This window comes from Cryptomeria japonica, chromosome 8, assembly GCF_030272615.1.
Source record: "Cryptomeria japonica chromosome 8, Sugi_1.0, whole genome shotgun sequence".
NCBI classification, from domain to species: Eukaryota; Viridiplantae; Streptophyta; class Pinopsida; order Cupressales; family Cupressaceae; genus Cryptomeria; species Cryptomeria japonica.
Window position 1 is genome coordinate 9287242 of NC_081412.1, and position 72089 is coordinate 9359330.

The 72089-nt window shown below is 34.3% G+C and overlaps 3 protein-coding genes across 3 annotated transcripts; all 3 read left to right on the forward strand.

The window, feature by feature from the left end:
* Nucleotides 1-1317: 1317 nt before the first annotated feature.
* On the forward strand, nt 1318-3621 carry LOC131045951 (probable mediator of RNA polymerase II transcription subunit 26c). Its single transcript, XM_057979595.2, has 8 exons — nt 1318-1429; nt 1526-1880; nt 2057-2125; nt 2307-2389; nt 2625-2698; nt 2783-2982; nt 3128-3224; nt 3323-3621. Exons 2-8 carry the CDS (start codon nt 1566-1568, stop codon nt 3430-3432), a joined length of 948 nt encoding a protein of 315 aa, XP_057835578.2. The 5' UTR covers nt 1318-1429; nt 1526-1565; the 3' UTR covers nt 3433-3621.
* Nucleotides 3622-18894: 15273 nt separating this feature from the next.
* Nucleotides 18895-21198, forward strand: LOC131045958 (probable mediator of RNA polymerase II transcription subunit 26c). Its single transcript, XM_057979598.2, has 8 exons — nt 18895-19006; nt 19103-19457; nt 19634-19702; nt 19884-19966; nt 20202-20275; nt 20360-20559; nt 20705-20801; nt 20900-21198. The coding sequence occupies exons 2-8, from the start codon at nt 19143-19145 to the stop codon at nt 21007-21009; spliced, it is 948 nt and encodes a 315-aa protein (XP_057835581.2). The 5' UTR covers nt 18895-19006; nt 19103-19142; the 3' UTR covers nt 21010-21198.
* Nucleotides 21199-36471: 15273 nt separating this feature from the next.
* LOC131043502 (probable mediator of RNA polymerase II transcription subunit 26c) lies at nt 36472-38775 on the forward strand. Its single transcript, XM_059210084.1, has 8 exons — nt 36472-36583; nt 36680-37034; nt 37211-37279; nt 37461-37543; nt 37779-37852; nt 37937-38136; nt 38282-38378; nt 38477-38775. The coding sequence occupies exons 2-8, from the start codon at nt 36720-36722 to the stop codon at nt 38584-38586; spliced, it is 948 nt and encodes a 315-aa protein (XP_059066067.1). The 5' UTR covers nt 36472-36583; nt 36680-36719; the 3' UTR covers nt 38587-38775.
* The last annotated feature ends 33314 nt before the right edge of the window (nt 38776-72089 follow it).

Here is a 72089-nt window from a genome sequence, read left to right on the forward strand (position 1 = left end):
TTCAAGCAACTATTTCCCAACCCTCATCAATTTTAGGGGCCTTAGAGGAGTGTGAAGGTTTAGACTCCTTAGAGGAGGTCTTAACTCGCAAGGCAGCTAAAAGGCAATCCTTAAGCTTGTGTTCCGAAAACTAGCACTGAAAAACAAGTATTGGATAGATTCAAATAGAGCACTTTTTGTGCGTGGCAAAGACCTCATATTTTAAAGTCAATAGTGTCCTTGAGGTCTCAAGACAAATCAACTTTTACACAAACCCTCTTTTAAGTGCGAGCATGATAAAACTGGTCACCTTCTTGACAACACAGACAACCTTACCGATGGACTGTGCAACAGTTTGCAAAGATGACCAACATGACAAAGGGGGATCGAGGAATTCAATCCAAACCAAGACCGTCAGCTTCTTGTCATCAGAGACAAAGAAGTCTCTTGACTATGGCAGAAAAACAGGCAAAAACAACATGACATACCACGGCCCATGTTGGAGAATGGTCAAAACATGGATAGACTCAAAAAAGCGAAACAAAATAAGCCTTTGGTGAGATTCTAGATGCCATCAAGATGGACCTCACGAGGGGTTGAGGTCTTGGCGACCTAGTTGTCAAGCATGCTTTCGCATGGAATCCTCCCCACAAAATAGTAGATAGAAACAAGCAAAATGACAATCAAAATAATCTCCCATATGTTATTAAAAACAAATCTTTAAAAAAATTAAAAAATAAATAGTAAATAAATAAATAACAATAAAAATTAAAAAATAAATAATTTAAAATAAAAAATATAAATAAACAAAACAATAAAAAATATGAACAAAATAATTAAAAATGGAAAAATGATAAATAATAAAAAAAATATAAACAAATAATAAAATTAAAAAAATATTAAATATAATAAAAAATAAAAATGAAAAACCAAAAAATAATCTAAAATATAATAAATTAAATAAATAAATTACAATATTAAAAATAATTAAGAATTTAAAAAATCAAAAACAATTTTGAGTTTCTAATGAAGGGTATATGTGAAGGAACATGAAGAATAACAATAATTGGCCAAGCATAAATGAATTCACAAATGATTATAATTAATTGTTCTGTTGTACTTTTTAACTATTCTTTTCGGCAACGGCTATTTGTTATACTTGCATGTGCTTGTGAGTGAGTAAAGCAGGATTACACGGGTATGTACATATTTACATGCATGTGCTTGTGAGTGACTAAATATATTTCAAAAATGACTTTGCATTGCCCAAAATAGCATATATTTGAAAAACGCAAGACCACTCCCATTTAAAAAAAATCAGTACCACGCCCATTTTAAAAAGTTCTCTGCCTGAATTTCGAATTCAATCCATTTCGCATTCTCGCTATTGGTTTAAAAGAATTTGAGTTCTGGTCTACTCAGAATTTTCGTGGAGCGGTTTCAATTTGAGGTGACTAAAATTTAAAAGCTGCTACTGCTAATTTTTGGTTGGTAATTTGATGTTTTTAATGTATTGAAGTTTCAAATTTGATTATGTTGTGAGCAGGATTGAGAATCAAAGTTAAATAGCAGGGCATAGAGTTAAAATGGGATTGGTAGAAGAATGGAGGATGTTTTTTGAGAGCGCAGAGAGTGATATATGCAGCTTGATTGAACATGCAATCGATGTTGCAGCGTGTGATTGCCCTCAGGAATTAGTGAAGAGGAGGGATAAAATAGCAGAGATGGTTTACGCATCAAGATCATCTGCTGAAGATGAAGATGATGGTATTCATAAAAAGGTCAATGATATTGCAGAGAGGATCAATAGCTATCAAACCATAACTGTGCCTGTGCCTAAAGAATGTGAAATAGTGAAAGAGGTGTTCAATATAAAACACATTCTTTCAAATCAAGATGAGGTAAGACTTTCATTTCTTGCAGCACTGCTCATTTTTCATTAATGTCTCGGTGAATTTTCATTTTTTCTGCTCGTTTGAAGAAATTGGGATTTACAAATACATCGAAAGCTGAATGGTATTGAAATTAGGGCTTGTTCATTTCTGTTAAGAAGCAATGTTTGTGTTGCACTTTACAGTCGGAAAACCAACTGGGCGACTCACTGAGAAGATTGGAGTCGATGGCATTGTCTATTGAAATCCTAAAGGTAAATGAGTATTCTAAGTTTACATGTTATTGGGTTTGTAGATAATGCAATCTAGCTTCAGCTTCGTGTTGAATTAGCTACTGGGTTTATATATTTTCTTGTTCTTGGTGGAACTGGAAGTGGAGTTTAATTTAACATTTCTTTGACCTTCTCTCACTGTTCAATTATAAATTACATACAGGAAACTATGATTGGCAGAAATGTCAAATGCTTGCAGAAGCACAAGTCCAAACCAATTAGCTCCATGGCGAAGAAGCTTGTCAGGTAAATCTTGTTTCCTCCCTTGGCAGAATTGAATCTTGTTTAAATGTTTAATTTAGGGGAAAATGGTGTTTCTACCTAAACGTTTAATTTTCTTGATGAATTCCAGCTTTACCTGATCAACAGGTTCTCTTGGTCACAATAGCTGTAGGGATTGAGATGGAAGCATATTTGATATTCATAACAGCTTTATGCTTTTATATGTTGCACTTTTAATGGCATGCATTGCACTTTGCAGAAGGTGGAGAGAAGTTGCAGATGAATGGATGAAAAGTGCTGGAGAAGTTGCTGTAGATACCATGGCAGCCGCAGGTGTGCTCTCAAACTAATAATTATTCCCATTCATTTCTCCTTCCAAATTAGCACAACTTACATAAATTTTCCCTTTGTTTTCAGTGGAGCAAATCCAGAATCATAGAATAGAGCAGCCATTCAAACTGGATGACAGACAGTATAGCAAACAAGAAACAAAAAGTGGTGCTCAAAATCACATTGTGATCAATCATAGGAGACGGCGAGTTGTAAGCCAGAAGCAGAATTTGCACCAAAAGTTAGATTTCAACAAGCCTAGCTCTCTTCCACTTCCTTCATCACATGTAAGCAAACAAAATGGAATTGAAGAGTTTAAAATTGAAATCTGATGTGCATGTTGATTACATTTACTAAGTTTCAAGCACAAATGATGTGCATTCCATATTTGTTGGATGTTTCTGTTATGTATATTTCATGTTTTTTATGCAGAAATCAAACTCTCCTGCTCTTGATGATAAATCTGTAAGAGAAAGGATTGAAGCAGCAAAGAGAAGGCTTCAAGAAGGGTACCGACAAGCTGAAAAGGGTTTGTGTTTCTTTGAACTAATTTTGATCTTGTTTCTGAATTATCAAGTGGGTGACCTACTAATAGTCATAATGAATCTCTAATTATTTGAACTGCAGTGAAGAAGCAACGCACGGTTCAGCTTATCGAAATCAAAGACCTGCCTAAGCAATTAGATGGGTCAAAGAGATTAGCAAAGCATCATCATCACCAGTGGATGAAGAATTGAATTTGGGCAGCTTATTATGCCAGCAATTAGATGAAGCATGTATGCTTTGATTACCTGGGATAATTAGATGTTTCCAGTTTAATTTGTAACGGTTGTTTCCCACTCAAAACCGGGTGGCAAAACACCAATTTAAATTTGTAAGAATTTGTTTATTTCTGATACCGTTGAATGTAACGGTTTTTTGAATTACTTTGGGAGACGTTGAATGTAACGGTTTTTTGAATTAGCTTGGTGTTTTCTCTCAAACAAATGTAATTTACGAGCAAAAACGATCAGCGCTTATATTACTAGCAAAAACGATCAGCCGGCCTTTGGAGAAGCATCAGTTTTATCGTAGTTTAAAAATAAAGTGGAACAGTTTAATGATTATAAAAAGAATCGGTAAATTTTATTTTTCTTCATTTTTCTATAATTTACTGACTTGTAAAATGGTAAAATTGTATAATTTCTTGTTCATTTTTGTGGGCACGAGGCCATTCTATACATGCATAGAGTCAAACTTGATATGAAAATTAAAATTCGACAATAACTAGAATTTGATCTATCTAATAAACCTATGTTTATAAACACTTAAATAAGAAAATTATTGAATTACAAAGAGTGAAATTCTCCTCAATGAAACTCCTACATGAATTGATTCAATAATGATGAGCTGATGTTAGAGCAAAAAACGTATAGTATGATCTTAAGAGGATTATAAAATTTTTATGTAGTTATTTTACTAACTTGCATCAAATTATATATGTGGTCAATAAGTTCCTCTATCTATCCCATATGATTCTTCTAAAGTACGACCTTGGTTTTTCAATATACCATCATATTCTAAAGGAGCCTCTTTAATTCACTCATAACAACTAGAAAGGGAGGAAACCATGAGGCAAAATTAAAATATTTAAATTTAAATTTTCAAGATTCAAATCCATGACAAAAGATGCGACCTAAATTAATTTTGCACCTATAGATCTAATTGAAGGTAAAGAGCAATTAAATGTCTGAAAGAAATCTTTCTATTGTACTTGTTATTGAAAAAAAAAGAAAAAGCTTATTAGAAATGAAAAAAACAAAATAATTGAAACTAATTGATCAAATAGCAATTTAGGAGCACTCTAGTGTTGTTGGAACAAGTGATTATGGAAAATATTGAGAATCCATTTTTTTTTGTTATTTTAATCTTTCAGTAATTCACATTGTTATGGAAAATGTTGTTAATCCATTAAACTGAATAGGGTAAGCATAAGAATTTGATTTAAGGGACCAAAACTAGAGCTCTTGCAGATCTTTCCAATAGTTTAATAATATTTAGATTTTGAGCATTAAAGCAAAATGTTATGACCCTCCGAAGTTGGAGTAATAAAACATATAGTATTTTTATATATTTTTCATTTTATTGTAATTATTCACATCCAAATTTTTCATTTTGAATTCCAAAGGGATGTGGTCATTGTTGGAATCCTTTCCAAACTTTATAAACTAATTTTTTAAAGCTCTAATAAACAACCATTTTGAGCCGCATACACATCCTTATGAGTTTGTTGTTCTCAGTTTCATCGTGAAAGGTATATAATACTCTAGGCTATACACTAAGCATTGTAATCCAAAATAATAATTCAAACTACTAGTATCATAGATTGTGTTCTCTTTCCATTGGACACGATCAACATACCAAAGAATTGGGTTAGAAACAAGATATCCTTCTTATTACCTTCCTTTGAAACACACACGATCACAAATGTTTAACTAAGAACTTGACATATTAGATGATCTATTTAAAATGCAGGTTGAAAATTCACTAAACAAACAACATGAGGAAATGATGGAACAATTCTCTTGAATGCTAGAAAATCGAAGTTCACAAATAAATTCAACAAACCCACCATTTGGTAGACATACTCCATTCAGGGTGTATGTAATTTTTGATATCCCAACTTTTGAAGGAAAAAAATAATGTGGATGTTTGTGATGACTTATTATTAAAACTTGAAAGGTATTTTTCTATCACTCATTTCTTAGATGTTTATAAAATCACTTTTTTCCTCTTTAAAACTAAGAGTCGTGTGAAGCAATTATGGGAACCTAAGTTGTCATCCAAGGAAGGACAAGTTGGAAAGGAATTTGATGTAGATTTTGATGAAAAAATCACATGGGGAGAATTCATGGAGCCCATAAAAGAAGAGTATTTTCTTGAAGAAGCCTATGAATAAAAATATATACAATCGCAATTTGTCTAACTGAAGGACCAATAACTTCAAGTGTACATACTAACACATTTCATGCACTTTTGGTGAAAATTGGCATCCAATATTCTGAGAAATATCCAGTTTTGAAGTATCGAAGTGGGCTTAATAGGTATAATCAAACCAAACCAGAATTCCTTGATATGGAAACATTAGCAAGTGCCTTCAAGTATATTTTAAAAATTGAGGAAAAATTCAAGTAGAAAGGTGTAAAGGAACTTTTCTCCAAGACTTATTTAATTATTTATAGCGGATTTAATAGATTAAATGTTAATATAAAGTTCATTAATTACAAGTAATTATCATTAAATTATATGTAAGTAACTATATAAATTTAACATGTAATAATTCGATAATAATTAATAAGCAATTTGATAGCACAATAAATCAAATAACATAACCACTTAATATAACCATATTATCAACAAATCACATATAAAGCATTATCAATATCTTATAGAATCACTTGAGGTTTTCCAATACTTATCTTAATCTTGAGCACTTGGAATAGTCATTCTCACTCCAAGAAGATTCCAGTTGCCTTGGGTCCTTTATGGCTATGGCACGCCATAGAGGAAGCTGATTCTTACATAGAACCAACCATATTATCTACAATTCAAAGGAATAGTCATAGGTCTAGGCTCTTTTATGACAAGTAAACACTCCAGGAGGACAGGTTCTTACACAAAACCTCGCATGCCTTCACGACATGAAATAAACACAGCCCTGGCTAGGACACTCTCGAGTATACACCATACCCTGAGTTGGACACATGTTGTGTTCCCCTTCTCCAATGCCCATGCCAACCAATGACCTTATCCTTCATTCCTTTGTGCCCTCTAAATTCCTATATTTCCTCCCATTCCCATAGCCCACCAAGCCACCTTCTTCTTCTTCCTTGAGTGATCTCCATGCCCCCTTCCCAGTCTCACATAAATGACTTATATAACCTTTTAAGGGGTGGTTTCCAAACCATCACACCCTTTCGAAAAGGTGACCTTTATTCACCCTTTAATAAATATAATTATAACTCTCTTTTAAGAGATTTTTTTCAAAAACATTCTTTATTAACCTTTCTTTAAACCAAAGAATTATAATATCCTTTATTTTTATCCCCCATTTTAATTATAAAAGGGTCATTTCATCACTTATTTTCTCTTGGAGAAAAATTCACATAACAAAAGGGACGAGAGTGTATTTTGTGAATAAGTCAAAGGTGAAAGTAACAGTAAGTTTGTAGGGAAGAATATAGTCAACCAGTTTGTTTTAAAATCACTGGGAAAGAAGTAATAGGGTGTGAAAGAAGACACAACAAGATATAGGTATGTGGCATGAGATTCAAAAAAATCTATTTCATAATACTAAGGATTGTGAAACTATTAAAAAACTAATGATGGAGACACATAGAGAATATGTTGATCTCTAATTGTTACCAATAGACTCTTTTGAGAAAAAAAGATAATGAGCAGACCCATATTCCAATATAGTTACTACTAACACTAACTCATTTGACTACAAAATCCGATGAACCTTTTTGATGAAAGTCCAATAATTAATTGTATCATCGAGTACCTACATATTTAATGTGAAATTTTTATTTTTATTTTAAATTTATGCTCGACGTTCATCAAAATTCAGACGCTCCTTGATTTTCGTCGCTATTTCAACATACACAAAAATTTGTGGGCCAAGAGGCAAATGGTTAGCACCACCTTAATTTGTGGGCTGACGAGTATACGGTTAGCACTTGTTGGCGTTCTGCCAAATATTTTTTAATTGCTATACATATGATTTTGAATATGATTTGATTGAACAAGCAGTTATAATAGGGATGTCGGTTGAATTAATTCATTGGGAAGACTTATTGCAGCACTGGATGTGTTTTGATAATGGTTTATGCCCCTGTTTTTGTAGGTGGCATGGTCACGCTGAATGGGGGCATGATTATCGTCCATTGGAAAGTTGTTAATTATATGTCTTTATACTGATTGAATTTATCAACTAACGATGCAATAATTTTTACATGTTTGACATATTAGAGGTAAAACACCACAAGGATATGTGGTGCAATGGTCGTAAATTTTGAATCAAAAAGTTGGATGACACGAAGAATACTTGTCATTCTGGGATAACTACAGTCTTTCAGGTGAGTAATGTTTCATCTAGAAGCGACATACATCAAGAAGTCTTAGAAAATTGATACTATGGGATTTTGGATGATATATTTGAGTGTGACTTTAAGTCCTTCAAATTAGTTCTGTTTGTCATCCAATGGTACAGGGTACGATTAAAAGAAAATGATCCTGAGAGAATTGTTATTGAACGTGATAAAGGATTTACCATGGTTAAAACAAGGTCGATCGATCGATCTAGAAATGAGCCCTATGTTCTTCCAAGACAATGTGAGCAAGTATTTTACGTAGAGGTTCCAAGTAAACCGGATTGGTTATGTGTTGTTAGACATCATCCAAGAAGAAGGATGGTAAAGTATAATGTGATGGAAGAAGAAGATACCAAAGAACTAGAAGATGATGTATATGATGATCAGGATCAAGAGTTAGTTGATGATGTGTCTGACGAAGATGTCAAAGAGGATGCACTAGATCATGATGATGTAGGATTTAATGTTCATGAAGATGATATCTATGTGGATGATGACAATACCTGAAACTGATATCAATAACGATGATGATGATATGACCAATCCTTACAATGTCGAATTTGGATTGGATAATACAGACAAAGAGTTGGATGAAGAACAAGATCAATGACATTGAAATGTATGATTTATGTGATTATATTATCTATTTGAAATTGATTTCTTGATAAAATTATATTTAACCTATATGGTTACATAATTAATTCATGATGTTTTCAATTTTTATGTCATTACATAATTAATTCACAGTGTACTTTTTAATGTTGTTAATTCATGATGTTACAACTATTGTAGCTCTCCTAGAAATTTTCCGTATGATCAAATCCTAATTACTCTATGACTATTTACGATCAGATATTATTTAATCATATCTTTGCTTATTTCATTCCCAAGAAATTAGCATTTCCTCATGTTATGAAAGTGTATGGTAATCATACTTATCATGGAAGTTCACATGATTAGCTAACCAATGGCACTATATTGGAGGATAAACCCACCTATGGAATTAATTTAAGAGGTAAGGGGTGCCTCTTAGTGTAATTTTGAGTCTTGGATTAATCCATAGTGCTAAAATTAGTTCTAGTGTTCTTACCTTGGTGTTATATCTATCTCTACAATTTCCCATACTTAACCATTTCATCATCCCTTTTCCAAAGCTATTTGTATCATAATTTTAACATGATCCAATCTCACATTATCCCCTTAGGTAATTATCCATTTCCTCCAAGTTGAATGGAACCTTTTATACCAATCCATCTATGTTTTCCTACCCTCATGGATCAAGACTTGACATCACCTTAACAATCTTCTTTATGTCATAGCATATCTTCGAAGTGCATTCGGCACGCTTTAGATGTGACAATATTAAATTAGATTATATATATTTTTAAATTTTCTTAAGACATTCCACGAGAAGAAAATGACTTATTTGGATTAAGGAGTACTTTCCTAAACTATTCCTTCATACTCAACAATCCCTTCTCACACCCACATAAAAAGCTTAGCAAGCCACCATATAAAATTTATATTTTGTAGAAAATAAAATAAACTATATGTTGACATAGCATATATATTTTGTATATAAACCATTTGTTGACATAGCATATATATAAACTATATATTTTGAATTTTGATCGTGTTCACACAGATGCACAACATAGCATACTGCAATGAGACCCTAACTAGAGTGTTGCACTGAGAACCACTGCATCCAGCCCAATATGTAACATCTATCTTCTAATGTTTGACTGACATTTGGCTTCTAGTTGGTTGTTGTGAATCTTTTCTTACCTCTCGTACAACGTCTTGGTTAGAGGCCTCTAGATGTCTGGAAATAATAGGTGGTTTCAGGTCCTTTCAAAACCTATTATTGGGGGTTTTGGGTCCACTCGAAACCTATTTTTACATTGATAAAAATAAGCAAAGACAACCGGACATACCAAGGCCCATGTTGAGGAATGGCTTGAAGATGATTAGCCTCAGCAAAGCGAAGCAATAAAAATCCTTTGGTGAGATTTTAGATGCCATCAAGATGGAACCCATGAGGGGCCTCGGTCTTGGTGACAAAATTACAAAGCATGCTTTCGAGTAAAATCCTCTCGATAAAATACCCTATCAAAGTAGATTGTAAATAAAAAATTTAAATAAATTAAATAAAATATTAAAAATAATTAAAAAAATAAAAAAAATTAAATAAATAAATAAATTCAAAATAATAATAATAAATTAGAAAATTAAAGAAATAATTAAAAACTAAAAAAAAAAAAAATTTGAGTTTATAAGGAAGAATATATGTGAAGGAACATGAATATTTACAATTCTCTTGGATTCTGCAGCTTGACAAATTGGAGGTATCTCTCCAATTACTGAATTTGGGCTAGGGGCCAAACATAAATGAATTAACATAAAATAAAAAGACAACTAGATAGACTACTCATGTGAGGAAAAATGTTGAAAGATCTGAGTAAAATTGTGTCCAAACTTTACATAAACTAGCAATTGCACCTTAGTGTGCAATGGGTACGTCGAAGAGTTGTGGAAGGTCAACTAGAAAAAATCACTGTATTTTTCATAGTTGGGATCAGTTGGTAGAAATTTTAGAAAATGATGTGGCTTTCACAACAAAGGTCGCAATAGAGAAGTGGTAGCTTCAAATCAAGTATGTCCATTTGTAGCGATCTAAACATGACTAAATTTAAATCTTTAAACCAAGAAAATAATCAAACTTCATTGTCAATAGGCATGTTATATTCATAATAGGGAGAGATTGAGAAAGAGGAAGAGATCAAATCGGGAAGCTTAAGAGAGATAAAGAAAGAATTGAGGATATAGAGGTTGAGCTGAAAATAAAGATAGAGATGGAGATGGAAATAGAGAAAGAGAGAGATCTGGAGAGGAGAGGGAGATATAGAAAGATAAAGATAGAAATAAGAGGTGATATATAGAGAGAGGTAAAGAGAGGGGTAGATATAAGGGTAGAGAGAGATACATATACATATAAATGGTGAGATAGATACATAGCCCAAACAAACATCTAGAGAATGTCCGATAGCTCAGAGAGCATAGACTGACCTTTATTAATTCTCTTGATGCCCAAGGAGGAATGATGTGCTTGAAGAGCCCAAAAGAATTTCTTGGGAGCAAGATCTTGAACCTTAAGTCAATGAAGCCTAGCTTTAATCTAGGCACCACATACAACATGGCTATCAACAATTTGCTTCTCGTGGTGAAGTAGATCAACCCTAGCCTATAGGGTAGGAGAGAAAGGATTTATGTCAAGCACCTCTATGTCATGGAGGAGATATAGGGAGCTAGCTTCATACAAATGCAATCGATACATGGCTATTTATTGACCATAAATCTTGAGAAAGCAAAAATGGTGAGATAGATACATAGCACAAACAAACATCTAGAGAATGTCCAATAGCTCAAAGAGCATAGACTGACCTTTATTAATTCTCTTGATGCCCAAGGAGGAATGATGTGCTTGAAGAGCCCAGAAGAATTTCTTGGGAGCGAGATCTTGAACCTTAAGTCAATGAAGCCTAGCTTTAATCTAGGCACCACATACAACATGGCTATCAAAAATTTGCTTCTCGTTGTGAAGCTGATCAACCCTAACCTATAGGGTAGGAGAGAAAGGATTTATGACAAGCACCTCTATGTCATGGAGGAGATCTAGGGAGCTAGCTTCATACAGCTACAATTGATACATGGCTATTTATTGACCATAAATCTTGAGAAAGCAAGTTGTCCATTGAATGACACCATCCCACCAAGTAAACCACCCAATTTGATGAGTTAGACAACTCTCTAAATTCCCAACCTGTTGAATGTGAGCCAATATGGGTTGATGACTCAACAAAGAAATCACTCCACATATACCAAATGTCATGGGGATGGTGGCAGTTAGTGTTGGGATCAAAGAGCCCCAAGTTATTATGCATGTACAAAACTAGGCTTCTTGTTCACCAGTTATCCATCGAAAAAGAATTAAACCTTCTATCTCAGAGACAACCTCGATCATGCTAAAATCATCGCAAAACACCAAAGTACTTGGTGTCAATGAATATGCAATCCATCGACATAGAAAAGATCCTCTCAACATCATCACACAAAGCATGAACATTAATGGACCCAAAGGAATGATTTTCCATTGACATAATGATCCAAACAAGCTGTTGAGTATGATCTAACCTAAAAGCCACAATAGAAGACTGCGAACATGGTGCAAGGAGAGTGGTAACACCTCGCTGCCTGACCTCATGATTGGAGGTGAAAACCAAGGCCGTTGGCAAATAACCCTACATGCTGGAGAAAACATGAATGGAGAAAATTTGACATCCTGAACCCAAAAAGCATCTAAACTAGTGCAGGAACATCCCTGCTTCTTGGCAATCTTGCATCAACCAAAAACATTTCTTTTTGGTTTGTATCCTATTTTGCAGTTTCAACATTTCTTTCTAAATATTCTCACAGGATCTTGTGGAGTTAGACTTTGCTTGTGGACACTATTATCTACCTTACCCTAATTCAGCGGTACATTTGGATCTTTCTCTGGAAAGTTATCGCTTTCAAAATTTGACACAGTTTTCTGGATTAGTACTTCGGAACCACTTGGACCTTTTTTGCTATTGGAAATTCTTCAGGATTCTTTTCATAGCTTGCGAAGCATCATTTTGTTTCTTCCAACATTCTTTGGCATTTGAACAACCTTCCCCTTGGTCCGCACTTCATCCTTTGGATTTTCTGGAGTATTCTTTTTAGCGGAAGTGGACCTGGTGGTTTACACGTTTCATTTTTTTCATCGGCCTTTGATTCAATCTGGGCTGATGTGGATCCCTCTAGATCATATAAATCAATGTAATTAAGCTTTTAGAAATCAGGTTTTAGAACATAGAAGATCTATCTTAAGATCAAGGGGCCTAGAGTTGACCAACACTGTAATCGAGCTTGTATGTATTCAGACCAGTGAGCTGATTCTTGTAGCCTGCATGTTATTGGTTGATTGTAATTAGTTTTCATGATATCAATCAATCAGTTTCGCATTACCTTCTTCATCTTGTCTTGTTTCTGTTGTGTTTCACTCATGTTGCATGGTCCGTATTGATCTCCTTAAAGTTCCTCCTAACCTTGACTATACCATAAACCAAGACATTTCTATCAAGTATATTGCACAAAATACTTCTTTGTGAGTTCGATAAGACATTAGATATTTCATGACATACAATTCATGATTCAATTTCATGTATGGTGCCCTTATTCCCAAGAGAGTAGAAGATGTTGTGTAAAGAAAAATTGATGCCATCAAGAAGCTAAGATAAGACACCCTGGGCTTTTTGGGAGCTCCTTTTCTGACCTTGAAACATCTAGAAGGGGTTGTAAGAATGAAAAAGAGATTTTGGCTGAGAGCTTAACATTGAGGCTGCAACCTTGTGGCTTCTGAGAAGACAAAGCAAATGAAGAATTCTTCCTATTTCGAGCAACTATTGCCAAACCCTCCTCAACTTTAGGGGCCTTAGACGAATGTGAAGGTTCAGACTCCTTAGAGGAAGTCTTAACTCGCAAGGAATCTAGAAGGCAATCCTTAATCTTGTGTTCTAAAGATTAGCACTTAAAATAAGTATTGGATAGATTCAAATAGAGCGCAATTTGTGAGCGACAAAGACATCATATTTGAAAGTCAATAGTGTCCTTGAGGTCCCAAGACAAATCAAATTTTACACAAACCCTCTTCTGAGCACGAGCATGATAAAACTGTTCACCTTCTTGATAACACACACAACCTTATTGATGGGCTGGGCAACAATTTGCAAAAAAGACCAACATGACAAAGGGAGATCGAGGAATTCAATCAAAACCGAGACTGTGAGTTTCTTGTCATCAAAGACAAAGAAGTCTCTTGACTATGGCAGAAAAACAAGCAAAAACGGAATGGCATACCAAGGCCCATGTTGGAGAATGGTCAAAACATGGTTAGACTAAAAAAAGCGAAATAAAAAAAGCCTTTAGTGAGATTCTAGATGCCATCAAGATTGACCTCATCAGGGGTTGAGGTCTTCGTGACCTAGTTGTCAAGCATGCTTTCGAGTGGAATCCTCCCCACAAAATACCCTATCAAAGTAAATTGTTTAAGCCAAAAACATGCACTATCAAAATATTGAATGGTTTAAACAACATTAGGGGTACCATAAGATGTATGTCATGAAAGACGTTGGGAAGAAATTTCCTAGGATGTTCTTTATGCCAGCATCCATTACTGGGCTAAGGTTGGCTAAGACCATAATAAACATAAAGACTTTCACAAAAAATGCAGTATGACAATAGACACTAAAAAAATAGATAGTGGGTAGAAACAAGCAAAATGACAATCAAAATAATCTCCCATATGTTATAAAAACCAAATCTTAAACAAAATTAAAAAATTAAATAGTAAATAAATAAATAAAAATAAAAACAAAAAATATTAACAATATAAATGAATAAAAAAATTAAAAATATAATAAAAATATGAATAAAATAATTTAAAATAAGAAAAATAAAAAAATACATAAATAATAAATAAAAAATAACTAAACAAATCCTTAATCTTATGTATTGAAGACTAGCACTGAAAACAAGTATCAAGTAGATTAATATACAGCACTCGTTGTGAGTGAAAATTACCTCATATTTGAATGCCAATACTGTCCTTGAGGTCTCAAGACAAATCAAATTGTACACAAACCCTCCTCCAAAGGCGAGCATGATGAAACTAGTCAGGCTTGACAACACAAACAACCTTACTAATTGACTGGACAATGGTTTGTGAAAATGACCAATATGGCAAAGCCAGATTGAGTAATTCAATCCAAACTAAGACCTTGAGCTTCTTGTCATCAATGACAAATAATTCTCTTAACTATGGCTGAAAGAAAAGCAAAAACGATATCACATGCCAAGGCCCATGTCGGAGAATGATCAAAACATTGTTAGACTCAACAAAATGAAACAAGAAAAGCCTTTGGTGAGATTCTAGATGGCATCAAGATGGACCCAATAAGGGGCTAAGGTCTTGGTGACCTAGTTGTCAAGCATGCTTTCAGGTGGAATCCTCCCCACCAAATACCCTATCAAAGTAAATTGTTTAAGCCGTAGGAATGCACTATCAAAATCTTGAATGGGAAAAACAACATTAGGGGTACTAAAAGATGAACATCGTGAAATACTTTGGGAAGAAATTTCCTAGGATGTTCTTTTAGGGGTGCTATCATCGCTAGTCATCAAAGCTTCAACATCAACATCCATTACTAGACTGAGGTTGGCTGAGACCATAATAAACATAAAGAATTTTACAATAATTGTAGTATGACAATAGACACTAAAAAAAATAGGAGACAAAAACAAGAAAAATGACAATCAAAATAATCCCCCATGTGTTAATAAAACTAAATCTTAAAAAAACTTAAAAATAAATAATTAAAAAATTAAAAATATTAAAATTATAATAAAAAAATAAAATTATAATTAAAAAAATAAACAACTAAATAAAAAATATATATAAACTATTTAAAAAATCTAAAAGTCAAATAAATAAATCAATCTGAAACCTCCACAGTCCATAGTGATTTGTTTTTAGTTCTTCTCGATTTAACAATGTAGCTTTTTGATGTTGCCAAGCTTCAGATCAAACACCATGATCCATCATCAATGAAAGAGAGCAAGTGAGAGAGCACCATGATCCATCATTAGGGCAAGAGAGTATGTGAAAGGAGATTAGAAAATAATTAAAATAATTAAATTCATGAAACTTCCACAGTCCATAGTGATTTATTTTTTAGTTCATTTGCATTTGACCATGTAGCTTAAATTTGATGTTGCCAATGTTTCTGATCTCCTAATCTCTCACTTGCTCTATTGCCCTCATGAAGGATCATGGTGTTTCATCTGAAATGTTGGCAACATAAAAAAGCTACATGATCAAATCCCAAAGACCTAAAAATAAATAAAATAAATAAACAAATAATAAAGTAAAACTATAAAATATAAAAAATAAAAAATAATCTAAAATATAATAAATTAATTAATAAATAAATAATAGTAAAAAATTATTATTGAATGACACCATTCAAAGAAAGAAATCTCTGCATTGAATGACACCATCCCACCAAGTAAACCACCCAATTTACCGAGTCCAACGACTCTCTAAATTCCAAACCCGTTGAATGTGAGCCAACATGGGTGGATGACTCAACAAAGAAATCACTCCACATGTGCCAAATGTCATGGGAATGGTGTCGGTTAGTGTTGGGATCAAAGAGCCCCAATTTATTATACATTTAAACAAAACCAAGAAAAAGAATTAAACCTTCTTTCCCAGAGACAACCTCAGCCATGTTAAAACCCTCGCACAACACCCAAGTACTTGGTGTTAATGAATATGCAATCCATCGACATAGATAAGATCCTCTCAACAACATCACATGGAGCATGAACATTAATGTTCCCAAAGGAATGAGTGTCCATTGGCATAACCATCCAAAAAAGTTGTTCAGTAGGATGTAACCTAGGAGCCACAATAGATGACTGCCAACATGGTGCAAGGAGAGTGGCAACACCTGCCTGCCTAACCTCATGATTAGAAGTGAAAACCAAGCCCTTTGGCCAAATAATCCTACATGTTGGAGCAAACATGAATGGAAAAGAATTGACTTCCTGAACGCAAAAACCATCTAGCCTAGTGCTGGAACATTCCTTCTTCTTGGCAATCTTGCATCAACCAAAAATATTTCTTTTCAGTTTATTTTCTGTTTTGCAGTTTCAACATTTCTTTCTACATTTTCTCACTAGATCTTGTGGACCTGGATTTTGCTTGTGGACATGATTATCTTCCTTACCCGAAGTCCGTAGTACACTTGGACCTTTCTCCTATTAGAAAACGTTCAGCATTCTTTCTGTAGCTTGTGGAGATTCGGTTTGTTGTTACAAATATTCCTTGGCATGTGGGCGACCTTCCCTTTGGTCCGTACTTCATCCTTTGTATTTTTCGGAGTATTCTTTTTAGCAAAAGTGGACCTGCTAGTTTACACGTTTCATTTTGTCCATCTACCTTTAATTTGCCTTGGGATGATGTGGATCCATCTAGATCATATAATTCAATGTATTTAAGCTTTTAGAAAACACTTTTGAGAACATAGAAGATTTGTCCTGAGATCAAGGAGCCTAGATTTGTCCAACACTGTAATTGAGCTTGTATATATTCAGACCAGTGAGCTGAATCTTTTATCCCACGTGTTGTTGGCTGATTGTAATTAGTTTTCATGATATAAATCAATCAGTTTTGCATTACCTCCATCAACTTTTCTTGTTTTTGTTTCGTTTCACTCCTGTTGCACGGTCCGGGTTCATCTCCTCAAGGTCCCTCCCAACCGTGACTGCACCAAAAACCAAGATACTTCTATCAAGTATCTCACACAGAATACTTCTTGGTGATGTCGATAAGACCTTAGATATTTCATGACATACAATTTATGATTCAAATTCATGCATGGTATCCTTATTCCCAAGGGAGGAGAAGCTATTGTGCAAAGAAAAATTGATGCCATCTAGAAGCTAAACTAAGACACCCTACACTTTTTGGGAGCTCCTTTTCTAGCCTCCAAATGTCTAGAATGGATTGTAAGAATGGCAAAGAGAGTTTGGCTAAGAGGTTAAAACTGAGGCTGGAACCTTGTGGCTTGTGTGAAGCCAAAGCAAATGAAGAACTCTTCCAATTTCAAGCAACTATTTCCCAACCCTCATCAATTTTAGGGGCCTTAGAGGAGTGTGAAGGTTTAGACTCCTTAGAGGAGGTCTTAACTCGCAAGGCAGCTAAAAGGCAATCCTTAAGCTTGTGTTCCGAAAACTAGCACTGAAAAACAAGTATTGGATAGATTCAAATAGAGCACTTTTTGTGCGTGGCAAAGACCTCATATTTTAAAGTCAATAGTGTCCTTGAGGTCTCAAGACAAATCAACTTTTACACAAACCCTCTTTTAAGTGCGAGCATGATAAAACTGGTCACCTTCTTGACAACACAGACAACCTTACCGATGGACTGTGCAACAGTTTGCAAAGATGACCAACATGACAAAGGGGGATCGAGGAATTCAATCCAAACCAAGACCGTCAGCTTCTTGTCATCAGAGACAAAGAAGTCTCTTGACTATGGCAGAAAAACAAGCAAAAACAACATGACATACCACGGCCCATGTTGGAGAATGGTCAAAACATGGATAGACTCAAAAAAGCGAAACAAAATAAGCCTTTGGTGAGATTCTAGATGCCATCAAGATGGACCTCACGAGGGGTTGAGGTCTTGGCGACCTAGTTGTCAAGCATGCTTTCGCATGGAATCCTCCCCACAAAATAGTAGATAGAAACAAGCAAAATGACAATCAAAATAATCTCCCATATGTTATTAAAAACAAATCTTTAAAAAAATTAAAAAATAAATAGTAAATAAATAAATAACAATAAAAATTAAAAAATAAATAATTTAAAATAAAAAATATAAATAAACAAAACAATAAAAAATATGAACAAAATAATTAAAAATGGAAAAATGATAAATAATAAAAAAAATATAAACAAATAATAAAATTAAAAAAATATTAAATATAATAAAAAATAAAAATGAAAAACCAAAAAATAATCTAAAATATAATAAATTAAATAAATAAATTACAATATTAAAAATAATTAAGAATTTAAAAAATCAAAAACAATTTTGAGTTTCTAATGAAGGGTATATGTGAAGGAACATGAAGAATAACAATAATTGGCCAAGCATAAATGAATTCACAAATGATTATAATTAATTGTTCTGTTGTACTTTTTAACTATTCTTTTCGGCAACGGCTATTTGTTATACTTGCATGTGCTTGTGAGTGAGTAAAGCAGGATTACACGGGTATGTACATATTTACATGCATGTGCTTGTGAGTGACTAAATATATTTCAAAAATGACTTTGCATTGCCCAAAATAGCATATATTTGAAAAACGCAAGACCACTCCCATTTAAAAAAAATCAGTACCACGCCCATTTTAAAAAGTTCTCTGCCTGAATTTCGAATTCAATCCATTTCGCATTCTCGCTATTGGTTTAAAAGAATTTGAGTTCTGGTCTACTCAGAATTTTCGTGGAGCGGTTTCAATTTGAGGTGACTAAAATTTAAAAGCTGCTACTGCTAATTTTTGGTTGGTAATTTGATGTTTTTAATGTATTGAAGTTTCAAATTTGATTATGTTGTGAGCAGGATTGAGAATCAAAGTTAAATAGCAGGGCATAGAGTTAAAATGGGATTGGTAGAAGAATGGAGGATGTTTTTTGAGAGCGCAGAGAGTGATATATGCAGCTTGATTGAACATGCAATCGATGTTGCAGCGTGTGATTGCCCTCAGGAATTAGTGAAGAGGAGGGATAAAATAGCAGAGATGGTTTACGCATCAAGATCATCTGCTGAAGATGAAGATGATGGTATTCATAAAAAGGTCAATGATATTGCAGAGAGGATCAATAGCTATCAAACCATAACTGTGCCTGTGCCTAAAGAATGTGAAATAGTGAAAGAGGTGTTCAATATAAAACACATTCTTTCAAATCAAGATGAGGTAAGACTTTCATTTCTTGCAGCACTGCTCATTTTTCATTAATGTCTCGGTGAATTTTCATTTTTTCTGCTCGTTTGAAGAAATTGGGATTTACAAATACATCGAAAGCTGAATGGTATTGAAATTAGGGCTTGTTCATTTCTGTTAAGAAGCAATGTTTGTGTTGCACTTTACAGTCGGAAAACCAACTGGGCGACTCACTGAGAAGATTGGAGTCGATGGCATTGTCTATTGAAATCCTAAAGGTAAATGAGTATTCTAAGTTTACATGTTATTGGGTTTGTAGATAATGCAATCTAGCTTCAGCTTCGTGTTGAATTAGCTACTGGGTTTATATATTTTCTTGTTCTTGGTGGAACTGGAAGTGGAGTTTAATTTAACATTTCTTTGACCTTCTCTCACTGTTCAATTATAAATTACATACAGGAAACTATGATTGGCAGAAATGTCAAATGCTTGCAGAAGCACAAGTCCAAACCAATTAGCTCCATGGCGAAGAAGCTTGTCAGGTAAATCTTGTTTCCTCCCTTGGCAGAATTGAATCTTGTTTAAATGTTTAATTTAGGGGAAAATGGTGTTTCTACCTAAACGTTTAATTTTCTTGATGAATTCCAGCTTTACCTGATCAACAGGTTCTCTTGGTCACAATAGCTGTAGGGATTGAGATGGAAGCATATTTGATATTCATAACAGCTTTATGCTTTTATATGTTGCACTTTTAATGGCATGCATTGCACTTTGCAGAAGGTGGAGAGAAGTTGCAGATGAATGGATGAAAAGTGCTGGAGAAGTTGCTGTAGATACCATGGCAGCCGCAGGTGTGCTCTCAAACTAATAATTATTCCCATTCATTTCTCCTTCCAAATTAGCACAACTTACATAAATTTTCCCTTTGTTTTCAGTGGAGCAAATCCAGAATCATAGAATAGAGCAGCCATTCAAACTGGATGACAGACAGTATAGCAAACAAGAAACAAAAAGTGGTGCTCAAAATCACATTGTGATCAATCATAGGAGACGGCGAGTTGTAAGCCAGAAGCAGAATTTGCACCAAAAGTTAGATTTCAACAAGCCTAGCTCTCTTCCACTTCCTTCATCACATGTAAGCAAACAAAATGGAATTGAAGAGTTTAAAATTGAAATCTGATGTGCATGTTGATTACATTTACTAAGTTTCAAGCACAAATGATGTGCATTCCATATTTGTTGGATGTTTCTGTTATGTATATTTCATGTTTTTTATGCAGAAATCAAACTCTCCTGCTCTTGATGATAAATCTGTAAGAGAAAGGATTGAAGCAGCAAAGAGAAGGCTTCAAGAAGGGTACCGACAAGCTGAAAAGGGTTTGTGTTTCTTTGAACTAATTTTGATCTTGTTTCTGAATTATCAAGTGGGTGACCTACTAATAGTCATAATGAATCTCTAATTATTTGAACTGCAGTGAAGAAGCAACGCACGGTTCAGCTTATCGAAATCAAAGACCTGCCTAAGCAATTAGATGGGTCAAAGAGATTAGCAAAGCATCATCATCACCAGTGGATGAAGAATTGAATTTGGGCAGCTTATTATGCCAGCAATTAGATGAAGCATGTATGCTTTGATTACCTGGGATAATTAGATGTTTCCAGTTTAATTTGTAACGGTTGTTTCCCACTCAAAACCGGGTGGCAAAACACCAATTTAAATTTGTAAGAATTTGTTTATTTCTGATACCGTTGAATGTAACGGTTTTTTGAATTACTTTGGGAGACGTTGAATGTAACGGTTTTTTGAATTAGCTTGGTGTTTTCTCTCAAACAAATGTAATTTACGAGCAAAAACGATCAGCGCTTATATTACTAGCAAAAACGATCAGCCGGCCTTTGGAGAAGCATCAGTTTTATCGTAGTTTAAAAATAAAGTGGAACAGTTTAATGATTATAAAAAGAATCGGTAAATTTTATTTTTCTTCATTTTTCTATAATTTACTGACTTGTAAAATGGTAAAATTGTATAATTTCTTGTTCATTTTTGTGGGCACGAGGCCATTCTATACATGCATAGAGTCAAACTTGATATGAAAATTAAAATTCGACAATAACTAGAATTTGATCTATCTAATAAACCTATGTTTATAAACACTTAAATAAGAAAATTATTGAATTACAAAGAGTGAAATTCTCCTCAATGAAACTCCTACATGAATTGATTCAATAATGATGAGCTGATGTTAGAGCAAAAAACGTATAGTATGATCTTAAGAGGATTATAAAATTTTTATGTAGTTATTTTACTAACTTGCATCAAATTATATATGTGGTCAATAAGTTCCTCTATCTATCCCATATGATTCTTCTAAAGTACGACCTTGGTTTTTCAATATACCATCATATTCTAAAGGAGCCTCTTTAATTCACTCATAACAACTAGAAAGGGAGGAAACCATGAGGCAAAATTAAAATATTTAAATTTAAATTTTCAAGATTCAAATCCATGACAAAAGATGCGACCTAAATTAATTTTGCACCTATAGATCTAATTGAAGGTAAAGAGCAATTAAATGTCTGAAAGAAATCTTTCTATTGTACTTGTTATTGAAAAAAAAAGAAAAAGCTTATTAGAAATGAAAAAAACAAAATAATTGAAACTAATTGATCAAATAGCAATTTAGGAGCACTCTAGTGTTGTTGGAACAAGTGATTATGGAAAATATTGAGAATCCATTTTTTTTTGTTATTTTAATCTTTCAGTAATTCACATTGTTATGGAAAATGTTGTTAATCCATTAAACTGAATAGGGTAAGCATAAGAATTTGATTTAAGGGACCAAAACTAGAGCTCTTGCAGATCTTTCCAATAGTTTAATAATATTTAGATTTTGAGCATTAAAGCAAAATGTTATGACCCTCCGAAGTTGGAGTAATAAAACATATAGTATTTTTATATATTTTTCATTTTATTGTAATTATTCACATCCAAATTTTTCATTTTGAATTCCAAAGGGATGTGGTCATTGTTGGAATCCTTTCCAAACTTTATAAACTAATTTTTTAAAGCTCTAATAAACAACCATTTTGAGCCGCATACACATCCTTATGAGTTTGTTGTTCTCAGTTTCATCGTGAAAGGTATATAATACTCTAGGCTATACACTAAGCATTGTAATCCAAAATAATAATTCAAACTACTAGTATCATAGATTGTGTTCTCTTTCCATTGGACACGATCAACATACCAAAGAATTGGGTTAGAAACAAGATATCCTTCTTATTACCTTCCTTTGAAACACACACGATCACAAATGTTTAACTAAGAACTTGACATATTAGATGATCTATTTAAAATGCAGGTTGAAAATTCACTAAACAAACAACATGAGGAAATGATGGAACAATTCTCTTGAATGCTAGAAAATCGAAGTTCACAAATAAATTCAACAAACCCACCATTTGGTAGACATACTCCATTCAGGGTGTATGTAATTTTTGATATCCCAACTTTTGAAGGAAAAAAATAATGTGGATGTTTGTGATGACTTATTATTAAAACTTGAAAGGTATTTTTCTATCACTCATTTCTTAGATGTTTATAAAATCACTTTTTTCCTCTTTAAAACTAAGAGTCGTGTGAAGCAATTATGGGAACCTAAGTTGTCATCCAAGGAAGGACAAGTTGGAAAGGAATTTGATGTAGATTTTGATGAAAAAATCACATGGGGAGAATTCATCGAGCCCATAAAAGAAGAGTATTTTCTTGAAGAAGCCTATGAATAAAAATATATACAATCGCAATTTGTCTAACTGAAGGACCAATAACTTCAAGTGTACATACTAACACATTTCATGCACTTTTGGTGAAAATTGGCATCCAATATTCTGAGAAATATCCAGTTTTGAAGTATCGAAGTGGGCTTAATAGGTATAATCAAACCAAACCAGAATTCCTTGATATGGAAACATTAGCAAGTGCCTTCAAGTATATTTTAAAAATTGAGGAAAAATTCAAGTAGAAAGGTGTAAAGGAACTTTTCTCCAAGACTTATTTAATTATTTATAGCGGATTTAATAGATTAAATGTTAATATAAAGTTCATTAATTACAAGTAATTATCATTAAATTATATGTAAGTAACTATATAAATTTAACATGTAATAATTCGATAATAATTAATAAGCAATTTGATAGCACAATAAATCAAATAACATAACCACTTAATATAACCATATTATCAACAAATCACATATAAAGCATTATCAATATCTTATAGAATCACTTGAGGTTTTCCAATACTTATCTTAATCTTGAGCACTTGGAATAGTCATTCTCACTCCAAGAAGATTCCAGTTGCCTTGGGTCCTTTATGGCTATGGCACGCCATAGAGGAAGCTGATTCTTACATAGAACCAACCATATTATCTACAATTCAAAGGAATAGTCATAGGTCTAGGCTCTTTTATGACAAGTAAACACTCCAGGAGGACAGGTTCTTACACAAAACCTCGCATGCCTTCACGACATGAAATAAACACAGCCCTGGCTAGGACACTCTCGAGTATACACCATACCCTGAGTTGGACACATGTTGTGTTCCCCTTCTCCAATGCCCATGCCAACCAATGACCTTATCCTTCATTCCTTTGTGCCCTCTAAATTCCTATATTTCCTCCCATTCCCATAGCCCACCAAGCCACCTTCTTCTTCTTCCTTGAGTGATCTCCATGCCCCCTTCCCAGTCTCACATAAATGACTTATATAACCTTTTAAGGGGTGGTTTCCAAACCATCACACCCTTTCGAAAAGGTGACCTTTATTCACCCTTTAATAAATATAATTATAACTCTCTTTTAAGAGATTTTTTTCAAAAACATTCTTTATTAACCTTTCTTTAAACCAAAGAATTATAATATCCTTTATTTTTATCCCCCATTTTAATTATAAAAGGGTCATTTCATCACTTATTTTCTCTTGGAGAAAAATTCACATAACAAAAGGGACGAGAGTGTATTTTGTGAATAAGTCAAAGGTGAAAGTAACAGTAAGTTTGTAGGGAAGAATATAGTCAACCAGTTTGTTTTAAAATCACTGGGAAAGAAGTAATAGGGTGTGAAAGAAGACACAACAAGATATAGGTATGTGGCATGAGATTCAAAAAAATCTATTTCATAATACTAAGGATTGTGAAACTATTAAAAAACTAATGATGGAGACACATAGAGAATATGTTGATCTCTAATTGTTACCAATAGACTCTTTTGAGAAAAAAAGATAATGAGCAGACCCATATTCCAATATAGTTACTACTAACACTAACTCATTTGACTACAAAATCCGATGAACCTTTTTGATGAAAGTCCAATAATTAATTGTATCATCGAGTACCTACATATTTAATGTGAAATTTTTATTTTTATTTTAAATTTATGCTCGACGTTCATCAAAATTCAGACGCTCCTTGATTTTCGTCGCTATTTCAACATACACAAAAATTTGTGGGCCAAGAGGCAAATGGTTAGCACCACCTTAATTTGTGGGCTGACGAGTATACGGTTAGCACTTGTTGGCGTTCTGCCAAATATTTTTTAATTGCTATACATATGATTTTGAATATGATTTGATTGAACAAGCAGTTATAATAGGGATGTCGGTTGAATTAATTCATTGGGAAGACTTATTGCAGCACTGGATGTGTTTTGATAATGGTTTATGCCCCTGTTTTTGTAGGTGGCATGGTCACGCTGAATGGGGGCATGATTATCGTCCATTGGAAAGTTGTTAATTATATGTCTTTATACTGATTGAATTTATCAACTAACGATGCAATAATTTTTACATGTTTGACATATTAGAGGTAAAACACCACAAGGATATGTGGTGCAATGGTCGTAAATTTTGAATCAAAAAGTTGGATGACACGAAGAATACTTGTCATTCTGGGATAACTACAGTCTTTCAGGTGAGTAATGTTTCATCTAGAAGCGACATACATCAAGAAGTCTTAGAAAATTGATACTATGGGATTTTGGATGATATATTTGAGTGTGACTTTAAGTCCTTCAAATTAGTTCTGTTTGTCATCCAATGGTACAGGGTACGATTAAAAGAAAATGATCCTGAGAGAATTGTTATTGAACGTGATAAAGGATTTACCATGGTTAAAACAAGGTCGATCGATCGATCTAGAAATGAGCCCTATGTTCTTCCAAGACAATGTGAGCAAGTATTTTACGTAGAGGTTCCAAGTAAACCGGATTGGTTATGTGTTGTTAGACATCATCCAAGAAGAAGGATGGTAAAGTATAATGTGATGGAAGAAGAAGATACCAAAGAACTAGAAGATGATGTATATGATGATCAGGATCAAGAGTTAGTTGATGATGTGTCTGACGAAGATGTCAAAGAGGATGCACTAGATCATGATGATGTAGGATTTAATGTTCATGAAGATGATATCTATGTGGATGATGACAATACCTGAAACTGATATCAATAACGATGATGATGATATGACCAATCCTTACAATGTCGAATTTGGATTGGATAATACAGACAAAGAGTTGGATGAAGAACAAGATCAATGACATTGAAATGTATGATTTATGTGATTATATTATCTATTTGAAATTGATTTCTTGATAAAATTATATTTAACCTATATGGTTACATAATTAATTCATGATGTTTTCAATTTTTATGTCATTACATAATTAATTCACAGTGTACTTTTTAATGTTGTTAATTCATGATGTTACAACTATTGTAGCTCTCCTAGAAATTTTCCGTATGATCAAATCCTAATTACTCTATGACTATTTACGATCAGATATTATTTAATCATATCTTTGCTTATTTCATTCCCAAGAAATTAGCATTTCCTCATGTTATGAAAGTGTATGGTAATCATACTTATCATGGAAGTTCACATGATTAGCTAACCAATGGCACTATATTGGAGGATAAACCCACCTATGGAATTAATTTAAGAGGTAAGGGGTGCCTCTTAGTGTAATTTTGAGTCTTGGATTAATCCATAGTGCTAAAATTAGTTCTAGTGTTCTTACCTTGGTGTTATATCTATCTCTACAATTTCCCATACTTAACCATTTCATCATCCCTTTTCCAAAGCTATTTGTATCATAATTTTAACATGATCCAATCTCACATTATCCCCTTAGGTAATTATCCATTTCCTCCAAGTTGAATGGAACCTTTTATACCAATCCATCTATGTTTTCCTACCCTCATGGATCAAGACTTGACATCACCTTAACAATCTTCTTTATGTCATAGCATATCTTCGAAGTGCATTCGGCACGCTTTAGATGTGACAATATTAAATTAGATTATATATATTTTTAAATTTTCTTAAGACATTCCACGAGAAGAAAATGACTTATTTGGATTAAGGAGTACTTTCCTAAACTATTCCTTCATACTCAACAATCCCTTCTCACACCCACATAAAAAGCTTAGCAAGCCACCATATAAAATTTATATTTTGTAGAAAATAAAATAAACTATATGTTGACATAGCATATATATTTTGTATATAAACCATTTGTTGACATAGCATATATATAAACTATATATTTTGAATTTTGATCGTGTTCACACAGATGCACAACATAGCATACTGCAATGAGACCCTAACTAGAGTGTTGCACTGAGAACCACTGCATCCAGCCCAATATGTAACATCTATCTTCTAATGTTTGACTGACATTTGGCTTCTAGTTGGTTGTTGTGAATCTTTTCTTACCTCTCGTACAACGTCTTGGTTAGAGGCCTCTAGATGTCTGGAAATAATAGGTGGTTTCAGGTCCTTTCAAAACCTATTATTGGGGGTTTTGGGTCCACTCGAAACCTATTTTTACATTGATAAAAATAAGCAAAGACAACCGGACATACCAAGGCCCATGTTGAGGAATGGCTTGAAGATGATTAGCCTCAGCAAAGCGAAGCAATAAAAATCCTTTGGTGAGATTTTAGATGCCATCAAGATGGAACCCATGAGGGGCCTCGGTCTTGGTGACAAAATTACAAAGCATGCTTTCGAGTAAAATCCTCTCGATAAAATACCCTATCAAAGTAGATTGTAAATAAAAAATTTAAATAAATTAAATAAAATATTAAAAATAATTAAAAAAATAAAAAAAATTAAATAAATAAATAAATTCAAAATAATAATAATAAATTAGAAAATTAAAGAAATAATTAAAAACTAAAAAAAAAAAAAATTTGAGTTTATAAGGAAGAATATATGTGAAGGAACATGAATATTTACAATTCTCTTGGATTCTGCAGCTTGACAAATTGGAGGTATCTCTCCAATTACTGAATTTGGGCTAGGGGCCAAACATAAATGAATTAACATAAAATAAAAAGACAACTAGATAGACTACTCATGTGAGGAAAAATGTTGAAAGATCTGAGTAAAATTGTGTCCAAACTTTACATAAACTAGCAATTGCACCTTAGTGTGCAATGGGTACGTCGAAGAGTTGTGGAAGGTCAACTAGAAAAAATCACTGTATTTTTCATAGTTGGGATCAGTTGGTAGAAATTTTAGAAAATGATGTGGCTTTCACAACAAAGGTCGCAATAGAGAAGTGGTAGCTTCAAATCAAGTATGTCCATTTGTAGCGATCTAAACATGACTAAATTTAAATCTTTAAACCAAGAAAATAATCAAACTTCATTGTCAATAGGCATGTTATATTCATAATAGGGAGAGATTGAGAAAGAGGAAGAGATCAAATCGGGAAGCTTAAGAGAGATAAAGAAAGAATTGAGGATATAGAGGTTGAGCTGAAAATAAAGATAGAGATGGAGATGGAAATAGAGAAAGAGAGAGATCTGGAGAGGAGAGGGAGATATAGAAAGATAAAGATAGAAATAAGAGGTGATATATAGAGAGAGGTAAAGAGAGGGGTAGATATAAGGGTAGAGAGAGATACATATACATATAAATGGTGAGATAGATACATAGCCCAAACAAACATCTAGAGAATGTCCGATAGCTCAGAGAGCATAGACTGACCTTTATTAATTCTCTTGATGCCCAAGGAGGAATGATGTGCTTGAAGAGCCCAAAAGAATTTCTTGGGAGCAAGATCTTGAACCTTAAGTCAATGAAGCCTAGCTTTAATCTAGGCACCACATACAACATGGCTATCAACAATTTGCTTCTCGTGGTGAAGTAGATCAACCCTAGCCTATAGGGTAGGAGAGAAAGGATTTATGTCAAGCACCTCTATGTCATGGAGGAGATATAGGGAGCTAGCTTCATACAAATGCAATCGATACATGGCTATTTATTGACCATAAATCTTGAGAAAGCAAAAATGGTGAGATAGATACATAGCACAAACAAACATCTAGAGAATGTCCAATAGCTCAAAGAGCATAGACTGACCTTTATTAATTCTCTTGATGCCCAAGGAGGAATGATGTGCTTGAAGAGCCCAGAAGAATTTCTTGGGAGCGAGATCTTGAACCTTAAGTCAATGAAGCCTAGCTTTAATCTAGGCACCACATACAACATGGCTATCAAAAATTTGCTTCTCGTTGTGAAGCTGATCAACCCTAACCTATAGGGTAGGAGAGAAAGGATTTATGACAAGCACCTCTATGTCATGGAGGAGATCTAGGGAGCTAGCTTCATACAGCTACAATTGATACATGGCTATTTATTGACCATAAATCTTGAGAAAGCAAGTTGTCCATTGAATGACACCATCCCACCAAGTAAACCACCCAATTTGATGAGTTAGACAACTCTCTAAATTCCCAACCTGTTGAATGTGAGCCAATATGGGTTGATGACTCAACAAAGAAATCACTCCACATATACCAAATGTCATGGGGATGGTGGCAGTTAGTGTTGGGATCAAAGAGCCCCAAGTTATTATGCATGTACAAAACTAGGCTTCTTGTTCACCAGTTATCCATCGAAAAAGAATTAAACCTTCTATCTCAGAGACAACCTCGATCATGCTAAAATCATCGCAAAACACCAAAGTACTTGGTGTCAATGAATATGCAATCCATCGACATAGAAAAGATCCTCTCAACATCATCACACAAAGCATGAACATTAATGGACCCAAAGGAATGATTTTCCATTGACATAATGATCCAAACAAGCTGTTGAGTATGATCTAACCTAAAAGCCACAATAGAAGACTGCGAACATGGTGCAAGGAGAGTGGTAACACCTCGCTGCCTGACCTCATGATTGGAGGTGAAAACCAAGGCCGTTGGCAAATAACCCTACATGCTGGAGAAAACATGAATGGAGAAAATTTGACATCCTGAACCCAAAAAGCATCTAAACTAGTGCAGGAACATCCCTGCTTCTTGGCAATCTTGCATCAACCAAAAACATTTCTTTTTGGTTTGTATCCTATTTTGCAGTTTCAACATTTCTTTCTAAATATTCTCACAGGATCTTGTGGAGTTAGACTTTGCTTGTGGACACTATTATCTACCTTACCCTAATTCAGCGGTACATTTGGATCTTTCTCTGGAAAGTTATCGCTTTCAAAATTTGACACAGTTTTCTGGATTAGTACTTCGGAACCACTTGGACCTTTTTTGCTATTGGAAATTCTTCAGGATTCTTTTCATAGCTTGCGAAGCATCATTTTGTTTCTTCCAACATTCTTTGGCATTTGAACAACCTTCCCCTTGGTCCGCACTTCATCCTTTGGATTTTCTGGAGTATTCTTTTTAGCGGAAGTGGACCTGGTGGTTTACACGTTTCATTTTTTTCATCGGCCTTTGATTCAATCTGGGCTGATGTGGATCCCTCTAGATCATATAAATCAATGTAATTAAGCTTTTAGAAATCAGGTTTTAGAACATAGAAGATCTATCTTAAGATCAAGGGGCCTAGAGTTGACCAACACTGTAATCGAGCTTGTATGTATTCAGACCAGTGAGCTGATTCTTGTAGCCTGCATGTTATTGGTTGATTGTAATTAGTTTTCATGATATCAATCAATCAGTTTCGCATTACCTTCTTCATCTTGTCTTGTTTCTGTTGTGTTTCACTCATGTTGCATGGTCCGTATTGATCTCCTTAAAGTTCCTCCTAACCTTGACTGTACCATAAACCAAGACATTTCTATCAAGTATATTGCACAAAATACTTCTTTGTGAGTTCGATAAGACATTAGATATTTCATGACATACAATTCATGATTCAATTTCATGTATGGTGCCCTTATTCCCAAGAGAGTAGAAGATGTTGTGTAAAGAAAAATTGATGCCATCAAGAAGCTAAGATAAGACACCCTGGGCTTTTTGGGAGCTCCTTTTCTGACCTTGAAACATCTAGAAGGGGTTGTAAGAATGAAAAAGAGATTTTGGCTGAGAGCTTAACATTGAGGCTGCAACCTTGTGGCTTCTGAGAAGACAAAGCAAATGAAGAATTCTTCCTATTTCGAGCAACTATTGCCAAACCCTCCTCAACTTTAGGGGCCTTAGACGAATGTGAAGGTTCAGACTCCTTAGAGGAAGTCTTAACTCGCAAGGAATCTAGAAGGCAATCCTTAATCTTGTGTTCTAAAGATTAGCACTTAAAATAAGTATTGGATAGATTCAAATAGAGCGCAATTTGTGAGCGACAAAGACATCATATTTGAAAGTCAATAGTGTCCTTGAGGTCCCAAGACAAATCAAATTTTACACAAACCCTCTTCTGAGCACGAGCATGATAAAACTGTTCACCTTCTTGATAACACACACAACCTTATTGATGGGCTGGGCAACAATTTGCAAAAAAGACCAACATGACAAAGGGAGATCGAGGAATTCAATCAAAACCGAGACTGTGAGTTTCTTGTCATCAAAGACAAAGAAGTCTCTTGACTATGGCAGAAAAACAAGCAAAAACGGAATGGCATACCAAGGCCCATGTTGGAGAATGGTCAAAACATGGTTAGACTAAAAAAAGCGAAATAAAAAAAGCCTTTAGTGAGATTCTAGATGCCATCAAGATTGACCTCATCAGGGGTTGAGGTCTTCGTGACCTAGTTGTCAAGCATGCTTTCGAGTGGAATCCTCCCCACAAAATACCCTATCAAAGTAAATTGTTTAAGCCAAAAACATGCACTATCAAAATATTGAATGGTTTAAACAACATTAGGGGTACCATAAGATGTATGTCATGAAAGACGTTGGGAAGAAATTTCCTAGGATGTTCTTTATGCCAGCATCCATTACTGGGCTAAGGTTGGCTAAGACCATAATAAACATAAAGACTTTCACAAAAAATGCAGTATGACAATAGACACTAAAAAAATAGATAGTGGGTAGAAACAAGCAAAATGACAATCAAAATAATCTCCCATATGTTATAAAAACCAAATCTTAAACAAAATTAAAAAATTAAATAGTAAATAAATAAATAAAAATAAAAACAAAAAATATTAACAATATAAATGAATAAAAAAATTAAAAATATAATAAAAATATGAATAAAATAATTTAAAATAAGAAAAATAAAAAAATACATAAATAATAAATAAAAAATAACTAAACAAATCCTTAATCTTATGTATTGAAGACTAGCACTGAAAACAAGTATCAAGTAGATTAATATACAGCACTCGTTGTGAGTGAAAATTACCTCATATTTGAATGCCAATACTGTCCTTGAGGTCTCAAGACAAATCAAATTGTACACAAACCCTCCTCCAAAGGCGAGCATGATGAAACTAGTCAGGCTTGACAACACAAACAACCTTACTAATTGACTGGACAATGGTTTGTGAAAATGACCAATATGGCAAAGCCAGATTGAGTAATTCAATCCAAACTAAGACCTTGAGCTTCTTGTCATCAATGACAAATAATTCTCTTAACTATGGCTGAAAGAAAAGCAAAAACGATATCACATGCCAAGGCCCATGTCGGAGAATGATCAAAACATTGTTAGACTCAACAAAATGAAACAAGAAAAGCCTTTGGTGAGATTCTAGATGGCATCAAGATGGACCCAATAAGGGGCTAAGGTCTTGGTGACCTAGTTGTCAAGCATGCTTTCAGGTGGAATCCTCCCCACCAAATACCCTATCAAAGTAAATTGTTTAAGCCGTAGGAATGCACTATCAAAATCTTGAATGGGAAAAACAACATTAGGGGTACTAAAAGATGAACATCGTGAAATACTTTGGGAAGAAATTTCCTAGGATGTTCTTTTAGGGGTGCTATCATCGCTAGTCATCAAAGCTTCAACATCAACATCCATTACTAGACTGAGGTTGGCTGAGACCATAATAAACATAAAGAATTTTACAATAATTGTAGTATGACAATAGACACTAAAAAAAATAGGAGACAAAAACAAGAAAAATGACAATCAAAATAATCCCCCATGTGTTACTAAAACTAAATCTTAAAAAAACTTAAAAATAAATAATTAAAAAATTAAAAATATTAAAATTATAATAAAAAAATAAAATTATAATTAAAAAAATAAACAACTAAATAAAAAATATATATAAACTATTTAAAAAATCTAAAAGTCAAATAAATAAATCAATCTGAAACCTCCACAGTCCATAGTGATTTGTTTTTAGTTCTTCTCGATTTAACAATGTAGCTTTTTGATGTTGCCAAGCTTCAGATCAAACACCATGATCCATCATCAACGAAAGAGAGCAAGTGAGAGAGCACCATGATCCATCATTAGGGCAAGAGAGTATGTGAAAGGAGATTAGAAAATAATTAAAATAATTAAATTCATGAAACTTCCACAGTCCATAGTGATTTATTTTTTAGTTCATTTGCATTTGACCATGTAGCTTAAATTTGATGTTGCCAATGTTTCTGATCTCCTAATCTCTCACTTGCTCTATTGCCCTCATGAAGGATCATGGTGTTTCATCTGAAATGTTGGCAACATAAAAAAGCTACATGATCAAATCCCAAAGACCTAAAAATAAATAAAATAAATAAACAAATAATAAAGTAAAACTATAAAATATAAAAAATAAAAAATAATCTAAAATATAATAAATTAATTAATAAATAAATAATAGTAAAAAATTATTATTGAATGACACCATTCAAAGAAAGAAATCTCTGCATTGAATGACACCATCCCACCAAGTAAACCACCCAATTTACCGAGTCCAACGACTCTCTAAATTCCAAACCCGTTGAATGTGAGCCAACATGGGTGGATGACTCAACAAAGAAATCACTCCACATGTGCCAAATGTCATGGGAATGGTGTCGGTTAGTGTTGGGATCAAAGAGCCCCAATTTATTATACATTTAAACAAAACCAAGAAAAAGAATTAAACCTTCTTTCCCAGAGACAACCTCAGCCATGTTAAAACCCTCGCACAACACCCAAGTACTTGGTGTTAATGAATATGCAATCCATCGACATAGATAAGATCCTCTCAACAACATCACATGGAGCATGAACATTAATGTTCCCAAAGGAATGAGTGTCCATTGGCATAACCATCCAAAAAAGTTGTTCAGTAGGATGTAACCTAGGAGCCACAATAGATGACTGCCAACATGGTGCAAGGAGAGTGGCAACACCTGCCTGCCTAACCTCATGATTAGAAGTGAAAACCAAGCCCTTTGGCCAAATAATCCTACATGTTGGAGCAAACATGAATGGAAAAGAATTGACTTCCTGAACGCAAAAACCATCTAGCCTAGTGCTGGAACATTCCTTCTTCTTGGCAATCTTGCATCAACCAAAAATATTTCTTTTCAGTTTATTTTCTGTTTTGCAGTTTCAACATTTCTTTCTACATTTTCTCACTAGATCTTGTGGACCTGGATTTTGCTTGTGGACATGATTATCTTCCTTACCCGAAGTCCGTAGTACACTTGGACCTTTCTCCTATTAGAAAACGTTCAGCATTCTTTCTGTAGCTTGTGGAGATTCGGTTTGTTGTTACAAATATTCCTTGGCATGTGGGCGACCTTCCCTTTGGTCCGTACTTCATCCTTTGTATTTTTCGGAGTATTCTTTTTAGCAAAAGTGGACCTGCTAGTTTACACGTTTCATTTTGTCCATCTACCTTTAATTTGCCTTGGGATGATGTGGATCCATCTAGATCATATAATTCAATGTATTTAAGCTTTTAGAAAACACTTTTGAGAACATAGAAGATTTGTCCTGAGATCAAGGAGCCTAGATTTGTCCAACACTGTAATTGAGCTTGTATATATTCAGACCAGTGAGCTGAATCTTTTATCCCACGTGTTGTTGGCTGATTGTAATTAGTTTTCATGATATAAATCAATCAGTTTTGCATTACCTCCATCAACTTTTCTTGTTTTTGTTTCGTTTCACTCCTGTTGCACGGTCCGGGTTCATCTCCTCAAGGTCCCTCCCAACCGTGACTGCACCAAAAACCAAGATACTTCTATCAAGTATCTCACACAGAATACTTCTTGGTGATGTCGATAAGACCTTAGATATTTCATGACATACAATTTATGATTCAAATTCATGCATGGTATCCTTATTCCCAAGGGAGGAGAAGCTATTGTGCAAAGAAAAATTGATGCCATCTAGAAGCTAAACTAAGACACCCTACACTTTTTGGGAGCTCCTTTTCTAGCCTCCAAATGTCTAGAATGGATTGTAAGAATGGCAAAGAGAGTTTGGCTAAGAGGTTAAAACTGAGGCTGGAACCTTGTGGCTTGTGTGAAGCCAAAGCAAATGAAGAACTCTTCCAATTTCAAGCAACTATTTCCCAACCCTCATCAATTTTAGGGGCCTTAGAGGAGTGTGAAGGTTTAGACTCCTTAGAGGAGGTCTTAACTCGCAAGGCAGCTAAAAGGCAATCCTTAAGCTTGTGTTCCGAAAACTAGCACTGAAAAACAAGTATTGGATAGATTCAAATAGAGCACTTTTTGTGCGTGGCAAAGACCTCATATTTTAAAGTCAATAGTGTCCTTGAGGTCTCAAGACAAATCAACTTTTACACAAACCCTCTTTTAAGTGCGAGCATGATAAAACTGGTCACCTTCTTGACAACACAGACAACCTTACCGATGGACTGTGCAACAGTTTGCAAAGATGACCAACATGACAAAGGGGGATCGAGGAATTCAATCCAAACCAAGACCGTCAGCTTCTTGTCATCAGAGACAAAGAAGTCTCTTGACTATGGCAGAAAAACAAGCAAAAACAACATGACATACCACGGCCCATGTTGGAGAATGGTCAAAACATGGATAGACTCAAAAAAGCGAAACAAAATAAGCCTTTGGTGAGATTCTAGATGCCATCAAGATGGACCTCACGAGGGGTTGAGGTCTTGGCGACCTAGTTGTCAAGCATGCTTTCGCATGGAATCCTCCCCACAAAATAGTAGATAGAAACAAGCAAAATGACAATCAAAATAATCTCCCATATGTTATTAAAAACAAATCTTTAAAAAAATTAAAAAATAAATAGTAAATAAATAAATAACAATAAAAATTAAAAAATAAATAATTTAAAATAAAAAATATAAATAAACAAAACAATAAAAAATATGAACAAAATAATTAAAAATGGAAAAATGATAAATAATAAAAAAAATATAAACAAATAATAAAATTAAAAAAATATTAAATATAATAAAAAATAAAAATGAAAAACCAAAAAATAATCTAAAATATAATAAATTAAATAAATAAATTACAATATTAAAAATAATTAAGAATTTAAAAAATCAAAAACAATTTTGAGTTTCTAATGAAGGGTATATGTGAAGGAACATGAAGAATAACAATAATTGGCCAAGCATAAATGAATTCACAAATGATTATAATTAATTGTTCTGTTGTACTTTTTAACTATTCTTTTCGGCAACGGCTATTTGTTATACTTGCATGTGCTTGTGAGTGAGTAAAGCAGGATTACACGGGTATGTACATATTTACATGCATGTGCTTGTGAGTGACTAAATATATTTCAAAAATGACTTTGCATTGCCCAAAATAGCATATATTTGAAAAACGCAAGACCACTCCCATTTAAAAAAAATCAGTACCACGCCCATTTTAAAAAGTTCTCTGCCTGAATTTCGAATTCAATCCATTTCGCATTCTCGCTATTGGTTTAAAAGAATTTGAGTTCTGGTCTACTCAGAATTTTCGTGGAGCGGTTTCAATTTGAGGTGACTAAAATTTAAAAGCTGCTACTGCTAATTTTTGGTTGGTAATTTGATGTTTTTAATGTATTGAAGTTTCAAATTTGATTATGTTGTGAGCAGGATTGAGAATCAAAGTTAAATAGCAGGGCATAGAGTTAAAATGGGATTGGTAGAAGAATGGAGGATGTTTTTTGAGAGCGCAGAGAGTGATATATGCAGCTTGATTGAACATGCAATCGATGTTGCAGCGTGTGATTGCCCTCAGGAATTAGTGAAGAGGAGGGATAAAATAGCAGAGATGGTTTACGCATCAAGATCATCTGCTGAAGATGAAGATGATGGTATTCATAAAAAGGTCAATGATATTGCAGAGAGGATCAATAGCTATCAAACCATAACTGTGCCTGTGCCTAAAGAATGTGAAATAGTGAAAGAGGTGTTCAATATAAAACACATTCTTTCAAATCAAGATGAGGTAAGACTTTCATTTCTTGCAGCACTGCTCATTTTTCATTAATGTCTCGGTGAATTTTCATTTTTTCTGCTCGTTTGAAGAAATTGGGATTTACAAATACATCGAAAGCTGAATGGTATTGAAATTAGGGCTTGTTCATTTCTGTTAAGAAGCAATGTTTGTGTTGCACTTTACAGTCGGAAAACCAACTGGGCGACTCACTGAGAAGATTGGAGTCGATGGCATTGTCTATTGAAATCCTAAAGGTAAATGAGTATTCTAAGTTTACATGTTATTGGGTTTGTAGATAATGCAATCTAGCTTCAGCTTCGTGTTGAATTAGCTACTGGGTTTATATATTTTCTTGTTCTTGGTGGAACTGGAAGTGGAGTTTAATTTAACATTTCTTTGACCTTCTCTCACTGTTCAATTATAAATTACATACAGGAAACTATGATTGGCAGAAATGTCAAATGCTTGCAGAAGCACAAGTCCAAACCAATTAGCTCCATGGCGAAGAAGCTTGTCAGGTAAATCTTGTTTCCTCCCTTGGCAGAATTGAATCTTGTTTAAATGTTTAATTTAGGGGAAAATGGTGTTTCTACCTAAACGTTTAATTTTCTTGATGAATTCCAGCTTTACCTGATCAACAGGTTCTCTTGGTCACAATAGCTGTAGGGATTGAGATGGAAGCATATTTGATATTCATAACAGCTTTATGCTTTTATATGTTGCACTTTTAATGGCATGCATTGCACTTTGCAGAAGGTGGAGAGAAGTTGCAGATGAATGGATGAAAAGTGCTGGAGAAGTTGCTGTAGATACCATGGCAGCCGCAGGTGTGCTCTCAAACTAATAATTATTCCCATTCATTTCTCCTTCCAAATTAGCACAACTTACATAAATTTTCCCTTTGTTTTCAGTGGAGCAAATCCAGAATCATAGAATAGAGCAGCCATTCAAACTGGATGACAGACAGTATAGCAAACAAGAAACAAAAAGTGGTGCTCAAAATCACATTGTGATCAATCATAGGAGACGGCGAGTTGTAAGCCAGAAGCAGAATTTGCACCAAAAGTTAGATTTCAACAAGCCTAGCTCTCTTCCACTTCCTTCATCACATGTAAGCAAACAAAATGGAATTGAAGAGTTTAAAATTGAAATCTGATGTGCATGTTGATTACATTTACTAAGTTTCAAGCACAAATGATGTGCATTCCATATTTGTTGGATGTTTCTGTTATGTATATTTCATGTTTTTTATGCAGAAATCAAACTCTCCTGCTCTTGATGATAAATCTGTAAGAGAAAGGATTGAAGCAGCAAAGAGAAGGCTTCAAGAAGGGTACCGACAAGCTGAAAAGGGTTTGTGTTTCTTTGAACTAATTTTGATCTTGTTTCTGAATTATCAAGTGGGTGACCTACTAATAGTCATAATGAATCTCTAATTATTTGAACTGCAGTGAAGAAGCAACGCACGGTTCAGCTTATCGAAATCAAAGACCTGCCTAAGCAATTAGATGGGTCAAAGAGATTAGCAAAGCATCATCATCACCAGTGGATGAAGAATTGAATTTGGGCAGCTTATTATGCCAGCAATTAGATGAAGCATGTATGCTTTGATTACCTGGGATAATTAGATGTTTCCAGTTTAATTTGTAACGGTTGTTTCCCACTCAAAACCGGGTGGCAAAACACCAATTTAAATTTGTAAGAATTTGTTTATTTCTGATACCGTTGAATGTAACGGTTTTTTGAATTACTTTGGGAGACGTTGAATGTAACGGTTTTTTGAATTAGCTTGGTGTTTTCTCTCAAACAAATGTAATTTACGAGCAAAAACGATCAGCGCTTATATTACTAGCAAAAACGATCAGCCGGCCTTTGGAGAAGCATCAGTTTTATCGTAGTTTAAAAATAAAGTGGAACAGTTTAATGATTATAAAAAGAATCGGTAAATTTTATTTTTCTTCATTTTTCTATAATTTACTGACTTGTAAAATGGTAAAATTGTATGATTTCTTGTTCATTTTTGTGGGCACGAGGCCATTCTATACATGCATAGAGTCAAACTTGATATGAAAATTAAAATTCGACAATAACTAGAATTTGACCTATCTAATAAACCTATGTTTATAAACACTTAAATAAGAAAATTATTGAATTACAAGGAGTGAAATTCTCGTCAATGAAACTCTTACATGAATTGATTCAATAATGATGAGCTGATGTTAGAGCAAAAAACGTATAGTATGATCTTAAGAGGATTATAAAATTTTTATGTAGTTATTTTACTAACTTGCATCAAATTATATATGTGGTCAATAAGTTCCTCTATCTATCCCATATGATTCTTCTAAAGTACGACCTTGGTTTTTCAATATACCATCATATTCTAAAGGAGCCTCTTTAATTCACTCATAACAACTAGAAAGGGAGGAAACCATGAGGCAAAATTAAAATATTTAAATTTAAATTTTCAAGATTCAAATCCATGACAAAAGATGCGACCTAAATTAATTTTGCACCTATAGATCTAATTGAAGGTAAAGAGCAATTAAATGTCTGAAAGAAATCTTTCTATTGTACTAGTTATTGAAAAAAAAAGAAAAAGCTTATTAGAAATGAAAAAAACAAAATAATTGAAACTAATTGATCAAATAGCAATTTAGGAGCACTCTAGTGTTGTTGGAACAAGTGATTATGGAAAATATTGAGAATCCATTTTTTTTTGTTATTTTAATCTTTCAGTAATTCACATTGTTATGGAAAATGTTGTTAATCCATTAAACTGAATAGGGTAAGCATAAGAATTTGATTTAAGGGACCAAAACTAGAGCTCTTGCAGATCTTTCCAATAGTTTAATAATATTTAGATTTTGAGCATTAAAGCAAAATGTTATGACCCTCCGAAGTTGGAGTAATAAACAATATAGTATTTTTATATATTTTTCATTTTATTGTAATTATTCACATCCAAATTTTTCATTTTGAATTCCAAAGGGATGTGGTCATTGTTGGAATCCTTTCCAAACTTTATAAACTAATTTTTTAATGCTCTAATAAACAACCATTTTGAGCCGCATACACATCCTTATGAGTTTGTTGTTCTCAGTTTCATCGTGAAAGGTATATAATACTCTAGGCTATACACTAAGCATTGTAATCCAAAATAATAATTCAAACTACTAGTATCATAGATTGTGTTCTCTTTCCATTGGACACGATCAACATACCAAAGAATTGGGTTAGAAACAAGATATCCTTCTTATTACCTTCCTTTGAAACACACACGATCACAAATGTTTAACTAAGAACTTGACATATTAGATGATCTATTTAAAATGCAGGTTGAAAATTCACTAAACAAACAACATGAGGAAATGATGGAACAATTCTCTTGAATGCTAGAAAATCGAAGTTCACAAATAAATTCAACAAACCCACCATTTGGTAGACATACTCCATTCAGGGTGTATGTAATTTTTGATATCCCAACTTTTGAAGGAAAAAAATAATGTGGATGTTTGTGATGACTTATTATTAAAACTTGAAAGGTATTTTTCTATCACTCATTTCTTAGATGTTTATAAAATCACTTTTTTCCTCTTTAAAACTAAGAGTCGTGTGAAGCAATTATGGGAACCTAAGTTGTCATCCAAGGAAGGACAAGTTGGAAAGGAATTTGATGTAGATTTTGATGAAAAAATCACATGGGGAGAATTCATGGAGCCCATAAAAGAAGAGTATTTTCTTGAAGAAGCCTATGAATAAAAATATATACAATCGCAATTTGTCTAACTGAAGGACCAATAACTTCAAGTGTACATACTAACACATTTCATGCACTTTTGGTGAAAATTGGCATCCAATATTCTGAGAAATATCCAGTTTTGAAGTATCGAAGTGGGCTTAATAGGTATAATCAAACCAAACCAGAATTCCTTGATATGGAAACATTAGCAAGTGCCTTCAAGTATATTTTAAAAATTGAGGAAAAATTCAAGTAGAAAGGTGTAAAGGAACTTTTCTCCAAGACTTATTTAATTATTTATAGCGGATTTAATAGATTAAATGTTAATATAAAGTTCATTAATTACAAGTAATTATCATTAAATTATATGTAAGTAACTATATAAATTTAACATGTAATAATTCGATAATAATTAATAAGCAATTTGATAGCACAATAAATCAAATAACATAACCACTTAATATAACCATATTATCAACAAATCACATATAAAGCATTATCAATATCTTATAGAATCACTTGAGGTTTTCCAATACTTATCTTAATCTTGAGCACTTGGAATAGTCATTCTCACTCCAAGAAGATTCCAGTTGCCTTGGGTCCTTTATGGCTATGGCACGCCATAGAGGAAGCTGATTCTTACATAGAACCAACCATATTATCTACAATTCAAAGGAATAGTCATAGGTCTAGGCTCTTTTATGACAAGTAAACACTCCAGGAGGACAGGTTCTTACACAAAACCTCGCATGCCTTCACGACATGAAATAAACACAGCCCTGGCTAGGACACTCTCGAGTATACACCATACCCTGAGTTGGACACATGTTGTGTTCCCCTTCTCCAATGCCCATGCCAACCAATGACCTTATCCTTCATTCCTTTGTGCCCTCTAAATTCCTATATTTCCTCCCATTCCCATAGCCCACCAAGCCACCTTCTTCTTCTTCCTTGAGTGATCTCCATGCCCCCTTCCCAGTCTCACATAAATGACTTATATAACCTTTTAAGGGGTGGTTTCCAAACCATCACACCCTTTCGAAAAGGTGACCTTTATTCACCCTTTAATAAATATAATTATAACTCTCTTTTAAGAGATTTTTTTTCACAAACATTCTTTACTAACCTTTCTTTAAACCAAAGAATTATAATATCCTTTATTTTTATCCCCCTTTTTAATTATAAAAGGGTCGTTTCATCACTTATTTTCTCTTGGAGAAAAATTCACATAACAAAAGGGACGAGAGTGTATTTTGTGAATAAGTCAAAGGTGAAAGTAACAATAAGTTTGTAGGGAAGAATATAGTCAACCAGTTTGTTTTAAAATCATTGGGAAAGAAGACATAGGGTGCGAAAGAAGACACAACAAGATATAGGTATGTTGCATGAGATTCAAAAAAATCTATTTCATAATACTAAGGACTGTGAAACTATTAAAAAACTAATGATGGAGACACATATAGAATATGTTGATCTCTAATTGTTACCAATAGACTCTTTTGAGAAAAAAAGATAATGAGCAGACCCATATTCCAATATAGTTACTACTAACACTAACTCATTTGATTACGAAATCCGATGAACCTTTTTGACGAAAGTCCAATAATTAATTGTATCATCGAGTACCTACATATTTAATGTGAAATTTTTATTTTTATTTTAAATTTATGCTCGACGTTCATCAAAATTCAGACGCTCCTTGATTTTCGTCGCTATTTCAACATACACAAAAATTTGTGGGCCAAGAGGCAAATGGTTAGCACCACCTTAATTTGTGGGCTGGCGAGTATATGGTTAGCACTTGTTGGCATTCTGCCAAATATTTTTTAATTGCTATAGATATGATTTCGAATATGATTTGATTGAACAAGCAGTTATAATAGGGATGTCGGTTGAATTAATTCATTGGGAAGACTTATTGCAGCACTGGATGTGTTTTGATAATGGTTTATGCCAATATTTTTGCTGCAATTAATTGTCAACAGCAGAGTTAGTTCTCGGGCTTGCGATTCATGACCTTTGAGGGTCTTTTACCTTCTGTCAAATTAAATGTATGCACTTTTGTGGCTGACTCTTCAACTTGTTCCATTGTAATCAAATTTGCATATACTTGGGAGGTTTAATAATGGTAATTCTAAACTTTATTGGTTGAATGCTAAGTTCTTTAATTGCAAACTTCAAGTTGGTGTTTCTCTGCCTTTAAGAATTGTTTATGGCATCTTGATGAAAACGTTAAATTTTTTTATACTTGAGAATTTTCTATTCTTACAATAGTTTGTTATAGGCCAATTTTTTTTGGTGAAAAATATCAAAATTATTAGATTTTTTTACTTGTCTATGATTAAAGATTATTGGAGTGTGATTTTGATATTTTTTAAATATCTAAATATTCAATCTTGTTAAAGAAAAATCATCTCAGATAATATTATTCCAGAACAAAATGAAGAGACAATTGCTAGATTATGGGGTAGATTAAAAAGAAACGGTGTTGGGAAATGCTATTGTCCTTGCAATATTTGGTCTTAAAGATGAGAAGACTTTTAATTACAAAAGATGAGATACATTGTAGGTAGCATGGTCACGCTGAATGGGGGCATGAATATCATCCATTGAGAAGTTGTTAATTATATGTCTTTATACTGATTTAATTTATCAACTAACAATGCAATAATTTTTACATGTTTGACATATTAGAGGTAAAACACCACAAGGATTTATGGTGTAATGGTCATAAATTTTGAATCAAAAAGTTGGATGAGACAAAGAATACTTGTCATTCTAGGATAACTAGTCTTTCAGGTGACTAATGTTTCATCTAGAAGCGACATACATCAAGAAGTCTTAGAAAATTGATACTATCGGATTTTGGATGATATATTTGAGTGTGACTTTAAGTCCTTCAAATTAGCTATGTTCGTCGTCCAATGGTACAAGGTACGATTGAACGAAAATTATCCCGAGAGAATTTTTATTGAATGTGATAAAGGATTTACCATGGTTAAAACAAGGTCGATCGATTGATCAAGAAATAAGCCCTATGTTCTTCCAAGACAATGTGAGCAAGTATTTTACGTAGAGGTTCCAGGTAAACCGGGTTGGTCATTTGTTGTTAGACATGATCCAAGAATAAGGATGGTAAAGTATAATGTGATGGAAGAAGAAGATACCAAAGAACTAGAAGGTGATGTATATGATGATCGGGATCAAGAGTTAGTTGATGATGTGTCTGACGAAGATGTCAAAGAGGAGGCACTAGATCATGATGATGTAGGATTTAATGTTCATGAAGATGATATCTGTGTGGATGATAACAATACCTGAAACTGATATCAATAACGATGAGGATGATATGACCAATCCTTACAATGTCGAATTTGGATTGGATAATATAGACAAAGAGTCGGATGAAGAATAAGATCAATGACATTGAAATGTATGATTTATGTGATTATATTATCTATTTGATATTGATTTCTTGATAAAATTATATTTAACCTATATGGTTACATAATTAATTCATGATGTTTTCAATTTTTATGTCATTACATAATTAATTCATGGTGTACTTTTTAATGGTGTTAATTCATGATGTTACAACTATTGTGGCTCTCCTAGAAATTTTTTGTATGATCAAATCCTAATTAATCTATGACTATTTACGATCAGATATTATTTGATCATATCTTTTCTTATTTCATTCCCAAAAAATTAGCATTTCAAAACATTCCTTTCTTTCGAATACACAAGAACATATAAACCTTTTGAAACCACACATGCATGTTATGAAAGTGTATGGTAATCATACTTATCACGGAAGTTAACTTGATTAGCTAACCAATGGTGCTATATTGGAGGATAAACCCACTTATGGAATTAATTTAAGAGGTAAGGGATGCTTCTTAGTGTAATTTTTTGTCTTGGATTAATTCATAGTGCTAAAATTAGTTCTAGTGTTCTTCCCTTGGTGTTATATCTATTTCTACAATTTCCCATACTTAACCATTTCATCATCCCTTTTCCAAAGCTATTTGTATCATAATTTTAACTTTGTTTAATCTCACACTAGCCACTTAGGTAATTATCCATTTCCTCCAAGTTGAATGGAACCTTTTGTACCAATGCATCTATGTTTTCCTACCCTCATGGATCAAGACTTGAGATCACCTTAACAATCTTCTTTATGTCATAGCATATCTCTGAAATGCCTTCAACATGCTTTAGATGTGCCAATATTAACTAGATTGAATATATTTTTAAATTCTCTTAAGACATTCCATGAGAAGAAAATGACATATTTGGATTAAGGAGTACTTTACTAAACTATTCCTTCATACTCAACAATCCCTTCTCACACCCACATCATAATTCATATCCATGTTAATTGCAATCAGTGTTTTAAACCAACAATCAATGAAAGGATAGAAGAAAACTCGTTATGCACAAGGATAATAATCAAAGAGACTGAAATAAGCAATTCACTAGATATGATCCCCTTTCCTGAAATAGACCAATATAAAAAAATAATTCATAACAAGAATAGGACCAAAAACAACTAGGAAAAGAGACCTTGTAGGCTACAACTAGGAAAAGAGACCTTTTAGGCTACATTAACAAGACATTGATTGCAATCATTTCTCCCATGATGTTTAAATGACAAAATATGAGATAGCTCAATCTTTAGTCAAGTAGTATCTCAATCACTGATTCTTAGACATCCATCATAATTAAACATCACATATCATAAGCCATTTTAACAATCACTAGGACTCTAGATAATATTCAATCTTGTCATAGGAAATGAATCATCAAAAAGCATATTAATAAAGAAAGAGAAAGCCAACTGCATAAACTCCGCAAGCCACCATACAAAATTTATATTTTGTAGAAAATAAAATAAACTATATGTTGACATAACATATATATTTTGTATATAAACCTTTTGTTGACATAGCATATATATAAACTATATATTTTGAATTTTGATCACGCGCACACAGGAGCACGACATAGCATACTGCACTAAGACCCTAACTGGAGTGTTGCACCAAGAACCACTGCATCCAACCTAATATTTAACGTCTGTCTTTTGATGTTTGACTGGCATTTGGCTTCTAGTTGGTTGTTGTGAATCTTTTCTTACCTCTCGTGCAACGTCTTGGTTATAGGCTCTAGATGTTAGGAAATTCCAGGTGGTTTCACGTAAGTAAAATACCCTATCTAAGTGAATTGTAAATAAAAAATTTAAAAATAATAATAATTATAATAAATTAGAAAATGAAAGAAATAATTAAAAATTAAAAAATAAACTTTTTTGAGTTTGTAAGGAAGAATATATGTCAAGGAACATGAATATTTACAATTCTGTTGGATTTTGCAGCTTGACAAATTGTAGGTATCTCTCCAATTACTGAACTTGGGCTAGGGGTCAAACATAAATGAATTAACACAAAATAAAAAGATAACTTCATAGATTACTCGTGTGAGGGAAAATGTGAAAAGATCTGAGTAAAATTGTGTCCAAACTTTACATAAACTAGCAATTGCACCTTATTGTGAAATGGGTACGTCGAAGAGTTGTGGAAGGTCAACTAGAGAAAATTACTATGTTTTTTATACTTGGGATCAGTTGGTAGAAATTTTAGAAAATGATGTGGTTTGCACAACAAAGGTCGCAATAGAGAAGTGGTAGCTTCAAATCAAGTATGTCCACTTGTAGTGATCTAAACATGACTAAATTTAAATTTTCAAACCAAGAAAATAATCAAACTTCATTATCAATAGGCATGTTATGTTTGCAATAGATAGAGATTGAGAAAGAGGGAGAGATAAAGTGGGGAAGAGTAAGAGAGATAAAGAAAGAAGTAAGGATACAGAGGTAGAGGTGAAAATAAAGATAGAGATGGAGATGGAAATTGAGAAAGAAAGGGATATGGAGAGGAGAGGGAGATAAAGAAAGATAAAGATAGATATAAGAGGTGATATATAGAGAAAGGTAAAGAGAGGGGTATATATAGGGGTAGAGAGAGATATATGGCGAGATAGATACATAGCCCTAACAAAAATCTACAGAATGTCTGATAGCTCAGAGAGCATTGACTGACCTTCTTTAATTCCCTTGATGCCCAAGGAGGAATGATGTGCTTGAAGAGCCAAGAAGAATTTCTTGGAAGCATGATCTTGAACCTTAATTCAATGAAGCCTAGCTTTGATCTAGGCACCACGTACAACATGGCTATCAACAATTTGCTTCTCGTGGTGAAGCTGAGCAACCCTAACCTATAGGGTAGGAGAGAAAGGATTGATGACAAGCACCTCTTTATCATGGAGGAGATCTAGGGAGCTAGCTTCACACAACTGCAATCAATACATGGCCATTTGTTGACCATAAATCAAGAGAAAGAAAGTTGTGCATTAAATGACACCATCCCACCAATTAAACCACCCAATTTGACGAGTCAAACAACTCTCTGAATTCCAAACTCATTGAATGTGAGCCAACATGGGTTGATGACTCGACAAAAAATTCACTCTACATATGCCAAATATCATGGGGATGGTGGCAGTTAGTGTTGGCATCAAAGTGCCCCAAGTTATTATGCATGTATAAAACTAGACTTCTTGTTCACCAGTTATCCATCAAAAAAGAATTAAACCATTTTTCTCAAAGACAACCTCGACCATGTTAAAATCATCGCACAACAACCAAGTACTTGGTGTCAATGAATATGCAATCCATCGACATAGAAAAGATCCTCTCAACAACATCACACAAAACATGAACATTAATGGTCCCAAAGGAATGATTTTCCATTGACATAACGATCCAAACAAGTTGTTGAGTAGTATCTAACCTAAAAGCCACAATAGAAGACTGCCAACATGGTGCAAGAAGAGTGGCAACACCTGCTTGCCTGACCTCATGATTGGAGGTGAGAACCAAGCCCGTTGGTGAAATAACCCTACATGCTACAGAAAATATGAATGGAGAAAATTTAACTTCCTGAACCCAAAAAGCATCTAAACTAGTGCAGGAACATCCCTGCTTCTTGGCAATCTTGCATCAACCAAAAACATTTCTTTTCGGTTTGTATCTTGTTTTGCACTTTCAACATTTCTTTCTGCATTTTCTCATAGGATCTTGTGGAGTTGGAAATTGCTTGTGGACACTATTATCTACCTTACCCTAAGTAAGTGGTATATTTGGATCTTTTTCTGGGAAGTTATCGCTTTCGAATTTTGACACAGTTTTCTGGCTTAGAACTCCGGAACCACTTGGACCTTTTCTACTATTGGAAAATCTTTAGGATTATTTCCATAGCTTGCGGAGAATTATTTTGTTGTTTCCAACATTCCTTGGCATTTGGTCGACCTTCCCTTTGGTCTGCTCTTCATCCTTTGGATTTTCTGGAGTATTTCTTTTGGCAGAAGTGGACCTGGTGGTTTATACATTTCATTTTGTTCATCGTCCTTTGATTCAACTTCGGATGATGTGGATCCCTCTAGATCATATAAATCAATATAATTAAGCTTTTAGAAATCAGTTTTTACAACATAGAAGATCTATCTTGAGATCAAGGGGCCTAGAGTTAACCAACAGTGTAATTGAGCATGTATGTATTCAGACCAGTGAGTTGAATCTTGTATCCCACGTGTTGTTGGCTGATTGTAATTAGTTTTCATGATATAAATCAATCATTTTTGCATTACCTCCTTCATCTTGTCTTATTTCCATTGTGTTTCACTCCTGTTGCATGATCCAGATTGATCTACTTAAGTTCCCTCCTAATCGTGACTGCACCATAAACCAAGATATTTCTATCAAGTATCTCATACAAAATACTTCTTGGTGAGTTCGATAAGACCTTAGATATTTCATGACATACAATTCATGATTTAAATTCATGCATGGTATCCTTATTCCCAAGAGAGGATAAGTTGTTGTGTAAAGAAAAATTGATGCCATCTAGAAGCTAAGATAAGACATCCTGGGCATTTTGGGAGCTCCTTTTCTAACCTCCAAATTTCTAGAATAGGTTATAAGAATGACAAAGAGAGTTTGGCTAAGAGGTTAACACTGAGGTTGATACCTTGAAGCTTGTGAGAAGCCAAAGAAAATGAATAATTCTTCACATTTCAAGCAACTATTACCCAACCCTCCTCAAATTTAGGGGCCTTAGACGAGTGTGAAGGTTCAAACTCCTTAGAGGAGGTCTTTACTCACAAGGAAGCTAGAAGGCAATCCTTAATCTTGTGTGTTGAAGAATAGCACTGAAAACAAGTATTGGATAGATTCAAATAGAGCGATATTTGTGAGTGACAGAGACATCATATTTTAAAGTCAATAGTGTCCTTGAGGTCTCAAGACAAATCAACTTTTACACAAACCCTCTTCTGAGTGCGAGCATGATAAAAATGGTCACCTTCTTGACAACATAGACAACCTTATTGATGGGTTGCACAACGCTTTGCAAAAATGACCAACATGACAAAGGGAGATCGAGGAATTCAATCAAAACCAAGATCATGAGTTTCTTGTCATCAGAGACAAAGAAGTCTCTTGATTATGGCTGAAAAACAAGCAAAAATGACATGACATACCAAGGCCCATGTTGGAGAATGGTCAAAACATGGTTAGACTCAAAAAAGTGAAACAAAAAAATCCTTTGGTGAGATTCTAGATGCCATCAAGATGGACCTCATGAGGGGTTGAGGTCTTCGCGACCTAGTTGTCAAGCATGCTTTCAAGTGGAATCCTCCCCACAAAATACCCTATCAAAGTAAATTGCTTAAGCGACAAACATGCACTATCAAAATCTTGAATGGTTTAAACAACATTAGGGGTACCATAAGATGTACGTTATGAAAGACTTTGGGAAGAAATTTCCTAGGATGTTTTTTATGCCAGCATCTATTACAGGGCTAAGGTTGGCTAAGACCATAATAAATAGAAAGACTTTCACAATAAATGTAGTATGACAATAGACACTAAAAAAGATAGATAGTAGGTAGAAACAAGCAAAATGACAATCAAAATAATCTCACATATGTTATAAAAACCTAATAAATCTTAAACAAAACTAAAAATTAAATAGTAAATAAATAAATAACAATAAAAATAAAAAATATTAAAAATGTAAATAAACAAAAAATATATATATAATAAAAATATGAATAAAATAATTTAAAATAAAAATAATTAAAAATAGAGAAATAATAAATAAAAAATAACTAAACAAATCCTTAATCTTGTGAATTGAAGGCTAGCATTGAAAACAAGTATCAAGTAGATTCAAATAGAGCACTCATTGTGAGTGAAAATTACCTCATATTTGAATGCCAATACTGTCCTTGAGGTCTCAAGATGAATCAAATTCTACTTAAACCCTTTTCCAAAGGCGAGCATGATAAAACTAGTCAGGCTTGACAACACAAACAACCTTACTAATTGATTGGACAATGGTTTGTGAAAATGACCAATATGGCAAAGGGAGATCGAGGAATTCAATCCAAACTGAGACCTTGAGCTTCTTGTCATCAACGACAAAGAAGTCTTTTAACTATGGCTAAAAAACAAGCAAAAATGACATCACATGCCAAGGCCCATGTTGGAGAATGATCAAAACACAGTTAGACTCAGCAAAATGAAACAAGAAAAGCCTTTGGTGAGATTCTAGATGGCATCAAGATGGACCCAATAAGGGTCTAAGGTCTTGGTGACCTAGTTGTCAAGCATGATCTCAGGTGGAATCCTCCCCACAAAATACCCTATCAAAGTAAATTGTTTAAGCCATAGGAATGCACTATCAAAATCTTGAATGGGAAAAACAACATTAGGGGTACCAAAAGATGAACATCGCGAAATACTTTGGGAAGAAATTTCCTAGGATGTTCTTTCAGAGGTGCCATCATCGCTAGTCATCAGAGCTTCAACATCAACATCCATTACTGGACTGAGGTTGGTTGAGACCATAATAAACATAAAGACTTTCGCAATAATTGCAGTATGACAATAGACACTTAAAAAAAATAGTAGACAAAAACAAGCAAAATGACAATCAAAATAATCCCCCATGTGTTACTAAAAATAAATCTTAAAAAAGCTTAAAAATAAATAATTAAAAATATTAAAATATAAATTAAAATAAAATAAAATTATAATAAAATAAATAAACAATTAAATAAATATAAAATATAAAATAATTAAAAAATATAAAAAATAAATAAATAAATCAAATAATTAAATTCATGAAACCTCCACAGTCCATAGTGATTTGTTTTTAGTTCTTCTTGATTTGACCATGTAGCTTTTTGATGTTGCCAAGCTTCGAATCAAACACCATGATCCATCATCAAGGAAAGAGAGCAAGTGAGAGAGCACCATGATCCATCATTAGGGCAAGAGAGTATGTGAAAGGAGATTAGAAAATAATTAAATTCATGAAAATTCCACAATCCATAGTGATTTGTTTTTAGTTCATTTGGATTTGACCATGTAACTTTTTGATGTTGCCAACGTTTCTAATCTCCAACTCTCTCACTTGCTCTCTTGCCCTGATGAAGGATCATGGTGTTTGATCTGAAACGTTGGCAACATAAAAAAGCTACATGATCAAATCCCAAAGAACTAAAAATAAATAAAATAATTAAAAAATAAATAAACAAATAATAAAGTAAAACTATAAAATATAAAATATCAAAAATAGTTAAAAAAAAAAAATCTAAAATATAATAAATTAATTAATAAATAAATTAAAAAAAAAAAATATTATTGAATGACACCATTCAGAGAAAGAAAGTTGTGCATTGAATGACATCATCCCACCAAGTAAACCACTCAATTTGCCGAGTTAGATGACTCTCTAAATTCCAAACTTGTTGAATGTGAGCCAACATGGGTTGATGACTCAACAAAGAAATCACTCCACATATGCCAAATGTCATGGGAATGGTGGCGGTTAGTGTTGGGATCAAAGAGCCCCAATTTATTATACATGTACAAAACCAAGCTTCTTGTTCACCAGTTTTCCATCAACAAGGGTTTGTGTTTCTTTGAACTAATTTTGATCCTATTTCTTAATTATCAAGTGGGTGACCTACTAATACTAATAATGAATCTCTAATTAATCAAAAAAGAAATCAATTGTATGTAATGCACATGCCAAGGTGGCTACTATAGAAAATCAACAAAGGTACATGAACCATATTTGAAAAGAGATCACAATGAATTTGAGTTACCAAGACACTGTCAGGTTAAGCACACCATTGATTTTTTTCCAGTAACACCATTAGTTAATGAGCCACTGCATAAGAGGTCAGTTTAGAAAATGGTGAAATCATGAGGAAGATTCAAGAGTTAATTCAAAACGGACATATTCCTCCAAGTGTTTCACCATGTGACAACCCAATTGTTCTTGCAAATAAAAAGGATAGAACATGTAGCGAATTCCTATTGATTGTTGGGAAATAAATAAAATCACTAGGAAGAATAGATATCTAATTCCTCGGATTGATGATCTTTTGGATCATCATAGAGGGATTAAATTCTTCACCAAAATTGAATTAAAATTTGGGTACCATCAAGTACTGATTGATCCATAATATGTGTGGAATAGTTCTTTCAAATCTAATGAAGATTTTATTGAATGCTTAGTCATGCCTTTTGGCCTAGCAAACACTCCAACCACTTTTATGATGGATAATGTACTCATGCCATTCATGGATTATTTTGTAGTAATGGTGTAGTGGTGTAGCAAATTTTGAATTTAATTCTATGTTATGAATGTGTTCAACAAATTTTGAAATATCTAGCAAAGGAGGAAAATAAGGTCACAATAGCATGGGCCCCATTGCATCAACATGTGCTCGGGCCATTCACTGATTCTTTTGGATGATATACGTGTTTTCCTTATCTACTGTAGAATGTTGATGCAATGGGTACCATGTCCTTTGAAAGGGGGAGGAATGATTAGATAGAAATTCAAGAGCACTCAGATGGCATTGGCATAAGTGGTAATGGAAAATATCGAAAACCTAATTTTTTTAGTATTTTTTGTCCTAGTAATTCACATTTTTTGAGGTATTTAAAGAAAAACTTGGGGTCTAAATATTCATGTGTTTGATTTAGTGGACCAAAACTAGAGCTCTTAGAGATCTTTTCAATGATATAAGTAGATTCAAATTTTGAGCATCAAGCGAAAAGTTATGGCCCTACAAAGTTGGAGTAAAAAAAAAATATCTAGTATATGATGTCACACATGTTGAAAGCCTTTTTAATTTGTGTATATAATGTCATAAAATTTGAGATTGCGTGTGAATGTTTTGATTTCAATTCTCTATGGTACCACAATATTTAAATACCTATTTCCATTATCATATCCTACCACCTAGCCTATCACATATACTCAACACACAAAATTATCCACCACCATATTGCTTCACTATCTTTGAAAAAAATAGTATATTAAAACATATTTTATGGTTGAATACTACGATTCCTAAACTTAGAAGAGGAATATGTCATGCTCAAAGAGGTTCATTAAGATATTTATGCTACACACACAAAAACATGGTCTTAGCTACGTATCTCTTAAGAACATGCTATTATTGACCCATTATGGAATACACTACATGTCAATATATCAAGAATTGTTTAAATTGTTAGTAGCATGGATACTTGATTCAATTGTCAACACAATAATTGAAAAACATTACTACTCCTTGGCCTTTTTCACAATGGGGCCTCAATCTCATTGGCACAATTCACCCACCATCATCCAATTGTCACAAGTTTATCATTTTTATGCCCACACTAGACACCTTGAAATTTAAATGGAAATTACTTCAATATGCTTTCCTTTTGAGGGAAAGGCCAGATCTGAAACAAAAATGCTTTTAATTGACAATGTATACCTTTATGAAGCTTTTTTTGATCCTCATGCAACAGTCTAAGGGTTTCATGTAGAATGTCTTCAAAGAAGGTTGATCATGGATGCCATATTGAATGCATAAACTTCACTTCACTTCTTCAATGCTTGTTGAATGGCTAATTGCTTGATCACTTGAATTGAATTTAGGATCTTTATTTTGCCTCTTAGAAAATTTAGGTTTCAAATGAGAGGGGTAGACCTCCTTTTATACTTGAATATCTGAAAATTAATTGAATTTTCTAAGTTGTCCCACACGTGTCCAAGGGGTTGAGCTTAGTTGGTTAAAGCATTGAGTTCTCAATGTGGAGACCCAAGTTCAACTCCCATGAGGGACACCTTTGTGTAGAATTATAAGTTGTGACTCTTGGTCTTCCATTGGTTGTATTTGTCTCATTGTTTAAAGTGGATTTCTAAGTTGTGAGCCTTGGTCTTCCAATTGTTGTTTCTAGTTTGGTGCTCGAAAGGAGCTAGTATTTGTAATAAGTTTTCTCAAAAGGAGATGGTATTTGTAATAAGTTTGTAACGTGGATGCTCGAATGAGCAAAAATGAGCTTTGTGATTCTATGATACTTAATACAAAAAAAGTAGTCCCACACGAGATCAAATTTCTTTCTCATCTGAGATGACCATTATGAGTACCGAAAATGGGCCCTAATTAAGAAGACTAGGGGATCGGATGGCCTAGTCCTAACAATTGAGACTTAGGCTTGGAGGGAAGGCACAAAAATGAGTGGACATGCAAGCTGGTAGTTGGTGTGAGTAGAATTAGAACAGGCATCATGCATCGAAAGCCAAAACACCAAGGTGAGGTCTAAGTGAAGATGAAACTGTATGTGGATACAATTTATGACATACACACAGATATCATTTTCTCACTAAACAATAGGATTTTGTTGAATTTCATCGTCAAATCTCCTTTATGATAGATATAAAAAATGGATTTGAATATAATGTATAGTCACAAAGGTAATCTATAACCATGCGCATCTTCCTTCCTAGTAAAAAACATTCAATACACACATTAGCAAAAATTGGATCATGGTAATAAGATGTAAATTTTAACTTTTATTATAACAATGATCATTAGTAAATAAGATACAAACCTAATTGGACTAGACCTAGCCCAATGAGTCTATTCCAACTTTATATACATTCCTTGGTCGCATCTTCCAACATTAAAAAAAATAAAAAAACTTTAAAACTTTATTTTTAATACAAACTCTATAATGAAAATCTATACAATTTTACAACCCATCACACCATAAATATATAGGATGTCAAAAATATAATATTCACATTTCCTACATCAACCATCTTAACATCATAACCTTATTTAAAGTTTTAAACTGCAATATAAAATTATTAATTGCACATGAATAGCTAAATACATATCAATTCAAACTGCCATACTTTAACTATATAAAAGTATTGAACTATTATGTTTGAAACCCATGAAAAATAACAAAGGGGAATTCATGTACTACATCCAGTAGTGCCTATTTTAATATTAATATGAAATGGATCAAGTAAGTTGTATTTAGTTTGATTAAGGCATTGATCTCATCCCCTAATCTAAATTGATTTAATAAATGTTTCTTGAAAAATGTCAGTTACTCCTGATAAAACAATTAGATAAAGAAGCAAAGTTTGCATAAGACATAGAGACAAGGCATGGCTCCTTAATGGTTGAGGGAGATCCCAATAGTAGGGTCTAAAAGAAAAAAATTTCCAATTTTTTTGAGATGGTGGGACAAGGGCACATGGGAACATAGTTTGAGGGATGGTAAAAATGATAGGAAGACTAGGGGGTGGCTATTAAGATAATATATTATTATTATAATTATTTTCTTATGTATATTAGAATTATATGGATTCTCTTAGATTTAAGTTTATGAGAAGGGTTAGAATAGCTTTTTTGAATGTAGCTTTTCAAAAGGTTATATTTGTCATAGGCATTTACCATTAGCATAGATCACTCCTACATTTATTCCTACGTCCTTTCAACTTATATTGCATAATATGAACCCAACAAAAGGTGTAGACAAAGGAAACAACTATTTATTAAAAAACAATTTGAATGCTTAATAATTATCAATTTTTGTGGCAAGTTCATAACTAATCAATGAAATTACATGGTAATTTTTTTAGTTTAAAAATCATCTCTTGTTAGGTTAGGTTCACATCAGAAATTTTATATAATCACTCCCTCTCAAAAAAAATAATTTTATCATAGTAAATACATAAACCTCTCATGCCTACTTCACTTGCAATCAAAAAAATTTTGTATCACGCTCAAGAATTTCTTCTTCAAAACTTTAATTAAACTAGACAATGCAACCTAAATAAATCACTTACATACTTACACTCTATGTATTGGCTGCCAAGAATACCCCAAAGAAACTAACCATAGATAACTATATAAAACTTAGAGATAATTTTTTTTTTGAAAGGTTACAACACACACATAGTAACTTCAATGTATTCATTAAACTATTATGAATACATAACTTAAGTGCACAAACAAAAATAATCTATAACATTTAAATTCCTTTCTATAGGGTAACTTGACGTCATTACTTAGATGCAAGACAAGTAAACACATGTAAAACGTTATTTAATGTTGAAATATGATTTTTCCCTACTTAAACTAATTATCGTTATATTTCCTATAACTTAGGAAGGTAACCCTTTAAACCATTGAATACTTAATCATGAATTATAACTTATTTATCACTTCTAACATATTAAGTTCAGTTTATTACCCAAACATAAAATGTTCCTAATTTAATAATTCTAGTAAAAAATATTATTCATTCATTCCTAAAATATAGCTAGTAACTTTTATATATAATAAATCACATAAATCATTCCACATCTCATATCACATCTTATGCAAGGTTACCTTCTATATATACATTATCCACTACAAAATAGAATATCACGGTACACTGATTACAAGAATAATATCTAAATCACAAGTTATAATATATTTCATGAACATATAGATTTGACAACATCTTCTCCAAGAAAACATAGGACAAGAACTAAAGAGAAGTAGAATAAGAATCAACCATGGTAAAAATCCCAATGGAAGAAGGCATCAAACCACTGGACCATGTGGAACCAAAAAGGTCCACCCCCATGATTTAGAGAATGACATAAGGCCTCAAACACACTCTAGACCTAGGCAGACACCTAACAACCATGATAAACATAGATATACCCAAGGACAACAACATACTAAAAGACTAAACATCACAAGTTGCATAGGCATCAGAGGCTTAACATGACACAAAGGTTAAGGTCCTAAGACACACATAAGAGAATGTGTCATCATATGCCATCATCAAGGGTTATCCTGGTAGTCTCTCACAAGACCCCAGCACCCAAGTGACACCCATGTGGAAACAAATCAACCTTTAGTGAAGACAATGGAGTATGGATATGCCAAAAAGGCCTTCCCAATCTCATCTTGAGTCTAAACTAGCACTCTAGGCCATGAGCAGGGCACACAATTATCTTCTTAATGTGAAAGCTACAACCCCTATATTAATTCATTAATATTATCACTTAATTAAAACAACTTCCAATGAGATCTCTTGGTAGCCACTTATGGGCCCCGACACCCACTTGGAAGCCATTCCCCCTAATATGCTCCTAAAACCTAGAAATCAATCAAAATATTATAAACTCAAGAAATACACAAGATATAACACCCCATAGGTTTCTAGATGAAATTTTGAACCACACTACCATTAAATCTAAGTTGTCATTTAAAAAATGAACCTTCTCAAGCTTAATCATGGATAACAACTATCAAGCCACAAGAATGAACACTCAAGAGATAGGAAATTATATTTAAATTAATCGCATCAGAAAATAAACATAGAAAATAGGCATAACAGAAATTCAAAAGACTCCAATTAAGCCTCTGCTCTAATCTGATCCATCAGAGACTCCAAAACTAAGCCAAAAAATGAAACACAACATAATAGCACATTTGTTCACTCTATTGGCGCATTTTTTAACTCTTTTGGCATTTTCATTGATTCTTTTAGTGCAATCACATAATACTTTACCACACATATTAACTAGAATGGCACATATAAGAAACATAATAGTGCATTCAAGACACAAAATGGTGCATACATGAAAAATATTAGTGTATATGTGCACCTTTTTGGCACATATGAGACAAAGTCAAATTGATGACTCAAAACATTAAAAATGCCAGAATGACGTGAAAACAAAAAATAGGACTCATATTCATCAAATAAAAGGATGTTATGTATACATAAAACTTGATCCACAAATTACCAAAAAATCAAAACAGATTCTTAAGAAAGCGAAACACACTCACTTGCCTCATAAAATAGAAAATAATAAATAAACAAACAAGAAATTTCCCTAGATCAATAAAGAGATACAATAAATTGCAAACAAGCATTATTTTTTTATCTTCAAGAGTAAAAAAAATACATAGAAGATTGAAGTAAAGACACAACTAGAATTCACCAACCTGGTATGAGATGAATAGGACAAAGAGGATTGAGATGTGTCGAGATCCCACACCAATAACTCCTAGCACACAATTCAACCACAACTAAACCACCACAAACACACAGCAACAAGGAGACCCATGAAGCAATTCCAATCTACTCTCAAACCATGCACAAGAAAAGATCTCCCTTTGATTCAAGAACTAGAAACAAGAATCTATTTGCATACATTCAACTTTCTTCTTCTCAAAATTTTGAATAGAATGATTCCTCCCAAAACCAAAAACCACCCTCAATAAATGTCTACCATTCGAAAATCTAAAACCACCCTTTCCATTCGTACTAAGGACTCGAATGGAAACTCCCCATGTAAACACCTCTACACTCATTGGATAAACATTCGAAAATAAAGGAAATAATAATCAATTGCCAAAAACAATCACAAATAAAATAAATAAACAATTAAACAACTAAATCACAAATGCACATAAATAAGTAAATAGTATAATCCTATAAATCACATTTATAGAATATAATTAAACTCACAATCATTATATATTACATTATTTATTACCAACACAAAGGCTAAGTATAATAATAATATATTAATTAATCATCTAAACTTAAAAAATAAAATAACCCAAGCATAAGGATTAAAAAAATACCACATACTTGAACCATATAAACCCACAAGATGGCTCAAGATAAACACTTAAACTGACAAGACACTGACTAGGTTAAGAATGTGATGAATGCTTATTTCATTCTTCGGTCAACTACTATCGAGATTATAGGCACACTCGAACCTGTGAGACTAGGTGGAGTTAATGCCTAGTACCTACATCCTACATAACACCAATGTTTGTCCACACAATATACAACATAAAATAAATAAACATGTGAAAGAGAATCCCAACATCACACCGTACTCATAAGAGTGTTGTGACATCGTCCTTTTCATGTCCACAATAATAAAACAACATGTTAGAACATAGCATCATTAATAACATCAACATCATATCTAATGTAAACATAAAGTAAGGGTTAGCACATAGAAAAGCATCTCAATAAGTAAATATAAACCACATCACATAATAATGAGTAAACGTAAATAACCAACCATAAGACCTACTATCATCATAGTCCTAAGTATATCATCATCCATCATAAAAACATAATATATCAAAAGTCATCATAGAGTATCTCAACATCAAAGAGTCTAAACAAGACAGAAAGTATCTATCAAATGCATCAGAAAGTGTGTGTCACAAAAGGGCACTATACTCTACATTTTATTATTTCACAATTATAGTTGTGCCCATTTAATAAATACTTGCAATGAAATACCAATTAAAGTGGAAAGGAATTCCATAGTGTAGAGAGAGAGAGAGAGAGAGAGAGAGAGAGAGAGAGAGTTCATCAGTCTGGATCATAAGCAATATAGATATATCATATTTATCACTAAAGCATCTAGTGTGATGTGTTGAATAGGTGATGAGGAGAGATCAAGTGGAAAGCTTTATTCCCCTGGAAAGAGGAATGAAAGTTTCACACAAGGATTCCTTTCAACTTCTCACACACATTAGAGTTAAAAGAGTGGGGGAAAGTCACTAGATCTAATCTCAATGGAAGGAGTTTGAATGCTAAATGAACTGACAAAGGATTTGGAAAGTGAGATTAACCCCTCTTTTAGAATGGATATGTTGAATTATTTGATTTAATACTAAGTGTAAAAGTGACAAGGAAATGGTTATAACTTGAGATAGAAATGTGGGATGAATTTGTGTACCTGGAATTAGCAATAAAATGTTGAGATGAAGCTCCCCTGCAAATTTGGCCAAAAGTTGTCGGCACCATGTTAAAAGTGTACTTAGCCCTCTGAAAAATCTGCATGTCGAAAAGGGTTTTACCGTCTCTAAAAATGGAATCCAAATCTGCAAATACAGTTGCACACCAACAACCTACACATAGAAAGGAAATGTTGTTGGGATTGTGGGTTTGCCTTCAAGTCATACCCCAATTTTGGAATTAACCAAATGATAAAAAAAGTACTTGAAGTAAATGACAGTAAATGACTGAAGTAGAATTCACCTCAAGAGAGGATGCAATTGAAATGTCAAGAGATTTGCTTGAAAGTATATGTAGAATAGGATGTCAAAGAGATATTTTCTTCAATGGTTGAATCCTTGACATGAATGCAACAACTAGCCTTGAAAGGAGATTTGAGAATGCTCAATGCTTGAAAGGATACTTGAATGCTTGAATGCTTGATTTCGCTTAGGATCGCAATTTCCACTTATTGAACCTTTATTGACCTCATACAAATAGGAGGGAAGAATGCCTCTCATATATTCGTCAATTAGGGTTATTTGATTGATTTTTTTGTTATAGGACGACATAGGGAAACTTTTCCCGCTTCAAAATTGATAAGCCCAATGCAAAGTTTAAGTGAAAAAAAATGGGGCAAGGACAGTGACGCCTAATGAATAATGATGAACTACTAAGGTCCTAACCAATACTGAGAGGAGGGGGGGGGCTGAATCAGTACACAAAAAAAAACTACTTCAACACTTTGTCATATTAAAACACAGCTGACCGATTGTCTCCACCACTGAACTTAACCATAACTATTGAATGACACCATATAATAAATAAATGAAAATGAAAAATAATCTAAAATATAATAAATTAATTAATAAATAAATAATAATAAAAAATTGCTATTGAATGACACCATTCAGAGAAAGAAAGTTGTGCATTGAATGACACCATCCCACCAAGTAAACCACCCAATTTGCCGAGTCAGACGACTCTCTAAATTCCAAACCCGTTGAATGTGAGCCAACATGGGTTGATGACTCAACAAAGAAATCACTCCAAATATGCCAAATGTCATGGGAATGGTGGCGGTTAGTGTTGGGATCAAAGAGCCCCAATTTTTTATACATGTACAAAACCGGGCTTCTTGTTCACCAGTTTTCCATCGAAAAAGAATTAAACCTTCTTTCTCAGAGACAACCTCGACCATGTTAAAATCATTGCACAACACCCAAGTACTTGGTGTAAATGAATATGCAATCCATCGACATAGATATGATCCTCTCAACAACACCACACGGAGTATGAACATTAATGTTCCCAAAGGAACGATTGTCCATTGGCATAACGATCCAAACAAGCTGTTGAGTAGGATCTAACCTAGAAGCCACAATAGATGACTGCCAACATGGTGCAAGGAGAGTGGCAACACCTATCTACCTCAGTTTTGCATTACCTCCATCATCTTGTCTCGTTTCTGTTATGTTTCACTCCTGTTGCACGGTCCGGATTGATCTCCTTAAGGTCCATCCTAATCGTGACTGCACCAAAACCAAGATATTTCTATCAAGTATCTCACACAAAATACTTCTTGTTGAGGTCGATAAGACCTCAGATATTTCATGACATACAATTCATGATTCAAATTCATGCATGGTATCCTTATTCCCTAGAGAGGATAAGCTATTGTGTAAAGAAAAATTGATGCCATCTAGAAGCTAGGATAAGACGCCCCGCGCTTTTTGGGAACTCCTTTTCTAGCCTCCAAATGTCTAGAATGGATTGTAAGAATGGCAAAGAGAGTTTGGCTAAGAGGTTAACACTGAGGCTGGAACCTTGTGGCTTGTGAGAAGCCAAAGTAAATGAAGAACTCTTCCCATTTCAAGCAACTATTTCCCAACCCTCGTCAACTTTCAGGGCCTTAGAGGAGTGTGAAGGTTCAGACTCCTTAGAGGATGTCTTAACTCGTAAGGTAGCTAGAAGGCAATCCTTAATCTTGTGTTCTGAAGACTAGCACTGAGAACAAGTATTGGATAGATTCAAATAGAGCACTATTTGTTAGGGACAACAACCTCGTATTTTAAAGTCAATAGTTTTCTTGAGGTCTCAATACAAATCAACTTTTACACAAACCCTCTTATGAGCGCAAGCACGATAAAATTGGTCACCTTCTTGACAACACAGACAACCTTACTGATGGATTGCGCAACAGTTTGCAAAAATGACTAACATGACAAAGGGAGATCGAGGAATTCAATCCAAACCAAGACCGTGAGCTTCTTGTCATCAGAGACAAAGAAGTCTCTTGACTATGGCAGAAAAACAAGCAAAAATGACATGACATACCAAGGCCCATGTTGGAGAATGATCAAAACATGGATAGACTCAAAAAAGCGAAACAAAAAAAGCCTTTGGTGAGATTCTAGATGCCATCAAGATGGACCTCACGAGGGGTTGAGGTCTTGGCGACCTAGTTGTCAAGCATGCTTTCGTGTGGAATCCTCCCCACAAAATACCCTATCAAAGTAAATTGTTTAAGCCACAAACATGCACTATCAAAATCTTGGATGGTTTAAACAACATTAGGGGTACCAGAAGACGTACGTCATGAAAAACTTTTAGAAGAAATTTCCTAGGATGTTTTTTATGCCAGCACCCATTATAGGGCTAAGGTTGGCTAAGACCATAATAAACATAAAGATTTTCACAATAAATGTAGTATGACAATAGACACTAAGAAAAAATAAACAATAGATAGAAACAAGCAAAATGATAATCAAAATAATCTCTCATATAAAAATAAAAAAATAGATAGTAGATAGAAACAAGCAGAATGACAATCAAAATAATCTTAAAAAAAAATTAAATAGTAAATAAATAAATAAAAATAAAAATAAACAAAAAAAGAAAAAATATGAATAAACTAATTCAAAATAAAAATAATTAAAAATAGAAAAATAATAAATAATAAAAAAAATATAAACAAATAATAAAATAAAAATATTAAATATAATAAAAAATAAAAATAAAAAAAATGAAAAATAATCTAAAATATAATAAATTAAATAAATAAATTATAATATTAAAAATAATTAAGAATTTAAAAAATAAAAAACAATTTTGAGTTTGTAATGAAGGGTATATGTGAAGGAACATGAGTAAGTAGCTGCATGTTAAAGAATGACAATAATTGGCCAAGCATAAATGAATTCACAAATGATTATAATTAATTCTTCTGTTATACTTTTTAACTATTCTTTTCGGCAACGGCTATTTGTTGTATTTACATGCATGTGCTTGTGAGTGAGTAAAGCAGGATTACACCGGGTATGTACATATTTACATGCATGTGCTTGTGAGTGACTAAATATATTTCAAAAATGACTTTGCATTGCCCAAAATAGCATATATTTGAAAAACGCAAGACCACTCCCATTTAAAAAAAATCAGTACCACGCCCATTTTAAAAAGTTCTCTGCCTGCATTTCGAATTCAATCCATTTCGCATTCTCGCTATTGGTTTAAAAGAATTTGAGTTCTGGTCTACTCAGAATTTTCGTGGAGCGGTTTCAATTTGAGGTGACTAAAATTTAAAAGCTGCTACTGCTAATTTTTGGTTGGTAATTTGATGTTTTTAATGTATTGAAGTTTCAAATTTGATTATGTTGTGAGCAGGATTGAGAATCAAAGTTAAATAGCAGGGCATAGAGTTAAAATGGGATTGGTAGAAGAATGGAGGGTGTTTTTTGAGAGCGCAGAGAGTGATATATGCAGCTTGATTGAACATGCAATCGATGTTGCAGCGTGTGATTGCCCTCAGGAATTAGTGAAGAGGAGGGATAAAATAGCAGAGATGGTTTACGCATCAAGATCATCTGCTGAAGATGAAGATGATGGTATTCATAAAAAGGTCAATGATATTGCAGAGAGGATCAATAGCTATCAAACCATAACTGTGCCTGTGCCTAAAGAATGTGAAATAGTGAAAGAGGTGTTCAATATAAAACACATTCTTTCAAATCAAGATGAGTTAAGACTTTCATTTCTTGCAGCACTGCTCATTTTTCATTAATGTCTCAGTGAATTTTCATTTTTTCTGCTCGTTTGAAGAAAAATTGGGATTTACAAATACATCGAAAGCTGAATGGTATTGAAATTAGGGCTTGTTCATTTCTGTTAAGAAGCAATGTTTGTGTTGCACTTTACAGTCGGAAAACCAACTGGGCGACTCACTGAGAAGATTGGAGTCGATGGCATTGTTGAAGGAAACAGGGGAGTAGCAAAATAAAGACACACAGATTTATATTCAACAAAATAAAGTATTACATTGATTGACCGAGCTTCTGCTCTTACATTTAGACTTTCTTCAGAGACAACTTCTAACAAAGACTCGACTGCTAACATTTAACAGCTCTATGGAGCTGGACTCTGCTCTGAGAGAGTGCATACAAAATGCAGAGCTATGAAATATATAGACCTTCTACATAGCATGGAGGAGAGATGGCATACATAAAATAATATATTTTGAACTGCCCAAAAAGAATGTGATTTGACAAAAGACAGGGTACATGATAATCCATCCAAATCCAAGGGAAATCTGCTTCAATCTCTGTTTGTGACAAGTCTGCAGATCTGATGTACATACAGAGGATGATGTACATACAGAGGATATGACATGATAAGTTACGTGGGAGTAGTTGGGATTATATCTCCAACACTCCCCCTTAATCACAACTACCAATTTTAACAATTCCAATTTCATTCTTCACTTCTTCCACTGATGCTTCGGCATCTAAAACTTTCAAATTTTAGAGATCAAACCTAGGAAATCCCATGATCATGTTGGGATGTTCTAACCATGAGCTCTGGCCCAAAAAATCCCATGATCATGTTTGGATGCTCTAACCATGAGCTCTGGCCCTCTTGGTAACCAGTCCATCATAGATTCAGGTGTGATTCACTTTTACCATCAACACCTCCCATAGAGTCACATTGAGGGTGCTCAGAGATCTCAATTCTAATGGGCTCTGCTGGCCTCAAACATATTTACACAAACTACAGAATCCTGCTGCATTCAACGATATTTCATCATTATCTATTGACAACTTCACCAATCTTTGTATGACTTTTGACAAATGATATCCTCCTCTAGTCTCTTTTATCATTCCTCTTTTTATGACTTTTGACAAATGATATCCTCCTCTAGTCCCTTTTATCACTCCTCTTTCATTGTACTGCAGACTTTGAAAATGTTCTTCCACTCAATTTTGGCTCTCTCTCAACCTAGACACTTACTCATGCACCCTTCTCAAACTATGCATTTTACAAAACCACTTTCATAATGGATATAAGAGAAAACAACACGTACAATGAAATCCTCTGCTCAAATTGTTTACATTCTACTTCATATCTTCTTACTGGCTGAAAACTACATACAGATTTATCTTCTGAGCCTCTTAACAACTTCCTTTTTCTTGGTGGCGAGTTCTTTTCACTGGTGACTTTTTCACTTTTGACCAAACACATTGCTCAGACTTCTTCACTTCAACAACAATTTTTATTGGTGACTCCCTTCAGCTCTTCTCCAACTTGCTCCAACAACTGAATCTAGACGCCCAGGTTCTTCAATGGCTGCAATCTTTATGTGGCAAGTTTTCCTAGCAGCTTCAACTTTATGACTGGGATTTGGTGGCGAGAGCCTCTGAGCGGCATCTCTTTCACTGGTGATCTTCTACAATTCGTCCGACGGTTGCAATCTTGACATATCGCTATCTTCTATAAATATGCTGCGATCTAACTTGACTATTATGGCTCTAGGAGAGCATATGCGACTTCCGAGGCTTTCCTGAAGCTTGATACACAGTGGGGGCTTACAAACCAAATCTGCCTCTTGGGATGATACTATTCACACGATCTACCTCTTGGGATGACTTTGACTGGAACAAATAAAAAAGCTAGTGATTTGGCATCCTCCGTTGTATTGGTGATTTCTTCCTTAGCTTAGAACACGCCTCATAGGCTCCGCCTTCCTCACAAATCATTTACAACTTCAAACCATAAAAAACACTCAAGGGCACAAGCTTGCTCATTTAATAAAACAACACTAACCCAATAAAGCCCAGGCTCTACTCTACCCAATCCATGGCGGTGACAGATTGACACAGCAAGGAAGCGAACCCGAATTTGCCAAAACAGAACTCTGCTTAATGGCTGCAAAGCAACACAAACACACAATGAGAAACAGAACACAAGAAAACAGGTTGCAAATTGGAATGCTCTCACTTTCACCCTTGGCTCTTCTTTCATTTTACTTTGACAATGGCAAACTCACACAATAATCACTTGCTCCTGGCAAACATGACCCACTATACACTGATCTTCAAAACTTACACGAACCAGGCTCTGATACCGTGATAAAAAATAGAAATACACACAAACACAGAAATACAGAGAGGAGACAGGAAACTGGAGAGAAACCCATAAATGGGCTCTAAGATTATATTTCAAATACATTCAATTTATAGACCATTACATATTAAATGTTCTGGAAACTGTAGATTAGAGTTAGCTGCAGCAATAATGGTGGGCAGGTGAAAGAAGGCTCTAGAAGTCACTAGGTGGAGGAACTTTCTGGAAGACAGAAGTTTCTAGGAAAGTCTGGAGGATAATTAATTTATTTCCAACACCCCCCCATAAATTAATTATCGAATTGTTTTGATATACCAGATGAAGGAAACAGGGGAGTAGCAAAATAAAGACAAACAGATTTATATTCAACAAAATAAAGTATTACATTGATTGACCGAGCTTCTGCTCTTACATTTAGACTTTCTTCAGACACTTCTAACAAAGACTCAACTGCTAACATTTAACAGCTCTATGGAGCTGGACTCTGCTCTGAGAGAGTGCATACAAAATGCAGAGCTATGAAATATATAGACCTTCTACATAGCATGGAGGAGAGAGGGCAGCATATATCTGCATCTTTCTATTCCTATCTCTCCCTCTCCCACTCCATCATTGTCACTCCTTATTTCTATATCTCTCTAATAATCTCTCCTCTCTATTTATCTCTCTCCTCTACCTTATCCTACCTATACTTATATATTACTTGTCTCTATCACCTCCTTTCTCTCCCTATCTTGTCCCCTTTATCTCTATATCCCTATAGATCTATCTTCATGTATATTTATATCTCATTATCTCTAAATCTCACTTATTCACTCCATCTCTCCCTCCATTTGTCTTACTCTCTCTATCACTTTTTATCTATATCTATCTCTATCTCCATCTTCACATCTCCATCTCTTTCCCTATCAATCTCTCTTTCTTTATGTTCCTCTATCTTTATATATGTTCCTCTATACATGATTAATCTACTTCTCCATCTCTTCCTCTATCTCCCTCTTGAAGTATCTTTCCCTTTCTCTACCTTTATCTCTTTATCTACTCCCTCTTTATATATCTTTGCCTCTCCCCCAATCCTTCTCTATAGTGCCCTTATATATCTCTATATCTCCATGTTTCTCTCTCTCCCTCTCTATATATCCATATCTATAATCTCTATCTCTCTTTCTCACTCTCTTGCACTATCTATATATCTCTATCGATCGATATTTCTCTTCCTTTATATCTCTCTATCTCTTCCTTTTTTTATCTCACTCTCTTTACCCCTCTCTATCCATTTTTCTTCATCTCTTTATATATTTATCTTTGTCTTTACCTCTCTCTTTCTCTATATCTATTCATCTCCCTCTCCCTTCATCTTCATTTTTTATCTCTATCTTCCTCTCTCCTTTTCAATATCTAGATATATCTACGGTTAGAGTAAAGGTTTTAATTTAATCATGTTGATTAAATTACCTTTATTCCTCTCTTAAGATTTCACTTTAGTTTGCATTTGTGACATTTAATAATTATATTAATTATTAAATGTCTACCTATTAGGGTTTCTTTTAGGGTTGCACAATATCCTTTTATAAGGATTCATCATTGTAATTTATCTCTCTCTTGGATGAATACATTTTTCAGCTTTCAAAGCACCCTTGCTTGTTTGTCTCCATCTCTTCTTTCTGTGACAGGTTATTCGCATGCAGGTGATCTTCGGGGTCTGTGAAGTTGGCTTTCTCAACTTCTACATGGTATCAGAGCCAGATCTGCTGCAGCTTGTTCAGACTTTTGAAAGATTTTGAGATCCAGGTTTTGGTTGCATCAGATCTGTGTTTGTCTTCTGTTTTTTATTTTGGAATAGGGGGTATTTTTTTTCGGTGCACTTTGAGCTCAAATGGACCTCACCGTTGAGCTCGTAGCGCCCAAAAACCCCTATTTCCATATAAAATTCGTCCGATTTGGACACAGTTGCACCAGGAGGCAAATTTTTTTTGGCCCTAAGGCCATACGACCCTAGGGCACGAAAACCGAGGCAAAAAATTAAAAAAAATAAAAAAAAAATATAAAAAAAGCAGTTTTTTATTACAAAAACAGCGCAGCCGGTTGGGAGCAACGCGCCGCCGCCCGCGCAGCCCGACGGCCACCGCCGTCGGCGGTAACCCCCGCCGCACCGCCCGTCGGCGCCGCGCCACCCGCTGAGAGCCCCCTACCCGAGTGCCGCCCAGCCCCAGCCCGCCCGCCGCCCCCGCGCCGCCACCCCCTGTGCCCGCCCTTGGTCGCCCAGAGGACCAGGGGCTTATTTTTTTAAGCCCTTGAGGGCTTAAAGGGCCTATTTGGGCTCTTTTGGAGCAGTTTTATAAAATCGAGTATAACTCGGGCATTTTAGCTCAGATTTTCGAATGGAAATAGGCGTTGGAAAGCTGGTTCCGAGCCCGATCTAATTGATGCAGGTCTTTTTCTCTGATTTTGCTGTTTTGCAATGTTTTTTGCCAGTCAAAGTCCGAACAAGTTTTTTGCACTCCAGGAGCCATATCTTTTGCATACGGACTCCGTTTTTCTGAAACGAATAGGCATTGGAAAGGGGTTTCTGTGCTCTTTCCAGATCTGTCATTAATTTTTATAGAATCTACACCAAGTACATTTTATTCAGTACTTTGTGTTTTCACACATTTGTCAATTACTTGGACGTTTCAGACTTGGAAATGATTTGTTTGCGTGGGATGGCTTTATTTGATCTGCTTTATCAGTATTAAAGTCATTTAGTCTCATATTTGTTAATTTGAAGAGTTATCATGGGTTTTTCTACTCACCCTTCAGTTGTATTTCTAGAACGAGGTAATTATGAGTCATGGGCAAAGGGCATACTTACACACTGTAGGTGGCTTAATATTTTGCCTTATTTGTATGATCTCATACCTGAACCAGCAACTTTAGAGGGAAAACTAGCTTGGGATATCATTAGAAATCACATAGTAGGAGTTATTTTGTCTAGTGTTGATTCTGACACTGTGTGGGCTATATCGGGCATTGATTGTCCTCACTCACTTTGGACACGTCTTTGGGAGATCTATGGAAACCCCAGTCTTTCTCCATTCCCAAAGGATCCTGCTTCAAATTGTCTTGTACCCATTGGTTGGAGAGATAACACACCTTTTGATCATGATACTTTAAAGGAACTTCAATATTTAGACACCCTTACATATTCCGATGAATCAGAGGATTGTCTCACAGTTCCTACTCTTCAGACTAAGATTATACATGTATCAACATCATCTCCTTTTGTTCCTGATCAGTTTGATATTGCCTCTTCTTTGGCTCCTATTGATTCAACTAAGTAGGACATCATACATCTTTCAGACATGGCTACTTGGGATTCTTATCTTGCAGGCATTCCGTCTTTGTTTGTAGAGTCCTATATTGCAGACTTGGAGGATTACTTTGAGGATTTTCAGCTCCTCTTTGTTGACAGCCATATTCTAGCTATTAGCTCACCATCATCTGTGCATTTCGAGGTTGCAGTTTTTGAGTCTTCAGTTCAGTTTGGATTTGACATCTTTTGTTTCAATTCAGACGGAGGGATTCTTCAGCATCCTATTATGGCACACATCTTGAGACAGATTGATTCTTCTCTCTTCACAGGGTTTCTTCATCTTCTTCCTTTGGATCCATTTCTTCCCAAGGGGAGGAATATTATATGCCACTTCAGGATCTCTTTCTGGATTCTACCTCAGGCATCCATATGTGCGACAGGAGTTTCTTCATTGTGGGGGGGCCTTCTAGTCTCTTTCTTTTTCTCCTATGGAGACCATTGTATATGTACTTATATGATAGAAGTTGTCTATGGGGGGTATCATGTTATCCACCTCCTATCCTTCTATTATTAGTGCATTTTCCCATGAGGTTTTCTCTATTTCTCCACTTTACAGAGATTTGGTTGTAATTGGGTACCTGATCAGGCCTTGTTGCCAGGACCCAAGTTTACTTTCTTACATTGTAGTTACCTTTGCTTTCTTGCACATGTTTGTAACTGCACTTTTGCTCATCTTAAGGGGGGGTGTTAGAGTAAAGGTTTTAATTTAATCATTTTGATTAAATTACCTTTATTCCTCTCTTAAGATTTCACTTTAGTTTGCATTTGTGACATTTAATAATTATATTAATTATTAAATGTCTACCTATTAGGGTTTCTTTTAGGGTTGCACAATATCCTTTTATAAGGATTCATCATTGTAATTTATCTCTCTCTTGGATGAATACATTTTTTAGCTTTCAAAGCACCCTTGCTTGTTTGTCTCCATCTCTTCTTTTTGTGACAGGTTATTTGCATGCAGGTGATCTTCGGGGTCTGTGAAGTTGGCTTTCTCAACTTCTACATCTACCTATTTCTATCCATCCTTGTCCTTTAGCTTTTCTCCCTCTCACTTCATACTCTTTAATATCTATATCTCTATTTATGTCCTTGTCCTTTAGTTCTTCTCCCTCTCTTTAGCTCTTCATCTATCTTCACCCTAATATCTCTCCTTATTTTAAACTTAGTACATATGGTCTCCTAAGGGGTTATATGGTGTCCTTCGGGGTCATAGAACACAATATGACCCCTTAGGACACAATATGACCCCTAACGACACCATATGGTCTCCTAAGGGATCATATGGTGTCCTAAGGGGTCATAAAACACCATATGACCCCTTAAGACACAAGAAGACCCCTAATGACACCATATGGTGTCCTAAGTGGTCATAAGACACCATATGGCCCCTTAGACACCATACAAACCCTAATGACACAATGTGGCATCCTAAAGGGTCATATGGTGTCCTAAAGGCTCATAGAACACCATATAACCCCTTAGGACACCATACGAGCCATAGCACTATATAGTGTCTCAAGGGGTCATATGGTGTCCTAAGGGGTCATAGGATACAATATGAACAATTATGACACAATATGACCCCTAACGACACCTAAGGGGTCATATAGTGTCCTAAGGGGTCATAGGATACCATATGACCCCTTAGCACACCAGACAACCCCTTACGACACCATATGATGTTCTAAGGGGTCATATGGTATCCTAAGGGGTCATATAACACCATATGACCCCTTAGAACACAATAAGACCCATAACGACATGATATGGTGTCCTAAGGGCACATATGGTATCACAAGACACCATATGACCGCCTAGGACACAATATGACCCCTAACGATACCTAAGGGGTCATATGATATCCTAAGGGTTTACATGATGTCCTAGGAACCTTTAGGACACAATATGACCCCTTAGCACACCATAAAACCCCTACCGACACCATATGACCCGATAGGACACAATGTGACCCCGAACAAAACCTAAGGGATCATATTGCATCCTAAGGAGTCATAGGACACCATATGACCCCTAACGATACTGTATGGTGTCCTAAGGGGTCATAGGACACCATATGACCCCTAACGATACTGTATGGTGTCCTAAGGGGTCATATTGTGTCCTAAGGGGTCATAGGACACCATATGACCCCCTAACGATACAAAATGATGCCTAGCGATGCCTAAGGGGTCATATGGTGTTCTAAGGGGTCATAGAACACCATATAACCCCTTAGCACACCATACAACCCCTAATGATGCCATATGGTGTCTTAAGGGGTCATAGAACACCATATGACTCTTTAGAACACCACACAGC

Excerpts from the sequence above, each read along its gene's own strand:
- LOC131045958 (XM_057979598.2), top strand. The coding sequence starts at position 19,143 with ATGGGATTGGTAGAAGAATGGAGGATGTTTTTTGAGAGCGCAGAGAGT. Across the intron at positions 19,703-19,883 it reads TGTCTATTGAAATCCTAAAG|GAAACTATGATTGGCAGAAA; the intron begins GTAAATGAGTAT and ends AATTACATACAG. Across the intron at positions 19,967-20,201 it reads ATGGCGAAGAAGCTTGTCAG|AAGGTGGAGAGAAGTTGCAG; the intron begins GTAAATCTTGTT and ends TGCACTTTGCAG.
- LOC131045951 (XM_057979595.2), top strand. The coding sequence starts at position 1,566 with ATGGGATTGGTAGAAGAATGGAGGATGTTTTTTGAGAGCGCAGAGAGT. Across the intron at positions 2,126-2,306 it reads TGTCTATTGAAATCCTAAAG|GAAACTATGATTGGCAGAAA; the intron begins GTAAATGAGTAT and ends AATTACATACAG. Across the intron at positions 2,983-3,127 it reads TTCCACTTCCTTCATCACAT|AAATCAAACTCTCCTGCTCT; the intron begins GTAAGCAAACAA and ends TTTTTTATGCAG.
- LOC131043502 (XM_059210084.1), top strand. The coding sequence starts at position 36,720 with ATGGGATTGGTAGAAGAATGGAGGATGTTTTTTGAGAGCGCAGAGAGT. Across the intron at positions 37,280-37,460 it reads TGTCTATTGAAATCCTAAAG|GAAACTATGATTGGCAGAAA; the intron begins GTAAATGAGTAT and ends AATTACATACAG. Across the intron at positions 37,853-37,936 it reads AGATACCATGGCAGCCGCAG|TGGAGCAAATCCAGAATCAT; the intron begins GTGTGCTCTCAA and ends CTTTGTTTTCAG.